The sequence below is a fragment of the Schistocerca nitens genome, chromosome 6, assembly GCF_023898315.1.
Source record: "Schistocerca nitens isolate TAMUIC-IGC-003100 chromosome 6, iqSchNite1.1, whole genome shotgun sequence".
In the NCBI taxonomy this organism is placed as follows: Eukaryota; Metazoa; Arthropoda; class Insecta; order Orthoptera; family Acrididae; genus Schistocerca; species Schistocerca nitens.
The window spans coordinates 183,228,759-183,300,847 of NC_064619.1; positions in this window are offsets into that span (position 1 = coordinate 183,228,759).

Consider the following 72,089-nt stretch of genomic DNA (forward strand, 5'->3'; position numbering starts at 1 on the left):
GTCGGGCACTTAACAGTGATTTACAGAGTATCCATGTAGATGTAGATGTAGATGTAGATGATTTAATCCCTCGGTATGCATGGGATCTGCGTCACTGAATGAAAATTAACTTTCAAAATGGATTCGAAGACCTCATCAGATTTGTTTTAATGTATCAATATAATCTGCCCAAATTATTTCAGCGCTCGCTCAGTCCTTTAAATTTGAAAGAAGACAGTCTAGATTGTAGCTTCCCAATAGTGTTCTCAGTACGTATGCACGTTCTTCGATAGCAAATAGTCTACAAGTAGACTTGACTGATTACATTATAAACTGTGTGGCTAAAATTCACCGGAAGTGTTGTCGCATTTTAAGTTGCGCCGTGTATGCATCCAGTTGTTGCGGCTAGATGCGGAGTAAGGCGCCAATGTAGACATGACATCTGACCAGTCTGTTATAGACACGCACGTGTTGTGGGCTTTCCCCACGTCGAGCATCAACAGTAGGCTATGAACATTGGATGGTGAGCGGTACGGATCATCCACGAGATTACACAGACTTGTCTAATTGTATTCAACTTGTCGCGCTTTTCATAAATCCGAGATCGAGTACAACCAACTGCTTTATTCAACATCGATTCCACCACCTAAAAACTCCTTTGTTCCTAATGACCTAAGTGTTGCTTGGTTCTGATGTAACATAACAGACAACTTCGGCCACTACACAAAAGTATATGAAATTATCCGTTCCTTTCAATAATTTTCCTTTTACTTATATTTAATTTACTACCCTCACTCATGCGGTTAGTTTTCGTATTTGGTTTCTCTTTCAGATATTATTCTCAGCTTCATTAGCATGCATTGTGAAGTGTTGGCATAAGAGCCAACACCGTGTTGCTAGAGGAGGCCGAAATGCACGCGTTTAATTACACGCAGACTGGCGTGAGGTCTGGAACAGGACAATGTCTTGAGAATTGCAAATAAAGTACGTAGATGATGTAATACTTAACTTTAATCCATAATTGGTGTACATCTCTCTTGACTGTACATGCTTCAAGATAAATATCAATTGAATACGGCGCCTTGCTAGGTCGTAGCAAATGACGTAGCTGAAGGCTATGCTAACTATCGTCTCGGCAAATGAGAGCGTATTTGTCAGTGAACCACTGCTATGAACGTCGGCTGTACAACTGGGGCGAGTGCTAGTAAGTCTCTCTAGACCTGCCGTGTGGCGGCGCTCGGTCTGCGATCACTGACAGTGGCGACACGCGGGTCCGACGTATCTAATGGACCGCGGCCGATTTAAAGGCTACCACCTAGCAAGTGTGGTGTCTGGCGGTGACACCACACATTGGAAGTCAGAATCACTACTTATTCGCAGTGGCTTAACCGGCTTTGACAGGGATGACTTCAATCAACTTATCTTGCAAAGCCTGACATGAGAACACTGCTCATCTTGATTTTGACACTATTTTAGAAAAGACTGTGTTTCAGTCGAAGCAAAAGGTCAAAATATGATAACTAATTTCACTTAAAAACCGATGTTTTAATTACAGTTAGTTACTTAAAACATCGATGAAGATATAGCAGTAACATCCGTAACGTTTTACCTAAAGTTATGGTTCTGAACTGTTTAGACGAGAAGAGAACAGAAGCTTTCGAAATGTGGTGCTACAGAAGAATGCTGAAGATTAGGTGGGTAGATCACTTAACTAACGAGGAGGTATTGAATGGAATTGGAGAGAAGAGAAATTTGTGGCACAACTTGAATAGAAGGGTGGATAGGTTGGTAGGGCATATTCTGAGGCATCAAGGGATCACCAATTTAGTATTGGAGGGCAGCGTGGAGGGTAAAAATCGTAGAGGGAGACCAGGAGATGAATACACTAAACAGATTCAGAAGGATGTAGGTTGCAGTAGGTACTGGGAGATGAAGAAGCTTGCACAGGATAGAATAGCATGGAGAGCTGCATCAAACCAGTCTCTGGACTGAAGACCAAACCAACAACAATGGTTCTGTAATCTTCTTATGGAACAAAACTCTTTCATGTACAATGGAGATTGTTGCTAATAATGTTTACGCTTTAAATATTATATGTACTAAAAAAACTGTATAGCTTACTTAGTTCAGCATACGTATTGGAGCAGCATCTAGAATTTGGAATTAAATTGGTCAATTTTCCCAAAACTTCTTGACCGATTTACTTCAAAATTTGAGACGATGCTCTGATACGCATTCGGAAGGACATAAGTTATAGAGCTTTTAGCACACATAATACACAAAGCAAAAGCGTTGTTACCTACAATCTGCAAACACTTTCGAACGATTGCTTTTACACATTTCAGCGATACCCCAAATCACTGCACGTTTTTTGAAATAACTATGTGCATGTATTCTGTTAAAACTGACTGTGAGAAAGAAAATGCTGTACTTTGAAAATGTGCGGTTTCGTTTTCTTTCTAGCAGAGCATTTAAATAATAAGACAAATTGTTTCTCCTATATATGTAGTTCCTACGTGTATATAATTTTAAACAAAATTGTATACACAAAAATATGCTGTTTCATGGAAAGACATGTATTGAGGAAAATATTTACGTCCGGAAACCCACACGAAATCTGGTTGCGCAAAAACGTTGAAGAATTGAACTCCACAACGATAGGATTACTTGGATTATACGAGAAGATGTCTAATATAACGGGAATGTATTCCGAGTATACAATACCTGCCCTTGATGGAAATTATCTTCACCATAAATGGTGTCCGAAAAAGCAAAGTACGAGCGGTAGCTGACTCCCAAAACGACATGGAACTCGGTTTTCACCCAGTAAAACGAATAACTGGAGATGGACCCTCGATAGTTGACGTAGAAACATCTAACAGAAAAGAGTAAAAATGAAAAATGCATGGATACAAGAAAAGCGTCATTCCCTTAGTAGGATTACGAAGTTTTGAGTAAGATGAGAAGAACGTGAGGAGGAAAGCTAATTAATCCTTTTACTTGCTCTTTAATGGGCCAAACGAAATTAAAATACTATCAACACATCACATTCTACTCGTTCAAATGTGTGTGAAATCTTATGGGACAAACACATACACCCACGCCGGAGGGACTCGAACCTCGGCCGGGACCAGCCTTACAGTCCATGACTGCAGCGCCATAGCCGGCCGCGGTGGTCTAGCGGTTCTAGGCGCTCAGTCCGGAACCACGCGACTGCTACGGTCGCAGGTTCGAATCCTGCCTCGGGCATGGATGTGTGTGATGTCCTTAGGTTAGTTAGGTTTAAGTAGTTCTAAGTTCTAGGGGACTGATGACCACAGATGTTAAGTCCCATAGTGCTCAGAGCTATTTTTTTTTTTTTTTTTTTTTTTGCAGCGCCATAGACCGCTCGGCTAATCCCGCGCGGCATTCTAATCGTGAAAGGCATATTATTCGTACACCTTAAGCTGCATTGATGAGTATGTTTCATTTATGAAAACCATATAGGGCATGGTCCATCTTTGGCGGTATATAAGCATGAAACCCTACGCCAGTGACACTCAGTTTAAGCTTTAGAACATCGAGGAACTTTTAGTATCATTTGGATCTCTTTTGGAACACTAGACACCCTGAGGCCAGAAATTATAGAATCTGTCGTAATTTGTTGTGTGCAGTATCGAAAAGGAGCAGATGTGTAGTGGATGGAGCTGAACCAGAAAAATGTTTTCTTTTACGGCGCTTCAAAGGCTGACGCGCAGCAAGGCTTATTCATTGCAGAAACTTTTGTGTACCTGTTCGCGCTGTTCAGTGACAATAGTCACTGACGTCTATTTTGTTTTTCCTTATTACTGCAGTATCTCTATAATTATTCTGAACTGCAAGTACGTCATAATCGTTGTAGTGCTGGATTGATTTACACTTATGGTAGGGTTTACAGACAAGCTTCCTGTGGAGGCTCGGTAGCTGCATCTATGACAACAGCCGAAATGAACATGTGCTACTAGCGCTACTTTCTCTAATGTGCTGACAGCACACGGAAGTCATACGCAACCTTGTCTGCTAAATAAGATGATGATACACTATAGCGGAGATTGTTGTACCGGGAGCACAGTGTAGCTAAGAAAACAGGACGTTACCTGCTGCGTGTTTCAGTCTAGTGACTGATTTCAGAACCACTTGAAGGAAAGCGCCGTAGAAACCGCCATAAGCAGTTTCTGACATTGTCTATTGTTTTTGCCGTTGTGAGACAAGAGGTTGTGTTTTGTAAAGCGTTTGTAGATAATACGAGTTCTACATATTTAAGTGCTGTATGGCATATTAAAGCTATTTGGAGGATATTGTTAACTATTCAGTTGGAGAGTTTTATGGCGAATAAAATTCTGTTTATCCTTAAAGCTAGGTACATAACGTGTGAACGGTTAAGTTATACTTCGTCAGACGTGATCCATCTTGTACCTTGAATCGGAAGAAGGTCTGCTAGCATGGAGAATGTCGTATTCACAAATGAGATGAATTCCTTTAATGTATTAACAATTTTACCTGTCTTGCAAGGGAAATTTGCGCTAATTTCCAGTAACTTCTGTTTCAAACATTTTTAAACTTATAAGTCGTTGCTTCTTAGTCTGATTTGACTTACTGATCATTGGCCTGTTGAGGTCTGCTTGCCGTTGTTTTAATTGGTATGAACTCGAGAACCCCACCCCCTCCTACCCCCACCCCCCCAAAAAAATGTGGATCCCAAATCCATAACTCCTACGGCTATGATAAGCTTGCAGGCCTTTAGTGTCCAGGGTGCAAGTTAGATAAATAGCAAACCCGGCATTGCTTCACTATTGCTAAATATGTATGGGTGCTGGCTATAGGTCCTAATCTCCTTCTCACCCTCTCTATTCTCCCTACCGTTTCCTCTCCTCTTCTCTCTGTTTGTATCCTCCTTCCCTCACTGTACGTCCACTTGCCCCCCCCCCCTTCTCATCTCTGTCCATCTACCCCGCCACCCTCCTCTCTCTATTCATCTCCTCCTTCACCCTCTTTATTCTCTCCCCTCTTCCTCTTCTCTCTCTCCATATCCTCCTTCCCTCACTGTACGTCCACTTGCCCCCCCCCCCCCCCCCTCATCACTGTCCATCTACTCCCTTCCTCTCTCTATTCATCTCCTTCACCCTCTCAATTCTCCCTACCTTGTCCTCTCCTTTTCTCTCTGTCCGTATCCTCCTTTCCTCACAGTACCCTCTCTATTCTCTCCACCTCCTCCTCTCCTCTTCGTCCATCTCCTCCTTCCCTCTCTCTACGTCCACTTGCTCCCCACCCCTCATCTCTGTCCATCTACTCCCCCTCGCCCCTCTCTGACCCTGCACCTTGTTTATGGTTATTGCAAACTGCGACTTGACTGGGAATTGAAGCCGCTTAAAATGAATGCATAAATCGATTGGGGTCATTGGTACACGGAATACGAGAGTGACTTCTCCAGGTGCTGGATCTGTGACGACAGTAGCTTCAGTGACACTTTTTCGCACAGTTTTTGCCTGCAAAGTGGTAGCATTACAAACTTTCGGACGATCCAGATCCCGTAGCAGTTTTCTAATCATAAGTCTATAAGCCACAAATACAACTTTCCGAATATAGTGGTATTCTGTTACAACTGACAGCAAGGAAATAGCACATGGAACTCGGGCAGAAATCCGCTACTTACATGATTTGTTCAATACGAGCGCCAGAGACGTAGACGAGATGCTGCACTCGTACGGCGGCGTTATCAACAGCTGCTAGAAGCAGTTCCGGTGGAATCTGAGCTACGTGTTCCTGTATACCTGCCTTCAAATCAGGTAAAGGCAGAACATGTTCCTGATAAACACGTTCTTTTAGATATTGTTAGAGCCAAAATAACATGGATTCAGATCAGGTGATTCTGCAGGCCACGACTCTGGAAATCTTCTGGTGGTCACGTTGCATTAAACAGACCTTTCAATTGGCAAGCGACATGAGGTGTAGCTTCATCTTGCAAGAAAACTAGGTTTTCCACACAATTTTGCTCATTCAAAGTAGGAGTCACGTGCTGTACAAAGGGGTCTCAACAACGGGCAAACGTCACAGCAAACCTTATATGCCCTTTGGACGTATTCTCCTCAAACAAGAACGGACCTAGAATAAAGGTGCCTGTGAATCCATACCATACAGTCACATACGGCGAGTGTAATGGTCTTCGTGCACAAGACGCGGTTTTACGGTGGCGAGAATTCAGCAGTTCTGTGTGTTCATTGCAGCCTGTAGTGTAAAATGTGCTTCGTCATTACACAAAATATTGCCCGACCATATGTCATCAACTTCGATGCTTACCAGAAAGCGAAGAGCAAATTGAGAACGTTGCTTCAGATTATTAGGTTTCAGTTCTTGCACAGTCTGGATCTTGTACGGGTACCAGCGTAAAATAGACTCCAAAACTACTGTTGACCATGGGATAGTCAATTCTCGTAACACGCACAATCACTAGCACTACCTGAGCACATGCTGCACAATTAGTTACAGCAACAGCAACCTCCTCAGTAACTTCCAAAGGAACAGAACGCCTTCTTCTTCTTCCAGGTACCACACCAAGTTCACCCGTGTTTTCAAATTTGATTATCATCTTCCTTAAACCCATTAACGAGACGGGGCTTCTCCTCAGACCTTTCAGTTGGTGATACTCTCACTGCAACAACGTAATTGCTGCTGTTCACGTTAAACAGTTCCACTAACAGCGCAGTATCTCTCTTCTCGATAGCCATACTGTTCACTCACGTGGTGGCTTATCAAATAACACAGTGGATATCATACCGTCACACAAACTGTGCACCACAGTCTAATACGTACAGTCGCGACACTCTCTGATGTGACAGATGTTACAAGCGGTGAGAAAGCGCCCGCATCTCGTGGTCGTGCGGTAGCGTTCTCGCTTCCCACGCTCGGGTTCCCGGGTTCGATTCCCGGCGGGGTCAGGGATTTTCTCTGCCTCGTGATGGCTGGGTGTTGTGTGATGTCCTTAGGTTAGTTAGGTTTACGTAGTTCTAAGTTCTAGGGGACTGATGACCATAGATGTTTAGTCCCATAGTGCTCAGAGCCATTTGAACCATTTTTTGGTGAGAAAGCAGGCAGTGACATGTATCGCAAGGATAATACACGTCATGTTTAATTTCTAGTTTATTAACGAAAGTATTTTTATATCTTTGCATTCCATGCTTTGCTACATTGCCATGGGACACAAATTATAGTGAAATAAAAGAAAAAAAAATTACGAATTTCAATGATTGAATGACATAAGCTACAACTTATTAATGAAGAAATACCTTCGAATACGTGCATAATTGCAGCGTACACCGCTGACAACAAGAGAATATATATTCATAAGTTATACGTGAGAAGCATATATTTCTGTTGTTATCTGTTCTGATTATGATAGGCACTTTCCTTGACAAGTCAAAAATGTTTTATGGAGTCTAATGATTCGCTCATTATAACATATCACTCGACGTTCGGATACATGAATATGATTTTAATTTAATTACTTTTGCTTCAAAAGCTAGTATGTTAGAGATTCTTGCCGTTTGTGACTCAGATGTAGCAACAATTATGGAATTTGGTTCTTCCCTGTTGCAAAACACTTATATTTCATTTTAACAACTTTCATGACATATGAGCGGTTTCTCCTTCAGCTGCAGGTACGTTGGCTTATTTGGTACGTTAAATAATGTGGGTATTAGATCCATATAGGTTTCCTACGTTCCACATACATTGATTTGGCAGGAAGTGTACCGAACGAAAATCGAGTTGTTGGGTACATATATAACGTTGAAACGTCCTCTTAGAAAAATTATACATGACTGTGCTTAAACTGACATACAATATTTTTAGCGCAACGCAATCTGACTTTTAATAATCCCTACAAAACAATGGCCCTGACTAACATTAACCTATACCTTTCACAAATCACTTACCTCACAAAAATCTTCGTTACTCGAACTACTGCAGTACAGCGAGCGCCACTACTGCCAGCTAAACAAAAGATTCAAACTACAGAAGGCACTAACTACTGATAGGCATAGTTAGCAAATGAAAGATTTTAATAGAGAACAAACAATGTATTTACCTTAATAGTCATAATATATATAGCAGTTCATGATATCCATTCTTACAAATGTACTGTTTCTGATGGACACACTTCCAGATTATCCATTCTCAAAAATCCGCCATCTCACTTCCCCACATCCACCATTGCTGGCGGCTCGCCTCCAACTGCGCAACGCTGCGCGCTGTTAACAGCCGACAGCCCAACACTACAATAGCGAATATTACAACAATGCCACCCAGCCACAGACTGCACACAGCACAGGCAGTGATTTTCATATAGAGCGCTACGTGGCGTACCAATAAAAAAACCTAAAGATCCTACTTACATAGCCCCCATGCTCCCCACAAAAAATTTTACAAATTGTTTTGGGCACTAGCCAATACATATTTGTTAAAAAAAATTTCACAATTACAATAACAAAGAAACCATATGCACACACTTATTGATACAAGGTTGGTCAAAAGCTAAAATTTTCTCACAGTCCATAAAGACAGTCCTGATCATTCATCACAGTAAAATTGCAGTTTTTTTTCCAAGTCTGAGCAGTAAAAGACAATGCACACGGAAGTAATGGATTTCAATGCAGTCTTGAAGAAGTAGTGTTGTCCTTCCAACAGAAAGACAGTGCTGACTCTTGACATGCAGACAGGTAATGGGCCACAACAGAGCAAACCCACTGCAGAGTCTGTCGAAGTTTTGAAGAATATTGGTAGGTAGGCCATCACAGATTAGACCCACTGTAGTCCTGGTAGAGATTATGGTATTGGTGGGCAACCAGAGGTGCAGACCCACTGCAGTCCTTGTAGAAATAATGGTACTGGTGAGTCATCAAAGGTGTATACCCACTGCAGTCCTTGTAGAAATAATGGTATTGGTGGGCCATCAAAGATGCCGACCCACTGTAGTTCTTGTAGAGATGGCCAGCAGCCATCTGTTGCAACTGTGCAGGTGCACAATCACCATAGAAGAGTCTTGCGGACAATATAGCAAGTCCATAAACCACCACTTGTGCACTCACAAAGTTTTCGGAATTGTTCTTAGAACCAGAAATGCTGTTAACCAGTCCCTTGCTGAATTATCAACACACATGCAAGCACTAACAGTCCCAACTTCTCACATACTGTGCATATATTATGACCAACAGAAACGTGTGCAGTGAAATGATACTTAATTTGATGAACTGGTGTCAAATACAATTTTATAACATAAGAATACAATAACAAAGGTACAAAATACATCATTAAAGAACATAACAATACAGACAACATTTGTAGTAGTACAGGCTTTACAAAAGAATAGAAATAAACAGCTACATCAGTGTTACAGGAATTATGACATAAGTAAATACATAAAAGATCAGAATAACTTTTGAAACATTAACTTCACACATGAGCATTAAAACAAAACAGAATAAATAATGTCTAAACATCTTTAGAAAGTAAATAACATATTATCAGAAAAATTCTACAATGTAACTCTCATCAGATAAACACATCAAGACAGGAAGAACACAAATACCCAAGAGTACACAAACATATAGTGGGAGACCACAAGGAAAGGACAGGGTTTGTTTTACTGCAGTATTTTGCAAACAAAACTTTCTTTACTTCTCGGAGATCTCCCTTGGTTCTTCATTATTTCCAAAAAGTCCTATCTATACCTGCTTTCTGTACTTTTTTCGTATAACTTCTCAATGCATTTCTTCCAATTCATTGCAACTCATTCTCTTATATAGTCTACCCCCTCTTAAGCTAACTTAAATCTACTGAGCTCAGATGCATAAACTAAGGGACAAGGCAATGCAGCAGCACAAAACAATTAATACAAACAGCAATGACAAAAAAATGCAAAGTGGCAAAGCAAGCAGCAGGAAATCTAAATTAGCAAAGCAATTACAATATTACAACTAATATAAGGCAATGTGCAGCAAACAAGAAAAATAAATCAGTAGTAGAACTGGCTTAACAGAGTAATACAAAGTCAAATTCAGTAGCACTATGCCTGGCAAACAGCAGCAGCAAATGCAATAACTTATATCTAAACATGACAAAGCTCAAGCAGAAAAAATATTACAGTAAAAATAGGAAATGTCTAACACCTACGTCAGAACTTAACACTAGAGTGATGCATCACGATAAATTACTCTAGCAGACAAGATACCAAATCGTAAAAAAATCATTTATGCAATTTCTGTGAAGGGAAATGTCTTTTTGTGCTCCCTTTTTTAAGAAAGTAGATCATAAAATTATTGTTTACTGGGTCTGTAGACAGAAAACGTTTCTATTAGTACATCTATTAAATTTTAATTTAAACAATGCTGCAGTGCAACAAGAAACTAGATATTAAACAAAATGAGCAATCTCTCAACTAGAAAAACAATAGATGTAAAATGTTTCTCATCATTTCATTAGGCATTTTATTAAATATCATAAATTAAGAGCTCCACAGTGTAATCATATCTTTTCAGGTTTGAGCATCTCGTATTTGCGATGCTTTCTACAAAGAAATGTCAATAGCGAGGACAATGGCCTCCTTTTTTCTCCACCTGTACCTCTGAAAGGCACACACTAATGGCTTTTTTCCAGGCAACTGTCGCGCAGCTGTGTGCCCATGACGCATTACGTGAAGGTGGTCACTTAACTTTCTTACCGAAATATTTACGACACCAGTTAGCACTACAGTGACAGTCTCATATAAAAATTTCACAGGTAGAGAGTTTGCGTTGCAAATCTGTAGAAACAAAATCCTATAAATATAACAGTGTCCAAAAAATTTTCGCTGGCATTGTGATACATTCACGCATTTACACACATTTCATAAATCTTAAAGTACGATTCTTGGTTTCCAACATCCTTTTTCACAAGTCAGAGTCCCTAATCACTACTCATTATTCCTTACCTTATTACACTTATACATATTCATCGACACTTCTTCAATATTTCATCATAAGAAATATGTAGCACAATCAAATTCCTCATATAGCATCAGCTTATTGATCATAAGCATACCTCAACAGCATAATACACATTGTCATCGTAATAATAACATCATAAAAACTCAGCCAAATCTCAAAAACGTCGTAGCTTTCTGCAATAATTTCAAAACCTAAAAAAATTCTCTGCTCATTTCAGTAGCGTCATCTACCTCAATCGTACTTTAAAAATCGTGATCCCATACCAAATATATCATTCTAAGCTCTCATAGTATCACAATGGTTCCAAAAAAAATATGAACAGTTCACAAAGTACAGTCAAAATACAATTTCATAAGTGTGAAGTTATTCAACTGTGTAATTGCGTTAACATCTGTTACTGACATAGCAAAAAAAATGTTTCTGTTAAATAATCAGATAGCTGTGTAATTTATGTGTTAGAGAAATATGGTACCGATGTGTGAAGTTGTATAAGCAAATACCATATTAGCTAGGGCTCCTTGTGCTTGCCAGGCACATACTACACAAAGTAAGCGTGTACCCCCTGTGGATTAATGGAATTATACCCTCAGGTGTTACATATTACAGCAATGGAATGAAATGTATCATGGAAAACTTTTTTATCTTTGTAATTCAAAAATCTTTAGAAATAAATGTTTTAAGTACAAAATTAATCACTTAAATACGTGTACTGTAGCGCTAAACTGTGCGTCTTGTTGTAAGATAATCTCTGTGGAAGTGTCGTAGTTATCGTCCTCTGTAAGCAAAGTTCTGCTGAAATCAATGTAGTTACCTCATCATAAACGAAATTGAAATACTTTGCGTATAGATATCGTAGTTATTACGTACCTTACCGTGATCAAGAAAGTTCTATAATGTAACGTATTGTTGTGCTACGAAAAAGGCTGTCTCATTGCAGCTATACCACAAAAGTTACTACTAAAACATGTTTTACTTTCCAGAAGAATTCAGAATAACTGTGCAGATATAAAACAGAAACACTGCAAAAGCAACATTGTAAATGGTCACTCATTAGTAGCGTCGTGATAAAATCGTGTAGCTGTCACATAAACTAACCACTGTGTCATCTGGTATCTCACAGAAAGTACTTTAAATCCAGAATGTATTTTCAAATAAACCAAAATGTTGCATTAAAATCTCATTAGCAGTGCCAGTATATGTTCTAAGTATGTAAGCCCGATAGTCGTTACGTAATCGTGCTACTAACAAATAACAAAACTGTGTCGTCTGTTCACTATAACAATGCATTCGTAATTTCTGTTTAAAAATGTTTGCTAGGTTCTAGACTGGATAGTTAACTTCAAAACATTGTTGCATGTTAACAGTTTCTCAGTGTGACAAATTGTACTAGTAGCGTGAAGTGAAAAATTTTATGGCAATGACTAAGTTAAAAGGCAGATGATCATTCAATAAACGGTTTTACATGTGAAGTGTGATGTAAGCCTTTACGCTTCCTACTATACAGAGCTCCAGCTTCAACGGAATTATCATGTGATATATAGTACATCGGTAAAGAATGCTCAAATTTTTCTCAAGGTTAGCGTCTATGTTATTTTTCTCTGACCCAGCTGGCGCACGTGGCTGCCTGCGGTTCGAGTCACTGTCTGCTATCTCTTTGTTGGCGTGCGTCGTTATTGGGATAAGGAGACCTAACTTCTACAAATTCGCCTTGCCGAGAGGGCCCAGCTCTGTTTGAATCCAGCCAGTTTTGATGAAATTCAGGTCTGTCGTTATGATTATATCGTCTGTCGTCATGTCGGTAGTTCCTGTAGTTTCTTTCTTGTCGGTTAAGTGGTGCAGAATTTCTCCCTGAATTATCACTGCACGGTGAACCGTTGCGTCTGAAGTTATTCTATCTCCCTTGATAATAATAGTTCTGGTTGCCGTACTGTCTGTTTCTATGATTGTCTCTGTTATATTCATTACTACGGAAATGCGATCTTTCTCTGTAATTCCTACTACTGTGCCAACGGTTGTCATATGGGTGGTGTCTGTTTTGGTCACGATTTGTGTTGTGAGAATAGCCTTGTCGTGTCCAGTTATTATTTCTTTCATCGCGGAATTGCCACGGATGTGACCTGTAATTTTTGTGTTCCTGTTTTCGCGTTCCGCAATTACCAGTGTCTACTTATAATTCTTGTAAGAGTCCCTGAAAAGCTTCAATGTCGTCTTTGCAACGTCCTGCCAGAATAATATGTCATAAATGTTCAGGCAATTTGAGTAAGCAAATGCGGATGAGTTCTGAGGGGCTGTATGGGTTTGAAAGATACTGATTCTTACGTAACATGTCTTCGAAATATTTCACAAGACTGGAAAATTCAGATTGTTCGAAATGTTTCATCATTATGATGCTATGTTTTACTCGGTCTTGTGTAGCTTGAGACCAATATGCTGAGAGGAAGGCATGATAAAATTCTCCTTCACTGTGACAATCGTGAATGACCGATCACATCCTTTCAGCTGGTTCATTCTCTAAGTAGCCACACATAAATTCTAATCTGTGCTCTAATGAACAGTTGGGAGGAAAACAATGAGAGAATTGATGGAGCCACGCTTGTGGATGAATGTTGTTGCCAGAATTCTTAAATGTTTTGAATTTACGTGTAGTAATGAACAGCTTACAGTCAAAATCATCGTGTCAGCGAGTAGCACATCGGTCATTGTTACGTCGTGTCGGCGGTTCCATCTCAAAATTCGGTGCACCTTGCCAATTTCTTTCATAATTTCCGAAATGCCCTGTGTTATTATTTTGTGGCTTTTCCGTATTTCTAAGTCCCTCTTCCCGTGTTGGAGTGCGAGTGTCCTCTGAAATATGTAATTTTTGTATTACTTGTGCCAACTGATCTTGTACTTCCCGGATTTCTCTTTTGTATTGCGTATTAATTTGATTGTGATTTTGTTTGAATTTCTTAATTTGTTCATACTCTTCTGTGTCAGTGATGGCTAAAGGTCTTGTGTCATTCAGATCATCATCTACCTTTGCAGATAAGTTAGTGAACTGATCCGAAAGTTCGGCTACTTTCTCCGATAGTGTACTTATTTTCTCAGTGTGTTTTTCTGAACCAAATTTCAGAGTGTCCATTTGTGTTGAAATCGTATCTACTGTGTCCTTTCAGTTTTCCTGAGTTTTTACAAATTGCGTAACCGAATCGGTAGATGCAACTCAGTCAATTTTAGCTTGCAAAGTCTCATGATTTTCATGAACAATAGTTTGCAGTTCTTTTATGGCTAATTTGTGATTCTGTAATGTATTTTCATGCCGCGAAAAAATAGGTTGGAAATGCTCACAAATTTGTGTTTTTACGTCATTACAGACTTTTTGACATTTCGATTCGATTTTGTGTAACTCGGTAGTTAAATCTTCATGTGTTTGTTCAAGCGTATGTTCCACTCAGTCTAACTTATGAAGCTTTTGTTACATTGTGTCTAACTTTTGAAGGTTTTACTGTGTTTGTCTCTAATTTTGCTCCATTGTGTCTAACTGTTGCTGTGTTTGTCTCTGATTTTGTTTCATTTGTTGCATTAATTGCAATAATAATGTATTAGTGTCTGGAATCTGTTCCTCTATGCTTTTCGGCAGTGCATTTGCACTGGCAACATTCACATTTTGACAAGCAGAAAATGTGTCTTGACTTATTTGAGAAAACGGTGAGGATGCAAAACCTGAATCTACAGTATTTGTAAGATTGTGTGCTGTCATTTCGGATTCCTGAGGCGAGCTGTTGCCGACTGATCGATCGATAATGCTTCCCTGTTCACTAATTGTTTCACTGCCTACACCATTATTTGCAGCCCGCTCCATTTCCCTTTGCACAATTACCAAATTACTACTTTGAACATTAGTTAATTCATTACTCGGCGGCGGTAACACACTGCTTTCGTCTTCACTGTCATTTCTCAGTTTACTTTGGAGCCTAGTATTACGTTTTTCACACGCCATTATTGTCACAATATTTCACACGACAACACAGAAAAGCACAATTTGAAGAGCAAAATAAGAAAACACATTAACATAGCATTGAAAATAATATCTCCTTAATTGCAAGCGCAGCTGCGAAATACTTGGTGCAAATCCACATGCATGCCACAACTGTTTTACTGTACAAGAATGAAAAACTACAACTACAAACGAAATTCTCTCTACAATTACATGCTAGCAATAAACAAAGGCTGCACTAATTACACAAACTACAAGAAAAAATCAGAAGATTCCAGGTTCGAATCCTGGCATTGTCGCCATATGAAACGTCCCCTTAGAAAAATTATACATGACTATGCTTAAACTGACACACAATATTTTTAGCGCAACGCAATCTGACTTTTAATAATCCCTACAAAACAATGGCCCTGACTAACATTAACCTATACCTTTCGCAAATCACTTACCTCACAAAAATCTTCCTTACTCGATCTACTGTAATACAGCGAGCGCCACTACTGCCAGCTAAACAAAAGATTCAGACTACGGAAGGCACTAACTACTGATAGGCATAGTTAGCAAATGAAAGATTTTAATAGAGAACAAACAATGTAGTTACCTTAATAGTCATAATACACTCCTGGAAATGGAAAAAAGAACACATTGACACCGGTGTGTCAGACCCACCATACTTGCTCCGGACACTGCGAGAGGGCTGTACAAGCAATGATCACACGCACGGCACAGCGGACACACCAGGAACCGCGGTGTTGGCCGTCGAATGGCGCTAGCTGCGCAGCATTTGTGCACCGCCGCCGTCAGTGTCAGCCAGTTTGCCGTGGCATACGGAGCTCCATCGCAGTCTTTAACACTGGTAGCATGCCGCGACAGCGTGGACGTGAACCGTATGTGCAGTTGACGGACTTTGAGCGAGGGCGTATAGTGGGCATGCGGGAGGCCGGGTGGACGTACCGCCGAATTGCTCAACACGTGGGGCGTGAGGTCTCCACAGTACATCGATGTTGTCGCCAGTGGTCGGCGGAAGGTGCACGTGCCCGTCGACCTGGGACCGGACCGCAGCGACGCACGGATGCACGCCAAGACCGTAGGATCCTACGCAGTGCCGTAGGGGACCGCACCGCCACTTCCCAGCAAATTAGGGACACTGTTGCTCCTGGGGTATCGGCGAGGACCATTCGCAACCGTCTCCATGAAGCTGGGCTACGGTCCCGCACACCGTTAGGCCGTCTTCCGCTCACGCCCCAACATCGTGCAGCCCGCCTCCAGTGGTGTCGCGACAGGCGTGAATGGAGGGACGAATGGAGACGTGTCGTCTTCAGCGATGAGAGTCGCTTCTGCCTTGGTGCCAATGATGGTCGTATGCGTGTTTGGCGCCGTGCAGGTGAGCGCCACAATCAGGACTGCATACGACCGAGGCACACAGGGCCAACAACCGGCATCATGGTGTGGGGAGCGATCTCCTACACTGGCCGTACACCACTGGTGATCGTCGAGGGGACACTGAATAGTGCACGGTACATCCAAACCGTCATCGAACCCATCGTTCTACCATTCCTAGACCGGCAAGGGAACTTGCTGTTCCAACAGGACAATGCACGTCCGCATGTATCCCGTGCCACCCAACGTGCTCTAGAAGGTGTAAGTCAACTACCCTGGCCAGCAAGATCTCCGGATCTGTCCCCCATTGAGCATGTTTGGGACTGGATGAAGCGTCGTCTCACGCGGTCTGCACGTCCAGCACGAACGCTGGTCCAACTGAGGCGCCAGGTGGAAATGGCATGGCAAGCCGTTCCACAGGACTACATCCAGCATCTCTACGATCGTCTGCATGGGAGAATAGCAGCCTGCATTGCTGCGAAAGGTGGATATACACTGTACTAGTGCCGACATTGTGCATGCTCTGTTGCCTGTGTCTATGTGCCTGTGGTTCTGTCAGTGTCATCATGTGATGTATCTGACCCCAGGAATGTGTCAATAAAGTTTCCCCTTCCTGGGACAATGAATTCACGGTGTTCTTATTTCAATTTCCAGGAGTGTATATATAGCAGTTCATGACATCCATTCTTACAAATGTACTGTTTCTGAAGGACACACCTCCAGATTATCCATACTCAAAAATCCGCCATCTCACTTCCCCACATCCACCACTGCTGGCGGCTCGCCTCCAACTGCGCAACGCTACGCGCTGTTAACAGCCGACAGCCCAACACTACAATAGCGAATATTACAACAATGCCACCCAGCCACAGACTGCACACAGCACAGCCAGTGATTTTCATATAGAGCGCTACGTGGCGTTACCAATAAAAAAACCTAAACATCCTACTTACAACGTCTTCCTAAAAAAGGTCAGGTCTTCTGGTGTTTAATGATACTTTTTTGTTATTAAAGGAAGGCATCATTCTTCAGTAAATATCCTCACGTTATAAGATAATCGTAAATGTGTCCTGTTAATCTACAGTTTCATGTCTCCCATCGACCTTAGGGTAAAAAATGAATGACAAATGTGATGCTTTTTTAGTCACTGTCGGTTTTTATGGCACTCTATACGATCCCCAATGTAAAAAAACTACGTTAAAAACCAGTATAAAAGATAGTATTCACACGCACTCGATATCGTACTCAGAAGCTCAGTAGTCTCACTGACCGCTTGGTGTGCTGCTAACACAGTGCGAAAAAAGAAAAAAAAACATACGGAGTGTCGCGACTGTTTTGTTAGACTGAGTGTACAGCCTCAGATTCGCAGCTGGTAGGCACAATAATAACTTTTTTTTATCACCGTATATCTATTCCACGTTAACGCATTAGCATAGCTACCAACTTTCGCTGCCACACAATAATCACAATTAACACTGGATCTCTTTGAGTAGCTGTACTTTTTTGATAACCACCAATTAACAATGTACAGTGAGTACACAGACGGAAAGGAACACGTTGACCGATCGTTATAAAAGTGGTGCTCCAGAATTCTCATCTCTTTGTGAGACATTTATTAAAATTTCATCGTCATGCGAGCTTATTTTCAGTATTTTTAGTGTGAAAATAAACCAACCCTATAAATGTAGAATGTTGCGAGTGTGGCTGCATCACAGTTATTGGGTGCGTCTAACGTTACTGCGATTTTTCTGGTGGAGACGCAAGACAGCGTACTCACAGGATGAGCACGTGCAGTTTACGAGGGACTTGGGGACATCACACGGGAAAATGGCCAAACAGTTGGGTATAGCGCAACGGCTGCAGAAGGAGTGGTGACGAGGTTTCACTGCACTCAGGACAGCACTGTGGCAACAAGAGTAGGCACAGGAGTTCGCAGGACTACATCATACCACGAGAAGATGGTGGAAATGTTGGACTTTCTCTGACGAATAGACAAATGACAGCAGCTGAAGTCCGGGCTGAGGTCACAGGTAGAGTGTCGTCACGAACCGTCAGGAACAGATCAATGAAAACTGTGTCAATATCTGGAGTTGACTTCCTTCGTTTACTCCTGACACCATACCAAGGACAACATTACTTGTCAACTGGGGTACTGAGTGGCGTTCTGTCGTGTTCTGCGGCGATTCTCACTTCTGTTAGAAGTGGTCAATGGAGGACCTTGTGTAAAATCTCAGGAAGCAGCGATTATCGAGACCCATACCTCTACAACTTCTTGGATTATAGTGTGAGTAGCTATTGGATAGTGATTTGACAACTGTTGAAGGGTGGCTGAATGCTCGCCTGTATGTGGCTAGAAATGTAAAACCTGTTGTCACACCCTTCACAACCAGGGTACCAAACTGCACATAGTGTGTCCCAGATTCGTTAGGACTGTGGCTATGAAACATATAATCTCGAATTATGTTCACAAAATCCCTGTATTTATTCAAAATATCTCCCCCGGAACCATTACACGGCTGAAACGTTTTCAAAAGTGTTTTGGAACAGTCACTGTAGTCCTGTTTTGGAACTGCCTTTCGTATGCAGAACTATTTTCTAGGATGTTCTTAACTGCGTCGTAGCGGTGTCCTTTCTTTGGCAAATTCAATTTGGGGAACAAGCAGAAGTCGACTGGGGCCAAATCCGACGAATACGGTGGGTGGTACAGGATTGTGATCCGTTTGCTGACCAAAAGCGATCTTCACTTTGTGGGCTGGGAGGCTGTCACGGAGGGCGCCCAGGAAATTTCTTCTCGTTATTTTGGTTAAATTCGACCATTTATCGCAGACACAAACAAAACTCAACACAAAACTTCCTGTTGCGTCTGTGGTCCACCGCCATTTTCCGACGAGTGTGAGATGGGTACTGTTACACTACTGGCCATTAAAATTGCTATACCAAGAAGAAATGCAGATGATAAACGAGCATTCATTGGACAAATATATTATACTAGAACTGACATGTGATTACATTTTCACGCAATTTGGGTGCACAGATCCTGAGAAATCACTACCCGGAACAACCACCTCTGGCCGTAATAACGGCTTTCATACGCCTGGGCATTGAGTCAAACAGAGCTTGGATCGCGTGTACAGGTACAGCTGCATGTGCAGCTTCAGCACGATATCACAGTTCATCAAGAGTAGTCTCTGGCGTATTGTGACGAGCCAGTTGCTCGGTCACCATTGACCAGACGTTTTCAATTGGTGAGAGATATGGAGAATGTGCTGGCCGGGGCAGCAGTCGAACATTTTCTGTATCCAGAAAGGCCCGTACAGGACATACAATATGCGGTCGTGCATTATCCTGCTGAAATGTAGGGTTTCGCAGGGATCGAATGAAGGGTAGAGCCACGGGTCGTAACACATCTGAAATGTAACGTCCACTGTTCAAAGTGCCGTCAATGCGAACAAGAGGTGTCAGAGACGTGTAACCAATGGCACCCCACCATCACGCCGGGTGATACGCCAGTATGGCCATGACGAATACACGCTTCAAATGTGCGTTCATCGCGATGTCGCTAAACACGGATGCGACCATCATGGTGCTGTAAACAGAACCTGGATTCATCCGAAAAAATGACAGTATGCCATTCGTGCACCCAGGTTCGTCGTTGAGTACACCATCGCAGGCGCTCCTGTCTGTGATGCAGCGTCAAGGGTAACTGCAGCCATGGTCTCCGAGCTGATAGTCCATGTTGCTGCAAACGTCGTCGAACTGTTCGTGCAGATGGTTGTTGTCATGCAAACGTCCCCATCTCTCGACTCAGGGATCAAGACGTGGCTGCACGATCCGTTATAGCCATCCGGATAAGATGCCTGTCATCTCGACTGCTAGTGATACGAGGCCGTTGGTATCCAGCACGGCGTTCCGTATTACCCTCCTGAACCCACCGCGTCCATATTCTGTTAACAGTCATTGGATCTCGACCAACGTGAGCAGCAATGTCGCGATACGATAAACCGCAATCGCGATAGGCTACAATCCGACTTTTATCAAAGTCGGAAACGTGATGGTACGCATTTCTCCTCGTTACACGAGGCATCACAACAACGTTTCACCAGGCAACGCCGGTCAACTGCTGTTTGTGTATGAGAAATCGGTTGGAAACTTTCCTCATGTGAGCACGTTGTAGGTATCGCCACCGGCGCAAACCTTGTGTGAATGCTCTGAAAAGCTAATCATTTGCATATCACAGCATCTTCTTCCTGTCGGTTAAATTTCGCGTCAGTAGCACGTGGTGTAGCAATTTTAATGGCCAGTAGTGTACATTCGCTACCAAGATGCCTGCTGCAGTGATGCTAACACTTTGGCCTTCTACATGGCTATTCTTGAATGTTCAAGGTTCGTAAATCCATAACTCTCCACCGTATACCATTGCAGTTTGGAGTTTCACACTAGCAGTACTGATGGATTTGGGACACACTGTGTATAATCGGGCAGCATAATGCAATACCCACACGGCAGTTCACAGCACAAACGTTATCAAGAATGTACGGATCCTTGACTGACATATCTGGTCCTATTATTTGTCGCCCAGTCGGCAAGTCTGGGATGTGATGGGAAGTCGAATTCTTGCATAACACCTCCATCCAACCGTCTCCTTGAATAGGCACTGCAAGTGTTTGAGGTATGGCAAGAACACACGAATCTGTTGGTTCCCCTGGGGGTCGCACTTCATATTGGTATTCATGATGGAAATCATTTCCGAATAGAGTCAAAGTTATGCGAAGAATACCTCTACACAGTTTGAGCAAATATCGGACTTCATGGTGTAGCACTTTCCACTTGCTTCAGTGTGTCTAGAAGTCCGACAAAAGCGCTTTTGTTTGTGGCACTGTTCCTGATTTTCTTTTAGCTGCCGAGCATTCTTGTAGTGTCCCGCGTATTAAGACTGGAGGCGAGACAGAGTGTCGGGATAAGCCGGTGTGCCGGAAGGCTGCGAGGGAGCAGGTGCAGCCGCCGTGGGGCGTAAGGCGTGGGCTAACCCGCTGCAATCAATAAGACCGCGGTCGGCAATGGCTGCTGCGCCGGAAGGAAGGAAGGAAGGAAGGAAGCGGCCGGCGGGACGGAGCGGCACGGGGCTCACAGCCGCGCCTCCAGACGCGCCGCGCCACAGCACTGCACGCGGCCTCACACCCGGCGGCGCGCGGTCGACGCCCCTGCCAACTCGGCCGACCCGCCGCACTCCTCGATTGGACTAGAGTTCCTCCAGCTGCCGGCGATTGGATTGGAGAGCTGTGGTGGAGGAGCGTACGTGTGTTAAAGAGTTGGGGAAACTCATTCACCTTAGGGTTCAAAATGGTTCAAATGGCTCTGAGCACTATGGGACTTAACATCTGACGTCGTCAGTCCCCTACAACTTAGAACTACTTAAACCTAAGGACATCACACACATCCATGCCTGAGGCAGGATTCGAACCGGCGACCGTAGCGGTCGCGCGGTTCCAGACTGAAGCGCCTAGAACTGCTCGGCCACACCGGCCAGCTCACCTTAGGGAACTAGTTCACTGGTGACCATTCCTTTTTGGAACCCATTCTGTTTTACTCGCTTATCATTCCCTTTTTTATCCTGTTATGTAACAGGATGTCAAACCTTTCAGATGTAACACCTTTCAGCCGTCTAGTTGCCGAACTTATTTTATTTGGCTACCATTTTCGGCGATTTTGCTACGCCATCATCAGGTAATGTAAAGATACTGGTTCTCCAATTCTGAAAAAAAAAACCTTTTAAATAATAAAACATGACCCACACAAGGAATCTGACTACCTCTGTTAGTCATGGACGAAAAAAAAATTTGGCAGAGTCTTTGTCAGAACGTGCAGAATCTTATGTGGGGCCAATAAGACATCAATTTTAATCCAAATATGGTATGCCAGCCGGCCGCGGTGGTCTCGCGGTTCTAGGCGCGCAGTCCGGAACCGCGCGACTGCTACGGACGCAGGTTCGAATCCTGCCTCGGGCATGGATGTGTGTGATGTCCTTAGGTTAGTTAGGTTTAACTAGTTCTAAGTTCTAGGGGACTGATGACCTAAGATGTTAAGTCCCATAGTGCTCAGAGCCATTTGAACCATTTATGGTATGCCAATGTTTACGTAATAAAAAAGTAAATTAGGTAATTCAGCACAATTATTATATAGATGCGATAAATCACTTTAACGAGGGCAAAATGAACAATTAAAGTCAATATAATTCCAGTAAACCTGCAAAAGTAAAAAAAAAATTATTGTAGGGGCCTACATAGACATCGCGCATCTGCTAGATGCCCACGAAATACGTAATTTTGTTTTGAAGCTGACAGCCAATGAGAAAAGAGGTGGAAAAATGCTATTGGTCAGTTTTCAAGCAGTAATGGCGGACAGCATCAGCTGATAATATACGTAATTTTATGGTAACTAATTTTACTGCACAAAAAATGAAATATGTACTCCCTGCAAAAGAAGTTACACACAAACCTTAAAATAAAATTATGATGAGCAGCAAAATGTCTGAGAAGAATTTTGAAAGAAAATTATTAATTGAACTTTAATTTGGCGGGTTTTCAACACTGTCAACAAGACGAAATAATGGAAAGAATATTTATTGGAACTAAACAAAATTGAACCCTGGTACTGTGACACTATTTTTAAAATAGATAATTTAACTGCAATTGTCTTTAATTTTGAAATGAGAGAGAGCGTAGTAATTTTCTTTCAATGTCTTAACTGTTGCTGCAGGCAGTGCGATGACGTCAGCGGTGGTCCGCGCGGACGACGTGTGAAGTTAATCCTGGTCCGTGGCGTGAAGATAATGATGGATCCTCCTGTTTCATTAATTTTCCAGTTACGACGTTGTAGTCGAATCGCCTGGCAGCACTGGCGCGATAATAAGAGTTCCAGTGTGTGCTTTGTCGTTATGTGCTTGACGTTTTATTATTAAAAGTTTATCAATTACGCGGTGCGGGTAGGTCGGAATTATGCAATGTCTTTAGTATTTACGACATATAGCCCGTTAATGCCAATTGCCAATACTTCGCACAGTTCTCTCACCGTGTTGCCGCAGGTAAACAGTCACATGTGTTTATCACTATAACAGTCCGGCAAACAAAATGGTTCAAATGGCTCTGAGCACTATGGGACTTAACATCTGAGGTCATCAGTCCCCTAGAACTTAGAACTACTTAAACCCAACTAACCTAAGGATATCACACACATCCATGCCCGAGGCAGGATTCGAACCTGCGACCGTAGCGGTCGCGCGGTTCCAGACTGAAGCGCCTAGAACGGCTCGGCCACCCCGGCCGGCAGTCCGTTAAACATCAGTTCAATTTACGTCGTCGTCTCTAAGACAGTTTGGTGATATAATAAATGTTTCCTGATCAAATCACAGCAGTTCTTTTACTTAACATTTTGGTTTGTTCGACTTTCACGCAATTCTAACAGCTAGTGTCTCCACACGACAATGGTGTCTGGTTCACGGCTAATTCTCATAAGTTCACACATTATGTAAAATCGTCACCGCAAATACTCGATATACTTTTCAGGTTTTACTGTTCACTTAATAATGCACGATCTTCTATTAACACAGCGGACGCACTGTAATTACTTGTTCCTCCGTGTATCACCGTCTGTCACGCCGAACTTTGCAACGCTTCTCCACCCGCGAACCGGCCACGATACCACTACAACTCGCACGCTCTCTATCGATAGTCGTTCGCTCTCTCTTTGACACTGTACTTCTCCTAGCCTAACCAAAGATTACAAAGCATATAAAACCAGAACATTCATATTCGTACAATATAAAATATAAAACAGCAGCAAAATGAAAACAATGCGATGTATTAACAAATAAAGAACAGTTGAAATAAATTATACATACGTACTATGACAAGGTAATCCACAAAAGAAAAAAAAATATTATTGACTTTCGGGGAAAGCAATGTCTTCACAGTAGGAAGATTCAATCTACTAATACCAGTATTAGGTTAGGTTAGGTTAGTGTTGTTTTAACGTCTCGTCGACAACGAGGTCATTAGAGACGGAGCGCAAGCTCGGGTTAGGGAAGGATGGGGAAGGAAATCGGCCGTGTCCTTTCAAAGGAACCATCCCGGCATTTGAATACCAGTATTGCTGCCCCTGTTTTGACCAGAACCGAGGTGGAGTCTTCCTACACGTCGGTCACAGGCCTGAAGATATCGTTCTAAATCGCCGAAAATGGTAGCCAAATAAAATAAGTTTGGAAACTAGACGGCTGAAAGGCATTTCATTTGTCATCCTGCATCGAACACCCGAGTTCCGCAACCATCTCTGAAAAGATGGATATACAGAGTCAGCTAAAAGTCTATGTCTGTATCAAATTTTAACTTGTTTTCATTAGATCATTTATTAAAAATAAAAAGACGTTATTTTTGTTAAAAATATAAGTCCACATTTGTAAATTAACATTTCCCTTTTTTAATATATGTGCAGTTTTATAAAAAATGAAAATAATATTTTAATATAACGAGTTTTTAAATTGGAATAAAAGTATAAAATAGTTTCACCTAATCACAAAGTGATTCCCACCCCATAAAGACAATGCTGAGAATGGGTGCTTGTAAATTTTTAATACCTATGGAAAGATTTATAATGAAATGGTGGGGCACATGCTGTGATGCAGCGTCAAGGGTAACGTCAGCCACGGTCTCCGAGGTGATAGTCCATGCTGCTGCAAACGTCGTCGAACTGTTCGTGCAGAGGGTTGTTGTCTTGCAAACGTCCCCATTTGTTGACTCAGGGATCGAGACGTGGCTGCACGATGCGCTACAGCCATGGGGAAAAGATGCCTGTCATCTCGACTGCTAGTGATACGAGGCCGTTGGGATCCAGCACGGCGTTCCGTATTACCCACCTGAACCCACCGATTCCATATTCTACTAACAGTCATTGGATCTCGACCAACGCTAGCAGCAATGTCGCGATACGATAACCCGCAATCGCGATACGCTACAATCCGACCTTTATCAAAGTCGGAAATGTGATGGTACGCTTTTCTCCTCCTTACACGAGGCATCACATCAACGTTTCACCAGGCAACGCCGGTCAACTGCTGTTTGTGCATGAGAAATCGGTTGGAATCTTTCCTCATGTGAGCACGTTGTAGGTGTCGCCACCGGCGCCAACCTTGTGTGAATGCTCTGAAAAGCTACTCATTTGCATATCACAGCATCTTCTTCCTGTCTGTTAAATTTTGCGTCTGTAGCACGTCGTGTTCGTGGTGTAGCAATTTTAATGGCCAGTAGTGTAAATTGAAGGTGGAGTGGGGAGAAAGAAAAGGAAAGGGACTGCCATGTCAGCTGCATGGGGTCGTTACGCGGAATCAGGGCCGACGAGCGAAAACGTGTGCGGAACCAGGACCAGGACTCAGAATCTCCTGCTTTCTAGACAAGTGCTGTAACAACTGCGCCATACGGGACGCAGTGTTTATCGCAACCGCGTGGACTATCTCGGCGGGCCTCACAGCCGACCCACATTCCCACCGAGCGCCATCTATCTGCAGTCCCTGCCCTTTACCTCCAAGCTCGCCACTCTGAGATTCCCGCAGGAGGTCGGACGTATTTGTGTATCCGCATTGAAGAAGGTGGGTTCTTGCCCATCGAGGCGAATTAATTATATGAATGCGTGGTGTCTGCTCTTCCAGACATTTGTCAGAAAGAACAGACTCCACGGATTCATATAAGACACTTCGTTGCTTCAGCACCCAGCTGGTTAGGAAAACGTCGATAATGCATAGAGTACGTGTTTTCCTCAAAACATACTGACTGAAATAAGAATGGAATTTAATGTTGAGGAACATCTCGAATTAGTTGATTATGAAAAGGACTTGGGTAGATTCAAAAGACCGCCTGTGGAATATTATGATTAAAGGAGGATGTCTTCTCCAACTTGTAGAAGTCATAATAATACAGAAAACAGATAATACTGAAAACAGAAAAAATCTTCTATCCGAGGAAATTTATATCAAGCAAAGAGTACATATGGCCTGTAGCATGTATCTTACACTTTTATTAAAGCAGTCCAATATAATGCTCTTTGCTAGGAATCGAATTATTATTCAGAAAATTTTGAGGATGAGCTTCTTTTATTTCTGTATGATCACCGGAATCGATGGTTACGGAGTAGATGAAATTAAGGAATTCTGCTACCTATGCAGTAAAATAAGGGGTGACGGACGGAGCAAGGAGGACATCAAAATCGGACTAGCAATGACAATAAGGGCATTCCTTGCGAAGAGAAGTCTACTAACATCAAATATCGGCCTTAATTTGAAGAAGAAATTTCTGAGAATGTACGTCTGGTCTGTAGCATTGTATGGTAGTGAAACATAGACTGTGGGAAAACCAGAACAAAAGAGAATCGAAGCATTTGAGGTGTAGTGCTACAGACGAATGTTGAAAATTAGGTGGACAGATAAGGTGAGGAATGAGGAAATTCTTTGCAGAATCGGAGAGGAAACGAATATGAGGAAAACACTGATAAGGAGAAGCGACAGGATGGTAAGATATCTGTTAAGACATGAGGGAATGACTTCCATGGTACTAGACGCAGCTGTAGAAGCCAAAAACTGTAGAGGAAGACAGAGATTGGAACACATCCAGCAAATAATTGAGGGTGTAGGTTGCAAGTGCTACTCTGAGGTGCAGAGATTGGCACAGGAGAGGAATTCATGACGGACCGCATAAACCACACAGAAGACTGATGACCAAAAAAAAAAAAAAAAAAAGAGATCACTAACACGTCTGTTCGTGACATAACTTGAAAATCTCTGTACAAAATTCAAGATTATAGCCTTTAGAGGCAAATATATAGTCCGAAGAAAAGAGTAACTCTACATAACACACCTCCTCACCTACTGGACAAGCGTCTCACTTCCAACGCCTTGGCTGTAACGTACCTTGCGACAATCTTGCCATGTCGCTGTTGTGGTCTTCAGTCCGGAGACTGGTTTGATGCAGCTCTCCATGTTACTCTATCCTGTGCACGCTTCTGCATCTCCAAGTGCCAACTGCACCTACATCTTTCTGAATCTGCTTAGTGTATTCATCTCTTGGTCTCCCTCTACGATTTTTACCCTCCACGTTACCCTCCCATACTAAACTTCTGATCCCTTGATGCCTCAGAACGTGTCCTACTAACTCATCCCTTCTAGTCAAGTTGTGCCACAAATCCCTCTTCTCCCCAATTTTATTCAGTACCTCCTCATTACTTACGTGATCTACCCATCTAATCTTCAGCATTCTTCTGTAGCACCACATTCTAAAGCTTCTATTCTCTTCTTGTCTAAACTATTTACTGTCCATGTTCCACATCCATATATGGCTACATTCCATACAAATATTTTTAGAAAAGACTTCCTGATTCTTAAATCTATACTCGATGTTAACAAATTTCTCTTCTTCATAAACGCTTTTCTTGTCATTGCCAGTCTACATTCTATATCCTCTACTTCGACTATCATCAGTTATTTTTCTCCACAAATAGCAAAACTAATTTATTACTTCAAGTGTCTCATTTCCCAATATAATTCCCTCGACATACCCAATTTAATTAGACTACATTCCATTATCCTCGTTTTTCTTTTGTCGATGTTCATCTTATATCCTCCCTTTAAGACACTGTCCATTCCGTTCAACTGCCCTTCCAAGTCCTTTTCTGTCTCTGACAGAATTAAAATGTCATCGGCAAACCTCAAAGTTTTTATTTCTTCTCCATGGGTTTTAATTCCTACTCCAAATTTTTATTTTGTTTCCTTTACTGCTGGCTCAATATACAGATTGAATAACATCAGGGATAGGCTACAACCCTGTCCCACTCCCTCCCCAACCACTGCCTCCCTTTCATGCACCTCGACTCTTGTAACTGCCATCTGCTGTGCGATTAGAAGAACTCTATCAGGGAAAATTTGAAAAGGAGCTAGAATGATATTTTATAAAGTGATGTCTGTGCCTGTTTTGCTATAAGACCCAGAGATTTTCCTAATACTGTCCAGTCCCAAGGTAAGATCAAACCTTCCTACTTCGACTGTATCTTAACGTATGCCAATCTGAAGATGACTTGAATTACACGAAAAGCGCATCACTGATGAATATATAAACAGTAATTAGTACATCTCAATCAAGACTGTTTCCTTCCCCTCGTTCTACATATTTGTTGCTGTATCATCACAACATGGACTGCAAAACCTTTTACATTTCAGAAATGTATTTCGAGAACTATTACCTTGCAGAATAAATCTCCTTTTTTTCAATTTCAGTTTTCCACAATGAAAACACAATACTTGTAAAGTGATCAGGTGAAGGCCCCATCACAGTCTTCTCATATTTTCTTTCGACTATAGTCAATTGGGGGAGGGGACGGAGTGACAAATATTTATTCAAATAGTTCTGAAAATAATAAAGATTCCAACCGTTTACACTGACTCATGACAGCTGATATTTTACTAACTAAATAGTAAACAATATATAATAATTATCTGAGTAAACAAGATTCACAATAAGAAAATTGTATTCCCTGAACTAATTGGCTTGTCCTGTTCACAATAACATTACAAACAGATGTGAATAAAGCAAACTCACAGCTAATCTAAAACAACTATGTAACTACTACTGTGTTCCAATACTGTGTCCAGAGCACCCCCTGAGTAGCGTAGCTTACTGGTTTTTCCAACACTGTTAACAAAAGTTGTCACAGTCATTCAAGAGGGCGTTGTAACAAATTAATTTGTTTTTTACGCTTCAAAGACAAAACTGTACGTTGTTTCTGTATTACTCTATAGCCATCGTTGCTACGATTTTGTTTTTTCAATTTAAAAAATAACTGAGGCTCGTATAGCCATCTTAATACCGTCTTTCTTCGTCTGTCCGCTTTCGTGTAACGACGCTTTTTTTCGTTACTTATGCTACTACAAACAATAATAATAACAATAGTAATAATAATAATAATAATAAATTCCCCGTGGAGGCCCGGGAAAAGAATAGGCCTCCGGTATGTTCTGCCAGTCGTAAAAGGCGACGAAAAGAACAAACCACTAATAGGGCTAACCCCCCTTTTAGTGTGATTAGTTGGTTCAGGACAGAACTAAAGAAGCCTCGGACAAGCGCCGTCATGGTCGGGGACGACGCTTGAACCCTATGCCCGCCCACAATGGTAACGACACTGCTAGCCAACTGGAAAATGATTTAAATCCATATAGAGGTGTTTTGCAGGATATGCTTCCTGCAACCACCCTAGAAGGAAAACAAAGACAGAGGATGAGATGGTCAGATGAAGTTAATCGACACCTCATGTTCTGTTATTACCAAGCAACAAACCTAGGAACCAACATAACTGGATACAGATCACAAGTATACACAACATTTATTACCAGATACCCAGAATTAACATTTTTAACAGAACAACGACTAGCTGATCAGATCCGTGTAATAATCAAAAATAACAGGATACCCCAGTCAGAATTAGAAAACATCAAACAAGAAGTACAACAAATACTGGAACAAAATAATGTGCAATCAGAAGAAGAAGAAAATACAGTAATGGACTCAAACATCCCAGAGCAAACAAACAAAGAACAACACGCACCAATTAAACAATCAGAGGAAAACGAAATCTTAAGACAGCCACCAGAACAAGCACAAATAGAACACGAAGTGACACAGATGCTAGATATAGAAGAAAAATTTTAGCTAACATATATAGAATACAAAGACACAAATACAGACATTAGACCATTCTTGCATAGACCACCAAATAACCCACAAGTCGAAACAACAATAAAAACTATCAATACAATCATACACAACAAAATAAATGAAAACACAACTATGGAAGAGTTACAACTACTGGTTTATATAGGAGCACTCACTACACTAAATATACACACTAGACAGAGATCAGAATCAACCAACACACAGAAGAAACCCACAAAACCAGCATGGCAACACAGGCTACAGATCAGAATAGAAAAACTGAGAAAAGACATTGGACAGCTAACACAATTTATTAGAAATGAAATCTCGGAAAAAAAACGAAAAAGGTTAGGTAAAATCTCACAACAAGAAGCGACAGAGCAATTAGACGAAAAGAAGCAGAAATTACAAGCATTAGCCAAACGACTCAGAAGATACAAAAAAAAGTGAAAACAGAAGGAAACAAAACCAAACATTCAACACAAACCAAAAGAAATTTTACCAGACAATAGATAACACACACATTAAAATAAACAATCCACCAAACATAACAGACATGGAACACTTCTGGAGCAACATATGGTCAAACCCGGTACAACATAACAGGCATGCACGGTGGATACAAGCGGAAACAGACACATACAAGATGATACCACAAATGCCTGAAGTGATAATTTTGCAACATGAAGTCACCCAAGCAATTAATTCTACTCACAATTGGAAAGCCCCTGGAAATGATAAAATAGCAAATTTCTGGTTAAAGAAGTTCACCTCAACACATTCACATCTAACTAAATTATTTAACAGTTACATTGCAGACCCATACACATTCCCTGATACACTTACACATGGAATAACTTATCTGAAACCTAAAGATCAAGCAGACACAGCGAACCCAGCTAAATATCGCCCCATAACATGCCTACCAACAATATACAAAATATTAACTTCAATCATTAAACAGAAATTAATTACACATACAACACAGAACAAAATTATAAATGAAGAGCAAAAAGGCTGTTGCAAAGGAGCACGAGGATGTAAAGAGCAACTGATAATAGATGCAGAGGTGACATATCAAGCTAAAACTAAACAAAGGTCGCTACACTACGCATACATTGATTACCAAACAGCTTTTGATAGTGTACCCCACTCATGGTTACTACAAATATTGGAAATATACAAAATAGATCCTAAATTGATACAGTTCCTAAACATAGTAATGAAAAATTGGAAAACCACACTTAATATCCAAACAAATTCAAATAATATCACATCACAGCCAATACAGATTAAGTGTGGAATATACCAAGGAGACTCATTAAGTCCTTTCTGGTTCTGCCTTGCTCTGAACCCACTATCCAACATGCTAAATAATACAAATTATGGATACAATATTACTGGAACATACCCACACAAAATCACACATTTGCTATACATGGATGATCTAAAACTACTGGCAGCAACAAATCAACAACTCAACCAATTACTAAAGATAACAGAAGTATTCAGCAATGATATAAGTATGGCTTTTCGAACAGACAAATGTAAGAAAAATAGCATAGTCAAGGGAAAACACACTAAACAAGAAGATTACATATTGGATAATCACAGCGACTGCATAGAAGCGATGGAAAAAACGGATGCCTATAAATATCTAGGATACAGACAAAAAATAGGAATAGATAATACAAATATTAAAGAAGAACTAAAAGAAAAATATAGACAAAGACTAACAAAAATACTGAAAACAGAATTGACAGCAAGAAACAAGACAAAAGCTATAAATACTTATGCCATACCAATATTGACCTACTCATTTGGAGTAGTGAAATGGAGCAACACAGACCTAGAAGCACTCAATACACTTACACGATCACAATGCCACAAATATAGAATACATCACATACATTCAGCAACAGAAAGATTCACATTAAGCAGAAAGGAAGGAGGAAGGGGATTTATCGATATAAAAAACCTACATTATGGACAGGTAGACAATTTAAGAAAATTCTTTATAGAACGAGCAGAAACTAGCAAAATACACAAAGCAATCACTCATATAAATACATCGGCTACACCACTACAATTTCATAACCACCTCTACAACCCTTTAGACCACATAACATCAACAGATACGAAGAAAGTAAATTGGAAAAAGAAAACACTTCATGGCAAGCACCCGTATCATCTAACACAGCCCCACATCGATCAAGACGCATCCAACACATGGCTAAGAAAAGGCAATATATACAGTGAGACAGAAGGATTCATGATTGCAATACAGGATCAAACAATAAACACCAGGTATAACAGCAAGCATATTATTAAAGATCCCAATACCACAACAGATAAATGCAGACTTTGTAAACAACAAATAGAAACAGTAGATCACATCACAAGCGGATGTACAATACTAGCAAATACAGAATACCCCAGAAGACATGACAATGTCGCAAAAATAATACATCAACAGCTTGCCTTACAACATAAACTTTTAAAACAACAAGTTCCTACATACAAGTATGCACCACAAAATGTACTGGAGAATGATGAATACAAATTATACTGGAACAGAACCATTATAACAGATAAAACAACGCCACATAACAAACCTGACATCATACTCACCAATAAAAAGAAGAAATTAACACAACTAATCGAAATATCCATACCCAATACAACAAATATACAAAAGAAAACAGGAGAAAAAATTGAAAAATACATCCAACTGGCTGAGGAAGTCAAAGACATGTGGCATCAGGATAAAGTTGACATCATACCAATTATACTATCAACTACAGGAGTCATACCACACAATATCCACCAGTACATCAATGCAATACAGCTACATCCAAACATATATATACAACTACAGAAATCCGTAATTATTGATACATGTTCAATTACCCGAAAGTTCCTAAATGCAATATAACACATACCGTACAGTTAATAGGAAGTGACGCTTGATCAAGGTCCGCGTCACTTTCCATTCTCAACCAGACTTAACGTCTGAGAAAGTAAAGAAATAACAATAATAATGTGATCTACAACCCTTTAGATCACATAACATCAACAGATACGAAGAAAATTGGAAAAAGAAAACACTACATGGCAAGCACCCGTATCATCTAACACAGCCACACATCGATCAAGACACATCCAACACATGGCTAAGAAAAGGCAATATATACAGTGAGACGGAAGGATTCATAATTGCAATACAGTATCAAACAATAAACACCAGATATTACAGCAAGCATATTATTAAAGATCCCAATACCAGAACAGATAAATGCAGACTTTGTAAACAACAAATAGAAACAGTAGATCACATCACAAGCGGATGTACAATACTAGCAAATACAGAATACCCCAGAAGACATGACAATGTCGCAAAAATAATACATCAACAGCTTGCCTTACAACATAAACTTATAAAACAACACGTTCCCACATACAAGTATGCACCACAAAATGTACTGGAGAATGATGAATACAAATTATACTGGAACAGAACCATTATAACAGATAAAAAAACACCACATAACAAACCTGACATCATACTCACCAATAAAAAGAAGAAATTAACACAACTAATCGAAATATCCATACCCAATGCAACAAAGATACAAAAGAAAACAGGAGAAAAAATTGAAAAATACATCTAACTGGCTGAGGAAGTCAAGGACATGTGGCATCAGGATAAAGTTGACATTATACCAATTATACTATCAACTACAGGAGTCATACCACACAACTTCCACCAGTACATCAATGCAATACAGCTACATCCAAACTTATATATACAACTACAGAAATCCGTAATTATTGATACATGTTCAATTACCCGAAAGTTCCTAAATGCAATATAACATATACCGTACAGTTAAAAGGAAGTCACGCTTGATCAAGGTCCGCGTCACTTTCCATTTTTGACCAGACATAACGTCTGAGAAAAGAAAGAAACAATAATAATGATAATAATGCTCAGATGGGTTTAAGTGTTTATAATAGTCCAATAGAGATCCTGATATTGATGGTATGTCCGGAATTTTTTTTCTGTTTCAATTCCTAATTACGCTGGGAAGCGACTAGTTTGCTGACAGGTCGATTAGCGCGCCGTAATATGCAGATTTGCATTCTATACAACTCGAATCTTGCAGTCTAAGTTTCTTGTCACGAAGTCCGATCAATGTTCTTTTTGTGTAATTCAAAACATTTTTTCGCATTATCTTCATACTATCACGGTCCGCCATCACCAAGTTCGTATGCTTCCTAACAACGGAACAACGACTCTGAACCTGACTATTACGAAATCAGTAATGGAAGAGTTTTAGTTTAGGCCAACAGTAGGTGAATTTAATCAAAACTAAACCTCTTACGACATCTCTTTCTTTACCGGGTTCCTTGTGTGGTCACTCTGATGCATCCAGATCCCGAACAATATATTTTCGTAGGAATTAAGTAGATTTATTTATTTTCAGCCACATTTCTTCCTTTATTTTGAATGGGATACGTTAGACCAGTGTTTCTCAACCTGTGGGTCGCGACCCCCTGGGGGATGACAAAGCCTTGCTCACGGGGTCACGGTCGTAGGAGAAACCAGTTGCAGCATGGCTGGTAACGTATGTTCCATGACGATCATTTGCTGTGGAATAAATGTCACACGGTGGTGACAAGGTTTTGTGAAAGCACCCTGCAGATTCACTCACGTTCAAATCTGGTACTTATTTATAATAATGAATGTGAATTTAATTTAAACCTGGCGAAGAGATCAAACACGCAAACACTTGCAGCAGTGAGAAGCAACACGATGTCTATCGATCTCTTCCCACTTCTGCAGAATGGAACTAGGTCGGCAAAAGTCACTAAGTCTTGTACAGATAGTATTCACCTCTGAGAGGTTTGCAGGGAGAGGGAAAGAACCACGTCAACTGCCGGGCTGGAACGGCGGTGCAGTGGCAGCGTCTTGTGTATTACTGACAGCTTAGTTTACGTGCCAACCATCTGCTATGATAAAAATATCACACGAAACGAGAACAATTTATGAAAGCGCATTTAAAAGATTCACACGTTCAACTGTGATACAAAATGGCAGCAACAACAAGCGCACAGCTCACGTGCAAGATTTGGCACCACGGTTACTAGATTGCATTTCAGTAACAAGCTTCGAACCAAATAGTAGATCGCTAGGATTGGCAGCAGTGGACAAGGCACGAAGTACAGGAATTTTTATGGAATGGATCTAGGATGCCTGAGCTCAACTCATACTTTAAGTCACACACTCCACGTTGCCGTTGTTTCTATTTTCCTAGTTATGTGACTTCATCGGGATTCCCACAAAATCGTCGTTGCTGGTCACGTGGTTAATTTCTCATTTCTTTCGTGTAGTTAATTGTGGTGATTGCTGTGAAGTGAATCATTGTTTTTTTGATAGTGCTTTATAAAAGAGTTGAAAAATATCTTACAAAAAACTAGTACCATCATTTTTTAAAATATATACTACATATTCTCGCAATTAATCAAAAAGAAATGTTGTCTTCTTTTGAAACTGATTGAAAGTAAATGAAATAACCACCCTGCTACATGTCTCAAAACTATGGGTTCTGCAATACAAAAGCACGGGCCTGTGGAAAATTATATGTATATTTTCTCAGCATATTATAGTCTTATGTGGAGATTTCAATTTACCAGATATAGACTGGGACACTCAGATGTTTAGGACGGGTGGTAGGGACAGAGCATCGAGTGACATTATACTGAGTGCACTATCCGAAAATTACCTCGAGCAATTAAACAGAGAACCGATTCGTGGAGATAACATCTTGGACCTACTGATAACAAAAAGACCCGAACTTTTCGACTCTGTAAGTGCAGAACAGGGAATCAGTGATCATAAGGCCGTTGCAGCATCCCTGAATATGGAAGTTAATAGGAATATAAAAAAAAGGGGGGGAAGGTTTATCTGTTTAGCAAGAGTAAAGGCAGATTTCAGACTACCTAACAGATCAAAACGAAAATTTCTGTTCCGACACTGACAATGTTGAGTGTTTATGGAAAAAGTTTAAGGCAATTGTAAAACGCGTTTTAGACAGGTACGTACCGAGTAAAACTGTGAGGGACGGGAAAAACCCACCGTGGTTCAACAACAAAGTTAGGAAGCTACTGCGAAAGCAAAGAGAGCTTCACTCCAAGTTTAAATGCATCCAAAACCTCTCAGACAAACAGAACCTAAATGATGTCAAAGTTAGCGTAAGGAGGGCTATGCGCGAAGCGTTCAGTGAATTCGAAAGTAAAATTCTATGTACCGACTTAACAGAAAATCCTAGGAAGTTCTGGTCTTACGTTAAATCAGTAAGTGGCTCGAAACAGCATATCCAGACACTCCGGGATGATGATGGCATTGAAACAGAGGATGCCACGCGTAAAGCTGAAATACTAAACACCTTTTTCCAAAGCTGTTTCACTGAGGAAGAACGCACTGCAGTTCCTTCTCTAAATCCTCGCACAAACGAAAAAATGGCTGACATCGAAATAAGTCTCCAAGGAATAGAAAAGCAACCGGAATCACTCAACAGAGGAAAGTCCACTGGACCTGACGGGATACCAATTCGTTTCTACACAGAGTACGCGAAAGAACTTGCCCCCCTTCTGACAACCGTGTACCGCAAGTCTCTAGAGGAACGGAAGGTTCCAAATGATTGGAAAAGAGCACAGGTAGACCCCGGTCTTCAAGAAGGGTCGTCGAGCAGATGCGAAAAACTATAGACCTATATCTCTGACGTCGATCTGTTGTAGAATTTTAGAACATGTTTTTTGCTCGAGTATCACGTCGTTTTTGGAAACCCAGAATCTACTCTGTAGGAATCAACATGGATTCCGGAAACAGCGATCGTGTGAGACCCAACTCGCTTTATTTGTTCATGAGACCCAGAAAATATTAGATACAGGCTCCCAGGTAGATGCTATTTTCCTTGACTTCCGGAAGGCGTTCGATACAGTTCCGCACTGTCGCCTGATAGACAAAGTAAGAGCCTACGGTATATCAGACCAGCTGTGTGGCTGGATTGAAGAGTTTTTAGCAAACAGAACACAGCATGTTATTATCAATGGAGAGACGTCTACAGACATTAAAGTAACCTCTGGCGTGCCACAGGGGAGCGTTATGGGACCATTGCTTTTCACAATATATATAAATGACCTAGTAGATAGTGTCGGAAGTTCCATGCGGCTTTTCGCGGATGATGCTGTAGTATACAGAGAAGTTGCAGCATTAGAAAATTGTAGCGAAATGCAGGAAGATCTGCAGCGGATAGGCACTTGGTGCAGGGAGTGGCAACTGACCCTTAACGTAGACAAATGTAATGTATTGCGAATACACAGAAAGAAGGATCCTTTATTGTATGATTATATGATAGCGGAACAAACACTGGTAGCAGTTACTTCTGTAAAATATCTGGGAGTATGCGTGCGGAACGATTTGAAGTGGAATGATCAAATAAAATTAATTGTTGGTAAGGCGGGTACCAGGTTGAGATTCATTGGGAGAGTGCTTAGAAAATGTAGTCCATCAACAAAGGAGGTGGCTTACAAAACACTCGTTCGACCTATACTTGAGTATTGCTCAACAGTGTGGGATCCGTACCAGATCGGGTTGACGGAGGAGATAGAGAAGATCCAAAGAAGAGCGGCGCGTTTCGTCACAGGGTTGTTTGGTAACCGTGATAGCGTTACGGAGATGTTTAGCAAACTCAAGTGGCAGACTCTGCAAGAGAGGCGCTCTGCATCGCGGTGTAGCTTGCACGCCAGGTTTCGAGAGGGTGCGTTTCTGGATGAGGTATTGAATATATTGCTTCCCCCTATTTATACCTCCCGAGGAGATCACGAATGTAAAATTAGAGAGATTCGAGCGCGCACGGAGGCTTTCAGACAGTCGTTTTTCCCGCGAACCATACGCGACTGGAACAGAAAAGGGAGGTAATGACAGTGGCACGTAAAGTGCCCTCGCCACACACCGTTGGGTGGCTTGCGGAGTATAAATGTAGATGTAGATGTAGATTTTACTAAAATCTCTTAATTCCTTGTTTAACATTATTTCTGAATTGAGCATAATGTAGATTGTTTTATAATAAATACACCGTGTTAGCGATAAATAAACGCAAAACTGGAAAACTGTTTTCAGGAATCGATAACTAAATGAAGAAGATCCAATAAGTAACTGTGAGAATTAGATAAAAGATCTTATTCTTCACAAATTGACTATACAGTGAGACCCCGTTTAACGAGGATAATTCACTTCTGAGACTTAACTGCATTGCGAAACACTCGTTATGCGAAAAATATTTTTCTGTTGGAATTCACGTCAAAAAAGGATAATGCATTTCATTCCGAAAAAATACTGAAACAGTTATAAAATGTACACTCTTTTTTACAAGAAGTCGTCTAAAGACATTTGTTTTTACCGTCTCATCAAAATGAGTCATAAACACAGAAGACTGCTATCTGAATGAAACATCTGCCTACATATTAGTTAATGCGCAGCTTTACTGAATTCGTGTTGATTAACGACGACGTATCTAAAATTGAATTCATATATAGTATTTCAAGGCCATGAAGTAACATGAGTCTTGCATGCAACACCGTCACAGAAAATTTGGCAACATCGTCGAGGAGACCCGAGCGGAGGTATCGGTTACAATAATTGCAATGCGAGGAGTGTCGCTAACAGCATACCTGAATACTGCATGGTCGGAGGCGTTGTTTTTTTCGGAGTGTCTAATGTACTTTGTTCGTCGTAATAATAATAATAATAACTTTGACGTAAAACATTACGCTCTTTTTTTCCTCCACGTTTTCTGTTATTTCATTGTCATTTCTTTCCTGCGGAGCATAAGCCATACCGTCAAGAGTAAAGTCAATAACAATAATGGTACGGTCTAGCGATTATACGCAAATGCACATTGCTTTATCGTCACAACTGCAGTTTGATGACTAATGTCTCTCATTTGTATTATTCAAAAGGTTCGAATGGCTCTGAGCACTATGGGACTTAACTTCTGACTTAAACCTAACTAGCCTAAGGACATAACACACATCCATGCCCGAGGCAGGATTCGAACCTGCGACCGTAGCGGGCGCGCAGTTCCAGACTGTAGCGCCTAGAACCGCACGGCCACCCCGGCCGGCATTTGTATTATTAAAAAGCATACTTGACGCTTGTTAAGATTTTATTGTTTTGAACAGTTTTTATTCATAGTGCGACTCCAGCAATATCTGCCACGGGGGCCACTTAGCTAGATGAAAGTAAGCGAGGGTTATAGGTCCTAGACTCCAAGAAAAATACAACAGTTTCAATCAGAAGAGTGTGCGTGTTTATTTATTAATAATTTGTCAAATCGTGGTTCTGTTTTTGAGACACAAATCACCAAATCATTTTCTAGTTGAAGTCTATTTATCATCTTAGTTTTTATGTTCATCTATGGTCTTTGTCAGCGTCAGAGTTCAGATCTGGAAAGTAACTTAACATTTTTCTCTTCCATATTATGCAAGCTCTATATCATGCAAGGAATGTGAGAACTTAGTACCACCGACTAGTCCATTGCAATTTCTTTGGCAATAGTCTGAATACAAGGGAAAGACTCAAACATCATCTTTTGTAAAAGTGTTGACCACAAACCAAGTTTTGCGAGAAATCATTTGATTTTATCCTTAGCTGTTATAATGTTTTCTTCTTTCCCTTGGAGCTCTTGTTTAAAATACACTCCTGGAAATTGAAATAAGAACACCGTGAATTCATTGTCCCAGAAAGGGGAAACTTTATTGACACATTCCTGGGGTCAGATACATCACATGATCACACTGACAGAACCACAGGCACATAGACACAGGCAACAGAGCATGCACAATGTCGGCTCTAGTACAGTGTATATCCACCTTTCGCAGCAATGCAGGCTGATATTCTCACATGGAGACGATCGTAGAGATGCTGGATGTAGTCCTGTGGAACGGCTTGCCATGCCATTTCCACCTGGCGCCTCAGTTGGACCAGCGTTCGTGCTGGACGTGCAGACCGCGTGAGACGACGCTTCATCCAGTCCCAAACATGCTCAATGGGGGACAGATCCGGAGATCTTGCTGGCCAGGGTAGTTGACTTACACCTTCTAGAGCACGTTGGGTGGCACGGGATACATGCGGACGTGCATTGTCCTGTTGGAACAGCAAGTTCCCTTGCCGGTCTAGGAATGGTAGAACGATGGGTTCGATGACGGTTTGGATGTACCGTGCACTATTCAGTGTCCCCTCGACGATCACCAGTGGTGTACGGCCAGTGTAGGAGATCGCTCCCCACACCATGATGCCGTGTGTTGGCCCTGTGTGCCTCGGTCGTATGCAGTCCTGATTGTGGCGCTCACCTGCACGGCGCCAAACACGCATACGACCATCATTGGCACCAAGGCAGAAGCAACTCTCATCGCTGAAGACGACACGTCTCCATTCGTCCCTCCACTCACGCCTGTCGCGACACCACTGGAGGCGGGCTGCACGATGTTGGGGCGTGAGCGGAAGACGGCCTAACGGTGTGCGGGACCGTAGCCCAGCTTCATGGAGACGGTTGCGAATGGTCCTCGCCGATACCCCAGGAGCAACAGTGTCCCTAATTTGCTGGGAAGTGGCGGTGCGGTCCCCTACGGCACTGCGTAGGATCCTACGGTCTTGGCGTGCATCCGTGCGGGCACGTGCGGGCACGTGCGGGCACGTGCACCTTCCGCCGACCACTGGCGACAACATCGATGTACTGTGGAGACCTCACGCCCCACGTGTTGACAATTCGGCGGTACGTCCACCCGGCCTCCCGCATGCCCACTATACGCCCTCGCTCAAAGTCCGTCAACTGCACATACGGTTCACGTCCACGCTGTCGCGGCATGCTACCAGTGTTAAAGACTGCGTTGGAGCTCCGTATGCCACGGCAAACTGGCTGACACTGACGGCGGCGGTGCACAAATGCTGCGCAGCTAGCGCCATTCGACGGCCAACACCGCGGTTCCTGGTGTGTCCGCTGTGCCGTGCGTGTGATCATTGCTTGTACAGCCCTCTCGCAGTGTCCGGAGCAAGTATGGTGGGTCTGACACACCGGTGTCAATGTGTTCTTTTTTCCATTTCCAGGAGTGTATTTAGGTGGTCAAAAAGATCCGCGAGAAATGCTAATTTTAATAGCCAGACATGGTCACAAAAGTAATTCGCATATCCAGATTTAGAATCTTGGAAGAACATAAACAATTCACCTTTTAGTTCCAGAACTCGTGTCAATACCTTTCCTTTGGAAAGCCACCTGACCTCTGTGTGATAAAGGAGATTTTGACTGAGAGAACCCAGGTCTTTACAAATTATCCTAAACAGTCGTGTTTGCAACGCTTTACCTTCAGAAAAGTTTACGACTTTGATCACCCCTTTAAGCACATCATTTAAATCAGAAGTTAAAATCGTGGCTGCCAGAGCTTGTCGATGAAAAACAAACTGTGTCCACGAAAAATTTGGCATTATTGTTTTTAATTTCGCGACGAGCCCACTTTTACTGTCAGTCGAAGCTTTAGCACGATCACTGCAAATGCCGATACATTTTGTCCAATCAACCTCGTAGTTGTGAGTGCTTTCTAAAAACATGTCATACAAACACTGGCCGGTAGTGTTAGCAGGGAGTGCTTTGCAAAATAAAATGTCTTCCATGACACTTTCATCTGCTTCAAAGCGCACAAATACTATAAATTGAGCTCTGTCAGAAACATCAGTAGATTCATCAAACAGCAAGACAAAATGTGGGCTCTTCTCTAATTTTTCGACTAACTGTTCTTGAATGTCACAGGCCATATCGTTTATTCTGCGTTCAATGGTATTATCAAAAAGTGGTATGCTTTTTAGCTTGTTTGCCTCTTGCTTACCTAACATAATTTCAACCATATTCAAGGCTGCTGGAAAAATAACATTCTTTGCATCTGTATGCGGCTTCCCTGCTTTAGCGACTCGGAATGCGACTCGGTGGATAGCTAGTAACGCTTTCTCTTTGACACTGGGTACCTAAAATCGGGTAAAAATATTGTTAAATCAGAAACATTAATACTATTTTAAACCAACAAATAATATTACTATTTTATTACCTGAACCATAGTAGTTTGCTGCTGATTAAGTGTTTTCAGTTTCCTTTCGAAGGAATCCGACGGTTTATCGACTTCCTTAGAATGTTTAGTTGAAAGGTGACGCAGAAGCTTTGATGGTTTCATACTCTCAGGTGACAATACTTCACCGCAAATTACGCATTGAGGTTTTTTGTTCATAACAGTAAAATCATACTTCAGATAACTGTCTTCAGAAAGGCTATTTTTTTCGATTTTGGTTCGCTTCCGCCACTGGCACTTGTCCCAGACGTGGAGGACTGCACAGATCTTTTAAGAAACTTGTCCATTTTTTGCTCGCCCAGAGCGAAACGCGAAGACAATAATCACGTCCGTACTTTCTGGCGTACTCCGCCAGCTGATTGTAGTGACCGAAAATGCGCGACTATGCTCCCACTGACCCCATCTCACCCCCACGTCTCTACCGCGGCAAAGAATATAATTATATCTCTGCCCGAAGAGCACAGCAACCTCTTTTCACATTGCACTTGATTTCTCGATCAGTATAGTATCAATAGAAAGAAAATTAAATACGTCGCCTTCGAAATCGCTGACATACTTTAATTATGGTTCTGGGGGTCGCCAGAATATTTTTTCTTGGAAAGGGGTCGCGTATTCAAAAAGGATGAAAAACACTGCATTAGACAACTAAATTCTAATCTGCGACGATGTGTGTCAGGCGATATGAACACGACCAACTTCTGGAGGACGCATGCTTCTGCGTGTTGCTTACCCATTCAGTCTCAACCAGAAGACCGGATTCATATAAAGCAATAGAGCGGTTCAGTCCTCGAAGCGACCAACGATGTATTTGCCACGTAGCTCAAAACGAGGAAACCCCAGTAAATTCATGCTGCAAGAAGAGTAGACGCTTCCAATATGTGTTGTGGATGATTTTTATTGATTTGATGTGGCACCATTCAGTTTTCGGGCTATGTACATTTTATTTGTGACTATTGCTGCGTGCTGGCCATTCACAGGTTACTAAATAACAAACTGGTTTACATTTAAACAGAAAGAGGATATTACTCATCTAATTAGAGAGGGAATTTACCTTTGTAGCTACAAATGCTGCCAATCTTTTTTTATTGTGGAATAGGGGTTATCAAGAAGAAATAGTAAGACTATATTTGAAATTAGCTTTCCCACATATGCTATGTTATTGGGAAATTGGTCAAAGATTTCTGTGGCTACCTAATGAACTTCTGTCTGAGCAGCTGATATCTCTAGTAATGAGTAATAATTGCTATTTTTCTTCTTCTAGTTTCGTAACTGTGAACATCATTATTCTTCTCACGTTGTGGTGGATTACCTATGACGAATTTCAAGAGCGAACGTATATATTGTGGAAGAGCTGCTAAACTGTCGAAACCTGTGAAAAGAATCCTACAAGCTGATTATGCGCGGTTCTTGGCGCTTCAATCTGGAACCGAGCGACCGCTACGGTCTCAGGTTTGAATCCTGCCTCGGGCATGGATGTGTGTGATGTCCTTAGGTTAGTTAGGTTTAAGTAGTTCTAAGTTCTAGGGGACTGATGACCTCAGAAGGTAAGTCCCATAGTGCTCAGAGTCATTTGAACCATTTGATTATGCGCGAGCACCACTTATTATTCACGCAGCTTGACTTTGTAAAATCAAATCTTCCTCTGTAAGCGATAATCGAGCATTGTGGCCCACTGCTAAGACTAGACTCGCTCGCACTCAGAGGACAGAGGTTCAGATCGCCATCCACTCATCAAGATTGAAGTTTTTCCAATTTTTCTTAAATCGTCTAAGCGAAATACCTTGATAGTTCCTCTGAAAAGCACACAGGCAGTTTCCTTCCCCACTCCAGTGTCCCAATCGTCAACAGGATGTTAAATCCTATTCTTTTCCTTTATAAGCGGTGAGTTAAATTACAAAATTATGCCACAAGACATTAATGAGTGGAAAAATGCAAAATATGTCACAATCTTGGTATGTTTGTTTCCAGAACTAGCAATTACACAAAAATCAGTTATTGCTAAAAATTATTAAATTGCTCAGTAATATGGTTCTTTCAGTTCAAGTTATCATCCACACGTACACCTAAAAATTTGAAAACTGTAGATAATTTACTGAGTGCTGTTCATGTGCTACATTAACTGTCGATATAATTCTATTTGTTGAACAGAACTCAATATTTTGTGGTTTCTTTCTACTTTTTTCAAAATTAATGAACGGTCTAATTCCAGAGAACCACTTAATACTTTATACGAGGGTGAGTCAAATGAAAACTTTAAATACTTTTTTAAATATTATTTATTGTTCAGAAGTGGTACAAAGCTGTATCACTTTTCAACATAATCTCCCCCACGCTCAATGCAAGTCCTCCAGCGCTTACAAAGTGCATAAATTCCTTTAGAAAAAAATTCTTTTGGTAGTCCGCACAACCACTCATGCACCGCGTGGCGTACCTCTTCATCAGAACGGAACTTCTTTTCTCCCATTGCGTCATTCAGTGTCACTTGGCGGTTTTCCTTCACTATGGCTTCAACTGCTGCAATGTTCTGTGGAGTCACAACTCGTTGTGCCTGACCTGGACGAGGAGCATCTTCCACTGAAGTCACACCATTTGCGAACTTCCTACTCCATTCGTAGACTTGTTTCTGTGACAAACATGCTTCACCGTACTGAACCTTCATTAGTCGATGAATTTCAATAGGTTTCACACCTTCACTACGCAAAAACCGAAAAACAGAACCCTATTCTTCCCTGGTGCACGTCGCAAGTGGGGCGGCCATCTTTATAGTGATACTGCGGCGGTATGTCTGCATTTGCACTATACTGCCACCTACAGGCCAATCTGCACGCTGTTTTTAGCACGCTTACCAACTTACAGGATAACGGCGCGAACTTTCGATTTGTTATTACAAATTTAAGGTTTTCATTTGACTCATCCTCGTAACAACATTGACTAAACGCTCAAGTCGCCTGTCTGATGTATTTTAAATGGAAGATCATTCTCATATAGAAGGAATGGAAATGTACACAAAACTAAACCCTGTAAGAGCTGAGGAGAAACAAGTGCCGTATCACTGTAGGAGGTACAGAGGCGAGCGAGTGTGCCGGGACGTACCCCAGGTCACTGCTACCAGCGCCACGATATCATAACGTGCCTGTGCTTAACATATAAAGGACTACGACATACCTTAAGAGTGAAATTAAAAATTAAAATAACTTCCAAGCTTCGTCAACGTATGCTTCCGTATGTTAATGTTAACATTCTAAGGTCTCAGAATGAACTAATGAATGTGTTACTCAAAATATATGACCTTAAAAAAAATAAGTGGCACTAAATAATAAAACTCGAAAGCTAAAAATTGTTCAGAATATGCAAATGTATTTCACAATTGAAAGTTACAAGTCTCCACTTGATCGGAGCAATATTTTGGTAAAAACTGGTGTCTTTACGAAAGCTGAAGGCGCTAAATATTAGAAAGATGAAAATTCGTATATAACCTTAGCTACATGTAAAAACCTTATCTGTGTGACACCAGTAAGCTACCTCTATTAGTTTTCAAGTTATTTACTAAAAACTAAAGTTGAAATGAATGTTTCATTATTCGTAATAGATTAAGTATCATTTGTATTTGTAATAGAAAGTTCTAATTACAGCGCTCGGTTACAATAATGCAATAATAGGGCTGTACCAAGTTTCAAGATTGTATTGTAAATAACTATGAATACAAGGAATCTTAAAGAGGCATTTAAGAGGTCATGTTCTACTGTCGGTTCCGTTCTAAAAATTTTAGCCGGTAAGGTTTAAATGCAGTCGAGCTAAAACCTTTTTCAGTAACTAAAGCAAACTCAGCTCTATTTATATAAAAATTAAGAAGATTTTGCATTGTTAAACGTCAGAGATATTAATTAATTCGTGTTTGAGAAGGGGCCATTTAGATGCTGCTACCTGTGCCTAATGCGGTTGATAGCAGATGTTCCGTTATCTGTCTCTATCTCTCTCTCTCTCTCTCTCTCTCTCTCTCTCTGCCGGCCGCTGTAACCGAGCAGTTTTGGGTGCTTCTGTCCGGAACGGCGCTGCTGCTACGGTCACAGGTTCGAATCCTGCCTCGGGCATGGATGTGTGTGATGTCCTTAGGTTAGTTAGGTTTAAGTAGTTCTAAGTCTTTGGGACTAATGACCTCAGATGTTAAGTCCCATAGTGCTTAGAGCCATTTGAACATTCTCTCTCTCTCTCTCTCTCTCTCTCTCTCTCTCTCTATCTGTTTGCGTCAATCAAACACATGCATGCGGTGTGCCTCGGGTGACGTCAGAGCTGGACAGACTTGAATGCCTTTTCGGTAAAAGCAGGAAGTGAACTCGCAAGGGCTGTACACCGTCCTCGAACGCTTAGATTTTACAGAAGTACCTGTTTGTGTGCCGCCAGTAATGTTGATAAAAACCGGATGGCAAGTGGCTGATGTTTTTCACTTTTAAGGCGAACAGTTAACTTCGGTCATTAGGAGTCAGGGTGATAGACCATTTTACTTGGGTCTTCCGTAGAGATCACCTCTGAACTGTTAATAGTGCTGCTTCCGCTCGGCATATTATTATGATTATTAAAGATACTATTACATTTTGTGCGCGTGAACTTTTAAAGAATTTATCAATCAGCTAGAAGTCAAAACATTTGTTTATAGTCATAGTTCCTGATCCCACTGAGTAAATGGCAAGTAGGAACATTTTCTTTCAGTGATTACAAAGTGTAATGTGGACTTGCAGACTGGAAATTATTGTTAGCATGTTCTCCATCGCTTTCTGGCGGACTACAAAAATAGTTTTCTGGCTCTTGTAAACGGCGAAGGTAGGTGTTAAGCACGCACAGATAATTTAAGTGTTTTTTCATAACGAAGTAACGACGATTTTTGGTATTTACCCGTCGACCTACAGAGTCCCTACGTGATTTCTCTCCAGTCACTAATACTCTCGCTCCTTCCAGTACTGTTTGAATTGTTTAGTACGTTTTGGATTTTTCTATTACTTCTGATTCAAAACAGTTGTTTATAAAACTTTCATTTCGACAAAACTTAACCTTTACTAAGACAGAATAATGTTACGCACAAAGAAATGCCTCACTCAGCCTAGAGAGAGCTTATACTTCCAGACACACATGCTGTCGTCAACTTGGAGTACACTTAAATGAGAAGCTAAATAGGCCCCATCGTTAGAATATACACTAAGCTAACGTCACCATGTCCATCTAGAAGTAGATGCTCTCTCAAATTTGTGTAAGGCTTTTAATTGTATGTATCACATGCAGCATATTAGCTCAACAGCTGACAAAGCTCGTACAGCAAGGCACGAATTAATTACCACAGTGAGTGTAAGCTCTCAGCTTTCGCGGTAAATGATAAGATGTCGCCTCAATGCTATATTCGCTGCTACCAACACCTCCACAACCAATGTGTCGATGTACACGTCCGTCACGCTCGGTGTAAGAATATGAGCGGGAGAGGTGTGTGCTAATTCGTCTAACTGAAGCTTTTGTGATAACTTCATTATATTCTTTACATTGCCAACAAGGCGAATAGATAAAATCTTATGAGTTGTTAAGCCACGTCTTTTTTCTTCTGAGTAATCGTCGTTTCGAGCCAACTGCCCGGATCTCCTTCAGGATCTTGTGGTGAACAATGTCGCGCTCCTCATAAAAGGGAGTTGTCCAGCACTTATGCTCGAGAAGTAGGTTTTTTGGGTAAAATTCGTGTGGCTACCACCGGTGGATCATCGTCACTGGATAGAAAGGCATTTTTCCCGCTCGTCTTGCGTAGAAATGGGGCTATTGGCTAAAAAGTCCTGAGCTACCATTGGTGGGCCATCGTCACTAGATAAAAATTGGTGTTTCCCATACTTACGCTGAAGCATTGTTGTTGGCTAAAATTCTTCCTGCTGCTATCGGTGGGTCAGCGTCATAGGATAGAAGCGAAACGGGAAGAGCGAGAGAGAGGGAATGTTTATCAAAAATATTACTCTCTGCATCATGGCCGTTGGCGGGAAGCCACGTATTCAGAAGCCTATAGCCGTCCTCTCTACTGAACCTACAGTCGTTCTTAAGTACGTTTACACTATGATACATGTATCGCAACTTGCATGAGTGCCATGTCAATCTGACATGTAGCGATACGCATCTCATACAAAAGTCCACTCAGTTTGCATACGGACTTTCACACGTATACAAGTCGCGTATACATTTTGTTTATAACTTTTCCGCGGTATACTCAAGTCGCAAATGTAGCGCATACTCAGTACAAGTCTTCCTTGGTGCTGTGCCGCCATGTTTGTTTACAAAAGTCTGTTTCAAATGGTCGGATCTGTGTGAACTCATAAGGGACCGAACTGCTGAGGTCATCGGTCCCTAGACTTACACACCACTTAAACTAACTTAAACTAACGTATGCTAAGAACAATACATACACTCATGGCCGAGGGAGGACTCGAACTTCCAGTGGGAGGGAATATCTATTTCACCTTAAGTGTTCTGTCGAATCTGTTGTTGTATTCGTTGCGTTTTTTGAGTTTTCTTTCCTTCGTACAAAAGGGCAAGTGCACCAACTCATAACAATGTAAAACCGTCACGAATTCCGAACAGCTCTCACCACCGAACGCACTGATACAAATCGCCAGATGTAAACGCACGATCGCAAACGTATGACGTACAAGTAGGGCGGTCATACAAGTCGGGATTCATGTATCGGAGACGTGTACACATGGTTCAAATGGTTCAAATGGCTCTGAGCACTATGGGACTTAACATCTATGGTCAACAGTCCCCTAGAACTTAGAACTACTTAAACCTAACTAACCTAAGGACAGCACACAACACCCAGCCATCACGAGGCAGAGAAAATCCCTGACCCCGCCGGGAATCGAACCCGGGAACCCGGGCGTGGGAAGCGAGAACGCTACCGCACGACCACGAGATGCGGGCTACGTGTACACATGTCGCGCATACTTGCGCCGATACAAATGTAAGCGTACCTTCAGAGATGTCAATCGCTTCTCGGACATTTCTTCTCTAAATGTTGATTTCCTTAGCCAGCACACGTACGTTGTTGAAATAAATGTCATGGCCGCAGTTCTCCTAGTGTACCGCTAACGCAGATTTCACATTTTGTTTTAACCAAGTGTGGGCCTCTGTTCCTTAATACGTTTTTTAATAGCCCTCTCCGTTTCGTCCATATACACTTCAACCCCGCCACACGTCGCTTCATAGACCACCACAGTGTGGATAATTAGATGCGTTCGTTTTGTGTCGGAAAAAGTGTTTTATTTTGTTTTGACTGAAGAAAGACGTCTGTACGTCATTTTCCGTAGTCGGTTGCCCCAGAAACAAACGGTAACTTAAAAGAGTGAGAAGCTGTTTCCTCGTCCTCCCTATTAGCAGAATTAATATTTCATTCAAAAGCTCTGTATGAGGAAAAACTATCGCAGCCATTGACCTTCACTGTCTTCTTCAAGAAATCTAACTCTGATTCCAAACCGTTGGGCACTGCTTGCTTCTGGGCTGGGTGGTGGTGCGAAGTGGCATCTAAACACCCGTACCTATTAATTGTGTTAATAGGCTTTCTATACACTATGTGTCCTAGAGCGTGTTTGCGTCATTATTTGACGATGGCTCTCTCGATCACCTCATTATCTAGTGGCTTCCTCGATTTCTGGTGATTTTTAGTCTCCAGTTAAAGCGACGACTGCTGGATTCATTCTATGTCGGGGTTGAATCACTCTTTGCTAGAGATCGCGAAATTAACGTGATCCCTACGCAGAAAAATATTCGTGCTTCAGATGAGTCCCTCCCGTTGTTCCCAACGCGTGGCCACCTCAGTTCACTGAAAGATCTGCACACTTAGATTGGTGCCTTTACTGCATTTCATGGTACCAGTCTTCGCGTACTATAGTTACAGAAGTCCTTCATAATTATGCACGCATGATTATATGCCAGCCCAACAAATTTCTGTAGGAAGAAGTAAATTAGGAAGTAAAAATATGTCATTAAATATTTTAATTGAGTCCATGGCAGGTACCGATAGCCATTCCAATCGAAAAACGTGCAGAATGAAGAAGGAAGGGGAAAACATAGCTACAACTAATTCCCAAGACTCCAGTATTTCGGAAAGTCGCAGAAGAAGGAGAGGAAATTTCTATATATATGTAGATAAGAGTGACAGGTTGTCAAGGGCCTGAATCACAGCTTTCACGTTCTTTATTTTACAGTGTTAGTACCGTAGCATGTAGCATTGTCCACTGTGTAGCGGAAAAGCTATACCAAACACATTAAACAATAATTTTTTCAAAATCGTTGTCAGTGCAGCTGTCGATCGATTAATCTCCAAGCAATATTTGTATCATGGTAGCGGAGATATCTTTGCATCTTCTAAAAAGTATTACTTTTATATGTATACCGTTTAAAATGTGTAATAGTTACTTCCATATATGTAAATGAATGTATTATTAATTATGGTTAAATAATTTAACTAAGAGAAAAAAATGTTAACTCGAAAATCAAGCAATAGGATTGGACGCCCGGCTAGGCGCCCTCAATGGCGGCGTACGCAACATGAGCAGGGAGGCAGGCAGTGGGAGACCTCGAAGGGTGTAGAAGCTTCGTCGATGGGCGCGGATGTAAAATTGTTGTGGTGTTAAACAGTGCGTCGAGGCACTCTAAACATGGTGTGGCTATCGTTTGTGCGCTCTTCAACTCATCTCTAAGTTCTTAAGTCGCGGATGCAAGAATTTCCTATGCTCTTCTGATGCTGTGAAATTCTGCAAGCTATGGCTGCCGCTATAACAATGTCTCTGGAAAGGATCATGGTGACTGGCTTACAATAATTTATCAGAGACATGAAGAAACCGTGTGAAATCATCGTCCACCACACTTCCGGAGATGCAACTCGAACAAGGCAAGACTTTAAATTTGTTTCGTAAAGGTGTATGCAGTAACTGTCATCTAATCAGCGTGTGAAATCACAATTAATTTACATAACATAATCCATTATTAACAGTGAACAGACTTTGTATTGAACGTTCCATCACTGATCTAGCCTCCGTCCTTTGTCATTTTAGTATAAACAATAACTTGTACCAAAATTACGCTCTTCAGTATCGTATTCCCATTTTCTGAAAATTGAGTATTTCATAGAAAAAGGTTCACTTATGAGTTCATTTAAATAGATTCAAAGCTAAGGTACATGTATTGGTCGCCTATGCTTTTCCATCTGCTGATGTATATTTTACTGAAATTAAGTTCACAATCGAAGAAATAATTGTCAATAAATAATTATGCAAAAGTGTTAAAGTGGCTCCCTGTACGTGGCATTAATATCAGTATTGCTTGCTTCCAACTTGCATTTTTAATCACAAAGCAAAGTTAACAGAAGTGCTTATTAATTGACTATAAATTTCACAATAAAAAAAATTAGATTAGCACCTTCAGAGGTTGGCGGCAATAAGAACCTAGTCGTAATATTTATTTCAGAGAGGTTTTATAAGGTGAATTACGAACAACTCTTTTGTTGTGTCTGCAACAAGAATCTGTTCATCTGGTGGATGCAATCATGGCATCGAAACGATTCTGAATGTAGGCACTGTTACATTTAAGGCAGTGTCGTCTGTAACTTTGGGTGAAATATACGATCTAGCCCCTACATCCAAAATGGTTCAAATGGCTCTGAGCACTATGGGACTCAACATCTTAGGTCATAAGTCCCCTAGAACTTAGAACTACTTAAACCTAACTAACCTAAGGACATCACACACACCCATGCCCGAGGCAGGATTCGAACCTGCGACCGTAGCAGTCCCGCGGTTCCGGACTGCAGCGCCAGAACCGCTAGACCACCGCGGCCGGCCCCTACATCCACTACTTACTTCTGAATTAGTAGTCGACTGCCTTTATTGTACAAGAACAATCTAGTTAGAGCAAACACGGTACAAATTAGAAAGTGAACGCCAATAATTTCCGCAGACTGACAGCTTTTACGTTTGCTGGAAACTTCCGTCAAGGTAAAAGTTACGGTCTGTTTCACAGCGAAGGTCGTGTGGCACTGGCACATGCAGGCAGCAACGCAGCGTCCGATTTCGCGCGTGTCGGCCGATGACGCGGAACAGTGAGTGTCGTATTTCGGCCGGACTTTGACCATTTAAACACTAAATAATAAGACCAAAAGGTCACTAAGAATCAGTCTTGTAATAACCGATAAATAAGAAACTTTAAGTAATTGCACGCAATTTATCGCCACACATAAGAGCACGAATTGAATGTACGTGAAATCGCGAGTGTTCGGTCATACGTGGCTTTCCCGTGACACGACTCACCAAAATTTCTGTTGCATAATCAGTAACTTAATCTAGAAAAAGTCCAGCCACTTAGCTTGATGTAACACGGTTTTTCCTTGCAACTCTAATGACGTGAACTAGCAAATGCGAGGGTGAAATGTCGTCTTTTAAAGTGAAAATCTACAAACTGACCCTGTGATCTCACGTAAATTAATTAAACACCCTACAAGATAACGAATTAGGAACTCAGTGGCTACTAAATAACACAAGAATCACAATTAATTCGCTTTATTCCGTTAAAATTACTAATGAAATATTTGATAAGCAATAATACTATTAAAGTAAAACCTTGGCACATCCGATTAAAGGGTCTGGGGTAATATTCTACTACTACCATAAATGATACAGTTGCAGTTATAAGGTTGACTGTGATTTTCGTGATGTTAGTATGAATGACAGATAGTACTAAAGAAGGGAATACGGTGCATCTCTGGCCGGAGTCGAAAGCAAATTGTCCGTTTGAATATGAATGCAATTCTTCAAAACGAAGCATAAAGTTTTTGAAATTCTATATAAATGACTGGGCAACGGCATTGCCGCAGTGGGTACATCGGTTCCCGTCGGATCACCGAAGTTAAGCGTTGTCGGGTGTGGCCGGCACCTGGATGGGTGACCGTCCGGGCCGCCATGCGCTGCTGCCGTTTTTCGGAGTGCACTCAGCCTCGTGATGCCAATTGAGGAGCTACTCGACCGAATAGTAGCGGCTCCGGTCACAGAAAACCATCGTAACGACCGGGAGAGCGGTGTGCTGACCACACGCCCCTCAACTGAGGATGACACGGCAGTCTTATGGTCCCGATGGGCCACTTGTGGCCTGCAGACGGAGTGCTTTATATAAATGACTTTACTGTCCCTGCGCATGAATTCACGGTCGCGGAACGATATCACCAGCGCAAACTGTAGGTGGAGACTGAAGTTGCTGCAGAATTGGTCATGGCGGCTCCCCAGTGACCGTCGCCAGCGGCAAACTCAAATCACTCCCTCAGTTCCTCTGCTCTGACTGCGTCCTGCAGGACGCTGGGGACGGAGGCTCCCGGAAATCAAGTGCTCTTCATGATCAAGACTTGAAGACGAAGTAATTTTGTGCCGAATGCTTACGAAAGGCAAACTCGTGTTTCTGCATTTCGGGCTTTTTACTCTGTTCGCATTGGCTGGGCTACGCATCTTCCGAGTGCCGACCTGTAAAAATGTTCCCTTAGAAAATGTTGGTCCCATTCCCTAAGTTCATCTCCAGGCGGGTACCTGTAATGCGCATCCACCGTTTAGTGCTGACAAAAAGGCATCTCATTCTCTCTCTCACACACTCTCTCTCTCTCTCTCTATCTATCTCTTTCTCTCCCTCCCCCTTCCCACCCCACACCACCTCTCTCTAGCAGATGAGTGGAGTTTCTTCTCTCACCTCCAGTTTATTTACATCAGCCAATCCTGGAAATTCTTACGTTGCATAAACATTTATTTTTTTATAACGTTTGGTGGCATCTCACACTTTCAAAGGTGACGCAAACTGTAGGTTTTAACTCCATTTCCTCGATGTTATCTATAGCGCCTGGGGCGTTCCAAAAAAGCACAGCTTTCTATGTTTTGTGTACAGCAGTGCCTTCCCTGACCTTGCTAAAAGCAATGTTCCTCCTCTTTCCACTTCTGAGTCACACTGCTTGGTGTGTTGCACCACAGGAGATCGTATCTGTGTTGCTTACTGTACGTTAGGCAACAAAGCACAATTCTATGACAGGATGTCTGGTGGACATCATGGCACTCACCTGCGCCCCTTCCAGTGTGTGCTTCTGCGAACTGCTCCGAGGGTGGTTCCTCTGTTCGGCTGTGTGGCTCCATTAGTCACCCGAGCGCTGTCATCTCATTCCAGCTTGCCTTCAACACCCTCTTACTTACATAAAGTTGGAATTAAAGTGTTAAGTTATGTTAATCAATTACCGGCAATTACAAGTACTGTTGTGCATTGCATTTCCCAGTGTCAACTAATTATTTCGTTGTAATGGATCTTTAAATTCCAATTTTATATACGTTAAAGGACGATTTTTGAAAAAAATGATCGCTTAACATCACCCTTCTATATTTCAAATTTCTGCCGATGCAGTTGTGCTCAAGATTCTTTAAAGCACCAGGGCGTCAAAGAAATTTACGGCCTGCGTGGCATCGAGATTACATCCTCAATTAAGTCACTGATAGGATTTGAATATTTCTAGGGTTGCACTTGTTGTTGTTGTTGTGGTCTTCAGTCCTGAGACTGGTTTGATGCAGCTCTCCATGCTACTCTATCCTGTGCAAGCTTCTTCATCTCCCAGTACCTACTGCAACCTACATCCTTCTGAATCTGCTTAGTGTATTGATCTCTTGGTCTCCCTCTACGATTTTTACCCTCCACGCTGCCCTCCATTGCTAAATTTGTGATCCCTTGATGCCTCAAAACATGTCCTACCAACCGATCCCTTCTTCTAGTCAAGTTGTGCCACAAACTTCTCTTCTCCCCAATCCTATTCAATACCTCCTCATTAGTTACGTGATCTACCCACCTTATCTTCAGCATTCTTCTGTAGCACCACATTTCGAAAGCTTCTATTCTCTTCTTGTCCAAACTGGTTATCGTCCATGTTTCACTTCCATACATGGCTACACTCCATACAAATACTTTCAGAAACGACTTCCTGACACTTAAATCTATACTCGATGTTAACAAACTTCTCTTCTTCAGAAACGATTTCCTTGCCATTGCCAGTCTACATTTTATATCCTCTCTACTTCGACCATCATCAGTTATTTTACTCCCTAAATAGCAAAACTCCTTTACTACTTTAAGTGTCTCATTTCCTAATTTAATTCCCTCAGCATCACCCGATTTAATTTGACTACATTCCATTATCCTCGTTTTGCTTTTGTTGATGTTCATCTTATATCCTCCTTTCAAGACACTGTCCATTCCGTTCAACTGCTCTTCCAAGACCTTTGCTGTCTCTGACACAATTACAATGTCATCGGCGAACCTCAAAGTTTTTACTTCTTCTCCATGAATTTTAATACCTACTCCGAATTTTTCTTTTGTTTCCTTTACTGCTTGCTCAATATACAGATTGAATAACATCGGGGAGAGGCTACAACCCTGTCTCACTCCCTTCCCAACCACTGCTTCCCTTTCATACCCCTCGATTCTTATAACTGCCATCTGGTTTCTGTACAAATTGTAAATAGCCTTTCGCTCCCTGTACCTTACCCCTGCCACCTTCGGAATTTGGAAGAGAATATTCCAATCAACATTGTCAAAAGCTTTCTCTAAGTCTACAAATGCTAGAAACGTAGTTTGCCTTTTCTTAATCTTTCTTCTAAGATAAGTCGTAAGGTTAGTATTGCCTCACGTGTTCCAACATTTCTACGGAATCCAAACTGATCTTCCCCGAGGTCCGCTTCTACCAGTTTTTCCATTCGTCTGTAAAGCATTCGCGTTAGTATTTTGCAGCTGTGACTTATTAAACTGATAGTTCGGTAATTTTCACATCTGTCAACACCTGCTTTCTTTGGGATTGGAATTATTATATTCTTCTTGAAGTCTGTGGGTATTTCGCCTGTCTCATACATCTTGCTCACCAGATGGTAGAGTTTTGTCATGACTGGCTCTCCCAAGGCCATCAGTAGTTCTAATGGAATGTTGTCTACTCCCGGAGCCTTGTTTCGACTCAGGTCTTTCACTGCTCTGTCAAACTCTTCACGCAGTATCTTATCTCCCATTTCATCTTCATCTACATCCTCTTCCATTTCCATAATATTGTCCTCAAGTACATCGCCCTTGTATAAACCCTCTATATACTCCTTCCACCTTTCTGCCTTCCCTTCTTTGCTTAGAACTGGGTTGCCATCTGAGCTCTTGATATTCATACAAGTGGTTCTCTTCTCTCCAAAGGTCTCTTTAATTTTCTTGTAGGCAGTATCTATCTTACCCCTAGTGAGACAAGCCTCTACATCCTTACATTTGTCCTCTAGCCATCCCTGCTTAGCCATTTTGCACTTCCTGTCGATCTCATTTTTGAGACGTTTGTATTCCTTTTTGCCTGCTTCATTTACTGCATTTTTATATTTTCTCCTTTCATCAATTAAATTCAATATTTCTTCTGTTACCCAAGGATTTCTATTAGCCCTCGTCTTTTTACCTACTTGATCCTCTGCTGCCTTCACTACTTCATCCCTCAGAGCTACCCATTCTTCTTCTACTGTATTTCTTTCCCCCATTCCTGTCAATTGTTCCCTTATGCTCTCCCTGAAACTCTCTATAACCTCTGGTTATTTCAGTTTATCCAGGTCCCATCTCCTTAAATTCCCACCTTTTTGCAGTTTCTTCAGTTTCAATCTGCAGTTCATAACCAATAGATTGTGGTCAGAATCCACATCTGCCCCTGGAAATGTCTTACAATTTAAGACCTGGTTCCTAAATCTCTGTCTTACCATTATATAATCTATCTGATACCTTTTAGTATCTCCAGGATTCTTCTAGGTATACAGCTTTCTTTTATGATTCTTGAACCATGTGTTATTGCACTTATTACATAAAGAACGAGTTCACTTTCTACCAGCAAAGCAAATGAATGAGTGTGTGGTGGCTTGGGAGATTAAGTAGAACTTTAATAATAAAATTGCACTTATTACATTTTATTATTGAAGTTCTACTTAATCTCCCAAGCCACCACACACTCATTCATTTGCTTTGCTGGTAGAAAGTGAACTTGTTCTTTATCAACCACAACAGGTCTATAATTGTGCCAGCTTACACTCATCTAGTCTTCCTTAAAACTGATTTCACCAAAATATCTTCTGTTAACACACATTGACACCACAAGACATTATAAACAATATTAAATTATGTTATTTGCTCTATTACACCCCATGACCTTAACTCTTTCACTTGTCCCATCCTTTAAACATCAATTGACTCTCATTCTTGCGTCAAATAATGTTCTGCCTCGGGCATGGATATGTGTGATGTCCTTAGGTTAGTTAGGTTTAAGTAGTTCTAAGTTCTAGAGGACTGATGACCTCAGATGTTAAGTCCCATAGTGCTCAGAGCCATTTGAACCATTTTTGAACAGACTGAATCCTTTTCCCGCCATTTTTCCCACGTCTTGGATTATGCCACAGAAGGGATGACAGTGCCCTCTGGTGGCGGTACTGTGTATTAGGTCAGTTGGAATCAAGGCCTCATGGTGAACACACTGGATGGAGCTACTGCCTCAAATTGTTGAAATAAAGCCTGCATGAAAAATAAAGTCTTATGTCCATTCTAGCCATCAGCCCAGCACAGGCTGAGTCCTTTTCCCGCCAATTCCAAGGAAGGGGTAGCATTTGGATGACTTAGGTTAGTGGAGGTAGCCTATGTGACCTTTTTTCTGCCATTTTCTGGGGTAGGCAGGGGAGGGGAGGGGGTTATGTTAGTACAGGTATCCCAATTGACCTATTTTCCTGCCAAAATTTGAACTTCCTGCCATGACGTCATTGCGATGTTGCCATATCTATTGTCGCCATCTTGGATCCGCCATCCTGAATAAATTTGGCAACAATGGAGAGTGGGGTGACATGAAATTTGTCCTACTACTCTTGGTAACCCTGCGCATCCCTCTTTCCAACCCGACCTACCTCATTTCCCAGTATTCTTAGTCGAATCTCTTTCAATTTCCTTTTCCCACCACTCGCTATATAAGTTTTTGTGCATCCATAAATTCGTCTAATATCTGCCGATATCATTATTGTTATTAATTTCATTATTATAATTGTTACCATTACTAATTACTACCATCATTATTAGTGTCAGTAGCTGCAGCAGTACAAGAACTCCCCGTATTAACTTAAATAGTTATTGTCAGTATAATTTAGTCACACCGCCACGTCAGACATGCAAATCATTTTAATACTAACTGTCATATGAAAATTGTTATTTCCTAGGTAACTGTAATGTAATAGATGTATATGTGAACTCTGGTCTGAAGTAAGAGAGGCTCTGATCGTCCTAATTAGACGAGGTTAAACAAATAAATAAAAACAAATAATCTTGTCATTTGATAGCAACATGCTCTTCATCTTTCTTATAGCCATTATTTTTCATTTATCATCATTTAAAGAGAGCTGCGGACATGTTGTCAAAGTCATTTTGTAATTCCTTACGACAGTACAGCGACCATCTACTTGCTGTAGACAACTGCATCATCAGCAAAGATGCTGATACCCTTCGTGGACTTACTCCGTGTCCCCAAAGGGTCGGCACGTTATCTCGGATTTGGAAATTTTAATGACAGCTGCGGGTGGATGCCTTCCTGATGTCTCCACTTCTATCTGTAACGGAATGTGAGTACTCCATTTGTTTGCATCTTGTGTTGTCTCATGTGCAAGCGTGAGAACGTTTTCTAAATATTTGTGAACCATGTAACTGAGGCGTGACGTGGGTACCAACCCAGTATTCAACTAGTCAGCTATGGGAAACAGCCTAAAAGGCAGGTCTAGGCTGGCCGACCCACCGGCTGTTGCTGTTAATCCGCCGAATGGCTTCCATCCGGAATGGGCACGGTTGCGTGTGTTGCAGAATCGGGCGCTTTAATGAGCTCGATTATTTTATTTATTTATTTTTTTAATGGAATGGTCCCGTCGGCTGTGTCGGCAGGGATCATTATACGAGGCCTGGCCACAATGTCTCCATCGCCAAACAGGGAGAAATTGAAGTGTTTAATGGCCACAGACAATAAGCATTTATTTATTGACAAAAGAATTAATCCTCCTTTTCCATACCTTGTCACTGTCGCTGAGATTTTAAAAGAAGAAACGCAATGGAACACTTCTAGAACCAACACGTACGGAGTCGATACGCCACCAACGCCGCCGTCACGCCGTCATGCCTTCACGGAATGTCTTCTACTAACGTCGTGTAGGCCTCTTGCTTGGTCGATCATCTACATGTGGGTGTACCAAATTCATCTCCTGACATGGAAGATCCAGCTGCGGTGCATATCTTGGAAGATACTTCGCAATAAGTTCGAAAAGTATTGGCTGTACTTGCGAGTCTTCACAATAGCACAATGACGATCATTTAAGCAGTTCCAAAAATCATGAGACGTATTAACCACCTCCAAAAAAATGATGAATCTCATGACGCCTGATCCACGTGACAGCGTCATTTTCGTCCTCGGGTAGTAAACATCATCCGGACAGAGGAGAGTGCGTGAACTGACAGAAGCGAGAGACATCTGGAAAAAGAGAGCCAAAATTTGATGCACAAAATACTAGATCTCTTCCGCTGGGCCATAATACAGCCGGTGTTCGACTGTGTCATGAACGTTGCAGTTCACGCTTAAAGGCGAATCGGTAAGATAGATCTTATGGGGTGTCTCTCGAGTAATCTGTTTTTTGTTCACAGTGACGTACCAGGCCGAACGTTCGTGTGCATCTAGCTTGACGGTGTTGACAGTGCGCCACACTACCCTCCAATGCACAGCGGGATATGCCAGTTCGACGACATCCGGCGACAGGTGGTGAAGGGGGGTGCGATAGATGTCACTGGCCCTTGGTAAGTGAGAGTCAGGGAGAATATCGCGTAGATAACTGTACTGCAGATGAAACCTCCCAGAGCAGGAAAACGGTACCGGCATCTCGGTAAGTTCCACCGCAAGGCCAAGGGAAGACGGTGCCAGAGCCTCCATCTGCAAGGCCATAAAACCGGTCGGACACCACTGCCAAAGCTTGAGCTGCATGCCAACATGGACAGACACAGCTCGACAGTACACCACATTCTTCAGGAAGAATAAGGGAGTCCTGTTCGAGGAGGAGGGGGGGAGGGGCGGGGTCCTTATAGTGCTGCTGATCATATCTGGTAAATCGTTTGGCTATACTGGGCTCCAAACGATTTATCAGATATGATAAATGAACAGCACTATAAGGGCACGCCCAAACAGGGTATATTAGGTACAGCTTTTGAAGTGTGGTGCTACGGAAAAATGTTGAAGATTAGAAGGGTAGATCACGCAATTAATGAGGAGGTACTAAATAGAATTGGGGAGAAGAGAAATTTGCGGTACAACCTGGCCAAAAGAAGGGATCGGTTGGTAGGACGCATTCTGGGACATCAAGGGATCACCAATTTAGTACTGAAAGGAAGCGTGTGTGGTAAAAATGGTAGAGGGAGAGAAAGAGATGAATACAGTAAGCAGATTCAAAATGATGTAGGTTGCAGTAGTTACTCGGAGATGAAGAGGCTTGCACACGATAGATTAGCATGGAGAGCTGCATCAAACCAGTGGCTCTGAGCACTATGGGAGTCAACTTCTGAGGTCATTAGTCCCCTAGAACTTAGAGCTAGTTAAACCTAACTAACCTAAGGACATCAGACACATCCATGCCCGAGGCAGGATTCGAACCTGCGACCGTAGTGGTCTCGCGGTTCCAGACTGCAGCGCCTAATACCGCACGGCCGCTTCGGGCGGCGCATCAAACCAGTCTTCGGACTGAAGACCACAACAAGAACAACATATTGGGTGCGTTAAATAAGTGATACGATTTCGAACTGAAGCAGTTAAGAAATAAAACATTGAGCATGGGTGCATCCCTGGCTTAATGGCCAAGGCGGGAGTCATCAGCTTCTAAAGAGAATAGCTCTGCCACGCAGTTTTTATCTGTCTTTCGAAGAATTTCAACTTCCGTCTCGAATATTTCTGGCGACGAATTACTGCACCTGTTCGCCGCTACTCGGCAATATCCTGCGCCGGTATTTCCATTTACACCTCGGCAGTTCCTCGACGTTTCCGAATTAGAAGTACTTGAGAAGGCTGGCTGGCGTCTCGGGGATTAGAGAATTCCTGACAAAGACAGAAAGGAAAGTGAAAACGAGCCGAGAGAGAAGTGTGGGTGAGGGTGGGAGGGCCGGGCGGCTATCGCAGGATTTCCCTGGGGGCGGCGGAGGCGGCGGGCGGAGGGTGACGGCTACAGTTGTGGCGGCTGCGGCAGAGACGAGGACCAGCCTCCGTCCGTCCGTGCGGGCGTCGACCGCCCCCGACCGCCCCGGCCCTGGAGCACAGGCGAGCAGCTGCGCAGGCGCGCCGCGTGCCGCAACTCTGTTCAGAACGGGGCTTGCTCCATCCTGCGGTGTGGCTGACAGCTCGTGCACTGTAGACTACACCACTAGTCACTGAGACAGTGTGTATACGTTAGAGATGAAGACGATGATTTACGGCTGAGGGCGCTAAACAGCGAGGTCATCAGTGCCTCTGCATTAATGATATAACGATGAGCATGGCGAAAATCTATGGAAAAAGGTCAACAAAACGGAAAACCAAGTTTCTTCCCTACCCCCTACCCCCACAAGAATCGCAAGGCAACGCCAGTGAATGCCGGACATTTGCCACACCGGACATTTGCCACGCCGGACATTTGCCACACTTGCCCCTTCGCCAGGTAGCGATCCCTCAGGTAAGGGACGCCCTTCCTCGTATTTCTTCTGTCCGCTTTCGAACCGCCGTCTCCACATCTTACTCGATGCAACCAGTACGTAAAGGACCTTCTTCTTCGACATCTTGAAAAAATTATAGAGCTTCTTTTCCGAAATCGAAATATTTATAACTTTTGGGAAACGAAAGCAATACCGACGATTATGTCAGTATGTAATTAGTTCTGCCAAGTATAAATATAGATCCCTCTGTCTGTATGGTAGCTTCCTTTCACGCTTACTGATTGCAGTAGAAACAGTCCATCGCCATGAGAGCAACAAGAAAGGAACGATGTAAATAGAATACGAATGTACGCTAATCATTTCCTTTTAATCACTGCATTTGTGCCTACTTTAATTGCTACAACTGCATGCCCAAAAGACAATAAGGAAAGAAGAAATCGGTATGTGAATGTTCGAAAAGAAGAACGACATACTTCATATTAATTTATTCTCTAAAATGCGATATTCCTTGCGGCGAAACATTAGTTAATAAACATGACTGAAAATACGTTCACTAAATAGAGATAAGAACATCTATGATTGACATGTCATCTAAAGTCGACTTACAATTCTAAAATGTTAGAAATAAGGAAATGAAGTAATACAGAATGCTATGCTTGTAACGTACGTTGTTGTTCCACATTGTTTAGCTCTGGTATTTACAGGGTCACAGAGAAAGCATCTTAGGTTCTGGAGGGAAAAGCCGTAATTGTAAAGATCTGCACTACAACAGAAACAAGAAGCGCAACTTAACGGAAAAGTAATGTAATGTGTGTTCCAACTCACAAGCGACATTGAAGCAGATAGTTCCTGTGACTTAGTATGGGCAGAGGTTATATTCGACAACCGGAATAAATTAGTAACTGGCTCCTTTTACTGACCCTCGGTCTCAGGTGAAATAGTTGCTGAAAAGTTCAAAGAAAACTTGAGTCTCATCACAAATAGGTACTCCACTAATACAATTATAGTTGGCAGTGACTTCGGTCTACCTTCCGTACGTTGACAAAAATACATTTTCAGGCCCAATTGTAGATAGAAAACAACTTCCGTAATTGTTTTAAATGCTTTTTTAAAATTATTTTGAACAATTAGTTCACGAGGACATTCAAATTGTAAATGGTTACGAAAACACACTTGACCTCTTAGCCACAAATAATCCTGAGCATCACGACAGATACAGGGATTGGTGAACACACAGTCGTGGCGAGGTTCAATTCCGTAACAAAGAAATTCACCAAAACTAAACGCGAAATTTATTTATTTATAAAAGCAACTAAAAATTCGGTTGACGTCTTTCTAAGAGGCAGTCTCCAATCCTTCCAAACTATGTAACCATGTGTGGCTTAAGTTAAAAGAAATAGTATTAACAGCACTCGAGAGATTCATACCAAATAAATTAATAAGAGACGGAACTGATCCCCCATGGTACACAAAACACGACAGAAAGCTGCTGCAGGAGCACCGAAAAAGGCAAGTATAATTTATACGAACGCAAAATCTGGAAGACTGGTGACGTTTTACTGAGGCTCGAAATTTGGTGCGGATTTCAATGCGAGATGCATTTAATAGTTTGCACAACGAAACTCTCTCTAGAAATGTGGCGGAAAATCCAAAGAGATTCTGGTTCTATGTTAAGTAAACCAGCGGAAAGGCTCAGCAAGCGATGGGGAGGAGGAGGGGAGGGAAGGGACCCAACCCTTCGGAGCAGGTAAAATCGTGGCAAATGTCCGGCGTGGCAAATGTCCGCACACCACGCCAGTAAGGGTAGCTTCAGAAAAGCGCGTAATAAAATCCCAACGAGACACAGCAGAATAGCTAGATAAAACCCTGGCTAAAATAACTGTAAAAACGCGAAAGGAAGGGACAGATGACTGCAGCTCGATGACAGCTTACGGGAGTTGCCCAGAAATAATGGACCGCATTTTTTTCTCAGCCGAAAACAATGCTACGAATGCGAAACGTTACATATGTATTATTTGAAGTCTCCTGAGTGAGCACGCCAAGTTTCGGTCACTTCTGACAGATAGCGTAGCTGCAGGACAGTTTCAAAATGGCGTCTCAAGGTGGCGTATGTTACAAGCAACATGCAGTCACTGAATTTCTCACTGCAGAGAAAGAAACTGTGGGTAATATTCACAGACGCTTGTGCAAAGTCTATGGAGCATCTGCTGTCGACAGAAGTACAGTTAGTCGCTGGACACGGAGGGTGAGGTCATCAGAAGGCGGTTCGGAGGAGCTCCTCGATTTGCAGCGAGGGGAGACCATCCAAGGCTGTCACACCTGGCATGTTGCAGCGAGCTGATGATGTCAATCGTGAGTACAGACGCATTCGTGGAAGACATTTTCAGGACGATGAGGAGGTGATTCACACAGTGAAGCATTGGGTCCGCCAACAGGACAAGGATTGGTACCGACATGGCATACACGCCCTTGTTTCGCGCTAGAGGAAGGCCACACATCGGGATGGAGGTAACGCAGAAAAATAGGATGTGTAGATAAATCACCATTCTTCCGTGTGTGTAATTCTCATTATATTCAATAAAGAATTGTTGAAGGAAAAATGCGGTGCATTACTTTCTGGGCTACCTTAGTATAAGCAATGACTGACCCAGCCACTTTTTGACGCATTAAAATCTCACATCCAATATTTTGGGTAGACCTCTGGACACCACACAAAACCTTAAAACATGAACAACACTCGCCTCAGTTTAAATATATGGCAGATCCTGTGGAAGACCCAGTTCAACTCTCAGGTCATCATATAAAACACACTCAGTTAATGTATGTCGTATTGACAGCTGTGTCCCGCATCTCTGACATACTGGAGGCTCCTCCAGATGGAAGAGGAAGCCATGTGTCAAGGGGCAATGTCCTACTCTAAATCGTGTAGAGGCTATTTCTTCAGACCGTCGTGGGAGGAAGGAGGTAAACCACAGTCCACTGAAGTTTTTATGGAACATAGTTCACTATTCGTCACTTCCAGCCGCTGAGCCTCCCACCAACGCTTGGCCTACCTGGTCACAAATGAAATGACAGTCTGCAGGGGGACTGAACAGCGAGTAGGAGGAGGAAGAGAGCGAGCCCCCTTGGCAGCCGATTAAGCGAGATCGTTTCCCCGCATCTCTAAGTGCCCTGGAACCCGGAAGAAAATGATTTTCTTTTCTTGCCTTTGCGTGTGAAGGAGAACAGTGTATTGGCAGGAATTTACAGGGTTTAACAAGAAGGCGTGGGCAAACTTTCAAGAAAAATGTCTCAAATATAGAGGAAGAAAATACGTTGTATAGACATTGGTCCGGAAACGCTTTATTTCCATGTCAGAGCTCAGACTCTAAAACACTTCATCTCGTTACTCTTGGGAACCACACAGGAAAAGAACGTATCAGCACAGGATGAAACACATCCTAAATGAAATGTTAAAAAATCCTCTCTGTTAGCAAGGATACAACCATCAACCCTCTGTCGCACTGAACCCTTATGCACTGATGTACGAAGGGTGTTCAGTAAATTATGCAACACATTTTTCGGCCAATTTCAATTGAAAAAATGTGAAATTTGTTTTGGGACATAGTGAAATATTCCTGCTTAGTCCCTACAGTCTCGGAAAACCAGAGCTTCGCAGGTATTCATAAGCCCCTGCACAATGTCTACGGAGATCTGACAGAGAAAAAAAGTACGGTGGGTCGTTGGACAAGGCATATGGCATCAACGTAACAAGGCCTCACAAATCTTTCCCATATCCCACGTGCTGACCAGCCGCACACACCTCTGAATCCTGTAGAGTTGGAACGTACAGACACTCTCATTCGAGGCAATCGACTTCTCGCTGCAAAACTGGACGTCACTGTTGGTAGTGCTGACACACTTATCTAGCACTTGGGGTACTCAAAGCCGTTTACCCTCTGGGTAAACCATAACAGAACACCATAAGGAGCAACGACGGACCGTCTGTGAGGCACTGCTTGCGTGTTACGAGATTGATCGTGACAATTTTTTGTCGAACATCGTCACATGTGAGGAAATATGGATTCATCAGTTCGAACCGGAAATAAGCCTTCAATCCATGGAGTGGCGCCACACCACCTCTCCTCCGGAGACACCGTTCAAAGCTGCATCCTCTGCCGGTAATGTCATGGCGACCGTCTACTGGGACACTGAAGGAGTTTTCTCTTTGATGTCCTCCATCGGGGTGCAACGATCAACTTGTAATATGCTACTGTGCTACACTAAGTAAACTGAAGAAGTGACTTCAGCGTGTTAAGTCACCACAAAAGTGCAAATGAACTTCTCCTTCTCCATGACCACGCAGAGCCTCACACAAACCTGTGGACCCAAGACGAGCTCACAGAACTTCATTGGACTGTGAGCCGTGGTAAAAATTGCTGTTTTGAAGAGCGTGCCACAGCGCGTAGTGTGAAGCAGTCGCCCTCCGTTTGTCGGTGGCGCCGCTGTGGCAATCACAGCTTTGGTGTCTCCCTCTGGTGGGAAAGGGGAAAGCTTGCCTGTTCACGTGTATTTAAGTGGCGCTATGAGCTCGCCAGTCAGTCAGTCTGGAGTCAGTCTGGGTCAGTCGGTCAGTCTGGGTCAGTCTCTCGTCCCCAGCTTGCTAGTCTGTCTCCCGTCCGCATTTGTTAGGCAGTTAGTGTCTGCCTGTCGTTCGGAGTGCTATTATGTCTGTCGTTCGGATCAACCTTTAAAGCCGGCAAAATGAGAGTCTTTCCCCTCCGCCAGTAAGAGAACTCAGCAAGTGGTCGCCCGGTCGGGGCTTAGTTCCTGCATCTGAGTCTGCGCGTTAGGCCGCCAGTCTGCTTGAGTTTGATCAGGCAATGGTCATTGGCGGTTGGATCGATCGGTTGGTCGGTCGCGCACTTAAACACAAGATGACTTGTCCGTCTTGAGCGTTGGCGCATGTGAGGTCGCCACGTGAGTCCAGTGGGCCGCGGCGCATAACGAGGGGTAGTGACTTCGCGGTCGACACGAGAGCAACAGGAGTCAACCCACGACATCAGTCTGGACAGTGCGAGGTGCGGCGCCGTGGTGTAACTGGTTCTCCAAGCGCTTCTGGGCCCCTTCAGTTCCCATCTTGTGGAGCTTGGCTCGGTCCTTTCCTGGTGTAGGGTTGTCGTTTTGCCAGTGGGCGTGTTTCCTCTGCATGGTTGGGTCCGAGCTAGTATTTCCGCCGTCGTGTGTCTGGAAGTGAGTGGGAGACACACCAGCAGTGCAGTCGCGACGGGGCAGCAGTCGGGGACGGAGCAGCGGGCAGTCGGTCGGTTGGTGCGGACCCGGAAAGACGGGAGATCGGCGCGCCTTCCTGCGTCCGTTGAAGCGCCTGGTAGCGGATGGTTCGGGAGAGCGATTTGGTGGTGCTGCGCCAGGTCTTCTCGAGAAATCGCAGTTTATCATAAATTAAGTGATTGGTTATATGTTGTTTGATTTACTCTTGTTACATTCTGCTTGTTTTCTTGGTGAGGTCACCAGCCGTTTTCCTTTGGGATCGTCCCACCATTCTTCTCTGTTTGCCCACCAGCGGGGAGCTGGTTGTTTATAAATTGGGTGGTCCGTTTTTCCCTTGTGGAGTAGGGGTGGGTTAGAACAACCTACAGTTCGGGTTGTTCGGTAATCTCCCTATCTATCTACCGTACGTTAGTAGCTGCGTCTGTCATGTTTGTCGGATTTGGTGTGTTAACGAATTTATTGCCTGGAGTATAACGGCCTAATTCCTGAAACATGTTTTGATCTTGCCTATCATCTTGAGAGGCGGTATCTGTGTACTGTAGAGCATCTTAACTTGTTTGGCCAACCCTGTAGAATTTTATATAAGATTGCATTTCATGGGCTTTTATTTAAATGATCATTTTAGTATATAAAGTTGACACCCATTCACCGTAACTTTCTTAGAAGTTAAAATCAAGTTGAACCTTCGGTGGTAAAGTTAATATGTTTAGTGTTTTGTACTATTTCCATCGCTCCTAGGGGGTACATAGTTTGTGTGAATTGTTAAAACTTTTAGTTTAAAGTAATCTGGTGTGTTGCAGATTTGCACCAGTATAGTCTTTCAGAGGTTGTTGTGAGCGGTCGTAACTATGGCCGTGTCAAAAGGGAGCGGTAAGGTTCTCAGCTCGAAAGCTCATACAGTCAGAAATTTGTTTCTTTCTGCCTCTGAATAAATTGTAACTTGATATTTAGAGGGTGCTTTCCGATTATAATTTTTAAATCTATTTCTTTTAAAAAAGGCTTTAGGCATCATTAAAGTGAATAAATTACCATTTGCTAAAAAGGAATTAGCTTATGATTTCATCAGTTACTCCCTGGCAACTACTTCCATAGTGTGATTAAATGTGTTAATGTTCTTGATGAATCGCTAGTAAATAAAATAAATTCTTAAGTATATTCTTTGAAAATAAATCCACGGTTCAGACTGATCTTCCTCTTCCACCCTACTCGCAAGATCTCTCACCTTCCACTGAAGGACGCACCCCGCAGGAAGAAGTGCGTGCTTGATAGGGAGGTCACTGATACAGCAAGACGTTGGCTCTGACGTCAACCAGTAGAGTGGTACCATACGGGTGTACGGCCATCCGAGTATGGTGGCGCAAAGCTGTCGCACTGAACGGAGATTATGTTGAAAATAAAGATTTTGTAGTTGAAAGAGTGAGGGATAATATGGTGTACTGGAATCCTGAATCAAACCAACCTGATTTCAGAAAAAAGAAATCTGTTGCGTTTCTTATTGAACGCCCCTCGTATCCTTGGAGAATTGTGTATTGTTTCACAGCCTTCCACCATACTGGCACGAGGACTGTGTACACACTGTATCGGAGTGCGTACACAAGAGCTTTCAAATGTCGCCGCAAATAAAAGTACGGAGAGCGTAAAGGCCAAGGAATTCATCCACATCTACCTACCCATCCGTCATGGAAACTATTATTTGGAAGCCTAGGAACAATAACACTCATATGAGGAGCAGCCGCATCAAGGATGAAGTACATTTTTTGTTGCAGTCGTGAAGGACACGTTCTATCAGAACAGAGAGAGTATTCCCTAAGGAAGCGTGATAAGTTCCTCCATTGAGTTTTAGTGTAAGAACATGGTGCCCTAACAAACAGTCGTCGACAGTTCCGCCCAAAACATTTACATAAAATCTTTGTTGAAGACGTGATTGCACAGTTTCGTGTCGGTTGTCGACAGCCCAGAACAAGAAATAGGAATGTACCAAAAACTGAACCCTGTGGGACTCCATTCGTGATTTCTCCCTTGTCATTCGTGAATTCTAAAGTGCTACCACCAATCCAGCTCGCACAATTGCAAAATGCTCTGTGTTTGAATTATTAAGCACAACTTTTTGGATTCTGTTTGTACAGTATGATTCAAACAAGTTGTGTTTCCCATGATTGATGCGATTATGGACAGAAGTAAAAAATGAGCTCTAAAATGTCAAAAAAATCATTTTTCTAACCTGCGTCCATATAACACATTTTATTCACCCATATGTGAGAAGTGATTATGAACAGAAGTAGAAAAATGAGCTCTAATATGTAAATAAAGCATTTTCAGAGCCACATCCTTATAACACGTTTTATTCTCCATATCGTTAACGTCGATATGCAGCAGGATTTTAGAACATATCCTGTGTTCGAACATTATGAACTACCTCGAAGGAAACGGTCTATTGACACACAGTCAAAATTAGTTTAGAAAGCATCGTTTCTGTGAAACACAACTAGCTCTTTATTCACATGAAGTACTGAGCGCGATTGACAAAGGATTTCAGATCGATTCCGTATTCCTGGATTTTCGGAAGGCATTTTGACACTGTACCACACAAGCAGCTCGTAGTAAAATTGGGTGCTTATGGAATATCGTCTCAGTTATGTGATTGGATTCGTGATTTCCTGTCAGAAAGGTCACAGTTCGTAGTAATACACGGAAAGTCATCGAGTTAAACAGAAGTGATTTCAGGCGTTCCCCAAGGAAGTGTGGTAGGCCCTCTATTGTTCCTGATCTATATTAACGATATAGGAGGCAATTTGAGTAGCCGTCTTAGATTGTTTGCAGGTGTTGCTGTCATTTACCGTCTTGTAAAGTCATCAGATGACCAAAACGACTTGCAAAAGAATTTAGGTAAGATATTTGTATGGTGCGAAAACTGGCAGTTGACCCTGAATAAAGAAAAGTGTGAAGTTATTCACATGAGTACTTAAAGAAATCCACTAAATTTCGATTACGCGATAAGTCACACAAATCTGAAGGCTGTAAATTCAACTAAATACTTAGGGATTACAATTGCAAATAACCTAAATTGGAACAGTCACATAGATAATGTTGTGGGTGGATCAAACCAAAGACTGCGATTCATTGGCAGAACACTTATAAGGTGCAACAGGTCTACTAAAGAGACTGCTTTTACCACGCTTGTCCGCATTATTCCGGAGTATTGCTGTGAGGTGTGGGATCCGCATCAGGTGGGACTGACGGATGACATCGAAAAAGTACAAAGAAGGGCGGCTCGTTTTGTATTATCGCGAAATAGGGGAGATAGTGCCACAGAAATGATACGTGAATTGGAGTGCCAACACAAAAATAAAAGGCACTTTTCGTTGCGACGGGATCTTGTCATGAAATTTCAATCACCAGTTTTCTCCTCCGATTGTGAAAACATTCTGTTGGCACCCACCTACATAGGGCGAAATGACCATCACGATAAAATAAGAGAAATCAGGGCTCGCACAGAAAAATTTAAGTGCTCGTTTTTCCCGCGCGCGTTTCGAGAGTGCAACGGTAGACAGACAGCTTGAAGATGGTTCGTTGAACCCTCTACCATACACTTTATTGTGAACAGCAGAGTAATCACGTAGATGTAGTTGTAGAAGTGACACAACAGGAAAGAAATGAAGGGTACGACCTTTCTGCCATACACTCCCAGAATGAAACACGGCATAAAGACTATTTACAAACCGACAAAGACGACCAAAGAGAGTCTCAGATCGGCAAAGGAGAAAAGGGACTCACTTGCAATGCCTTTAATATACCGTATACCATGCACATACGTAAAAGTTTATATTGGAATGACTGGTCGATCAATCAACACCAGGATGACAGAACATAAGTGACATTGCAGGTTGGGGCAGGTGGAGAAATCGGCCGTGGCAGAGCATGCACTGAGTGAGACCGACCACGTAGAAAAATTCGCCGATACCGAAGTTCTGGCTGTATAGAAGAACTATCACAGCCGCTTGTTCAGAGAAGCTCTAGAAGTACACAAACACGAGAACAGCTCCAACAAGAAAGAAGAAAGCCTCAAGGTAAACGTCGCAGGTAGCAAGAGAATCGCACCGGAAATAACCGCGGAGAAGCCCTTGGACGTCGGCGCGCCAGGTTCATATAGTCTGCGGCCGTGAGCTCGGCTCCAGTCCACCACCAGCAATGGAGGGTGAAACTTTGACAGTGCCAGCCACTCGTGCTTGCGAAACGTCAAAAATCATCAGACGAACGTCGCCCGAAAAACCCGAGACAGAAGCCAACAGGCAGTTTGTCACCATGTTAAAAGTCGTGCTGACTACGCTGTAATTCACATAAACCGGCCGAAGTGGCCGAGCGGTTCTAGGCGCTACAGTCTGGAACAACACGACCGCTATGGTCGCAGGTTCGAATCCTGCCTCGGGCATGGATGTGTGTGATGTCCTTAGGTTAGTTAGGTTTAAGTAGTTCTAAGTTCTAGGGGACTGATCACCTCAGAAGTTAAGTCCCATAGTGCTCAGAGCCATTTGAACCATTTGTAATTCACATACAATGCAGGCAGGACCGAATAAACTATGTTAAAAAATTAGATAATGTTCTCAACTCACATGGCCTAGGTGGCGCAGTGGTTAGACACTGGACTCGCATTCGGGAGGACGACGGTTCAGTCCCGCGTCCGGCCATCCTGATTTAGGTTTTCCGTGATTTCCCTAAATCGCTCCAGACAAATGCCGGGATGTATCCTTTGAAAGGGCACGGCCGACTTCCTTCCCCATCCTTTCCTAATCCGATGAG